This window comes from Macrotis lagotis, chromosome 6 (genome assembly GCF_037893015.1).
Source record: "Macrotis lagotis isolate mMagLag1 chromosome 6, bilby.v1.9.chrom.fasta, whole genome shotgun sequence".
NCBI classification, from domain to species: domain Eukaryota; kingdom Metazoa; phylum Chordata; class Mammalia; order Peramelemorphia; family Peramelidae; genus Macrotis; species Macrotis lagotis.
In genome coordinates, this window is record NC_133663.1 from 118,062,432 (window position 1) to 118,134,520 (window position 72,089).

The following is a 72,089-nucleotide window of genomic DNA, read 5'->3' on the forward strand; positions in this document are numbered from 1 at the left end:
AGAACTTGCAAAACTTTGACATTTTTCTTTTTATAAACCAAGATATTTGGGGTGGATCCTCTAACAATTCAGTACTTCCAAAAGTGGGAGCCAAGTAATTCATGTTAAGAATAACCTGCATCAGCAAATATTCCAACTTTCCCTATTGGAAGCAAAATGTTTTGCTCCATTAATCATTTAAAAGTGATTAAATTTATATACAAAAATTCAGCACAATATATTTCATCAAGTTCTCTCCATTCTGCCCTCCAAAGTCATGTCTCCCCTTCAAAAAAGTTGTCACCTGATACTGAACCTCTCTAAAGCAAGTGATAAAAGGCTCCTCAGATTCTACCCAGGTCCTTTAATTTAATTTATTTTAGACAATTCAGAATACTTTGCAATATTCCCAGAGAGAAAATTTAAAATATTTCCCTTAGTTCTCTATTTCTCACAAAGTGCAATCAAACACATCCAAATTACTGATATACAACTCATCACCCCTTCCTCCTTTTGGTTTTGTTTCTATTAACAACATATTCAAAGATATATTTGGTTTAAAATGTCAAATAAAGCATTACTTCACATCTCAAATGAAGAGAAATATCTTAGCTATGTTTGAAAATATTTGCTTTTGAAATTATATAGCTGTGTGTTTGTATAAAAATAGAATATTGCACATGCAAAGTGCATTTGTTTCCGTGAGTTTTGAAAGACACATCAGAATGTTACGCTCCAAATGTTTGCAGGTGCAAATATTTAAAAGATCACAAATAAAAGGAGCTGATCTCACACTCAGTTACTCACAGCTGCAAGTGATTATACAAAGAAACCCTTTTTATCACATTTCCCTAAGATCTAAGAAATGAAATGCCTAAGTGGGAGTATATGGAAAAGAGAAATTAATAAATTGATTGCAATATACTAGTGCTGAATATAAACATTGTCAGTGGGAAAAATGTATATCCATTTCATGGAGACAGGTAAATTCATTTGATGGTAATTAAGTTGCTTTTCAATGACCAAATATCTAAAGGTACATAAAAGGTAGATTTACTTTCTGTTTAATTTCTTTTCAAAGGGAGTATTAAATTCTTCTTCTATTATGCTTAATATTAGAAGGTAAAGGAAAGGTTATTTAGGTAGGGCTATGTTGACAAATGTCTAATATTAAAATACACTGGGGAAAATGTATACTTTAGATTTATTCTGCATTATCAGCACCTTCTCTATCACTTAGGGTTGGACAATCAGCAAAACAATAAATTGAGGCCTAATGTATCATGTTTGCAAATTTTCAAAATGGATACAATGAATACAACTGAAGATTCAATAACATAATTTGAAAATTGAATAATATAGATTTTCATGAATCATTTTGAGCTACTTCCAGAAAACCCTTGAGTTTAGGACATTCATTATTATCTGGATTCTGGCATACCTAATTGAAAAGTCTTAAAATTATATTATTCTTTATACAAATTGTGCTTTATACAAATTATACTCTTTGGCTCTAACCAAAATTTGTGCATATAATAGGTTTTAATAAATAATTGGAATTGAATCAATGAATGAATGAATCCAAAAACTTCCTTAAAAATCATTCTCTAAGTTTAATTCTGAAATGAATTAAATAATTTGAAGAGTATGAATATCAGCATAATTTCAATTCTGCTTCTATATGACTTCTTTTTTACTTCTCTTGAAATCTTGATAGATGTTAGATGAAGGATTCTATCATCTGAATGAAACAAATTGGGATACTTAAATGGCATGTGAAATCATTTACTCCTAAATCACTATTAATTTTTTTAAGTATTTCTGTGGTAGACATATTAAAGTGAATTAAGTTAGCATTTTTTCTAGATTGGTTTTTTAAAGATAGTTTAAATACACTTAGTAAAGAAGCAATAGTAATTCATATTATATAGCACTTTAAGGTTTACTTTAAATATTTTGTTTCTGTTTATCCCTGTATGATAGGTAGTGTAAATATTTTTTTCTCTATTTTACAAATGAAGAAACTATCATAAAGATGAAATGAACTCATCATAATCACATAGTTATTGTAAGCATATGAAGTCTTATTGGAAATCAAGAATCCTTGTCATGCAAAGCATAATATCTTCCAAACCATGCTATAAAATTATTCCTTTAGAAGTATTATTATTTCTCACATTTCTTATTACTGGTCTAGAATTGTGGGATCCTAAATATCATATGAACATGGAAATGGAATACAATGTCATTAAGGCTGGCTCAATATTTGATGATGTTAAATTTCTAGACCTATTATTATAAAATCATTTAACTATAGAATCTTCTTTTTGGAAGAGTCACCAAGAACTAAATATTAACATATATGATACTTTATTAAAAATAATTTTCACTATGATTAAACCAATAAATATCTATCTAGACTTTGACTGAGGGTACACTGAATATATCTTCATGGTGAGTTATTCCATTCCATTTTTGCATAACTCTAATCATAAAAAAAAGTTATTTTCCCTTTTAAATCAAGATTCAAGTAATCTCTTTGAAATTCTATCCATTACTGTTACATTCACCTCTTGGAAAACTGACCAACATTAATTATTTCTATACATGAAATCTTTCAGTCTACTTGAAGAAATTATCATGTTACTTCTGCATGTTTTCAACTTGAGGCTAAACATATCCACTTTCTTCACATCATCTTCATTCTGTTTGACTTATTTTTTAAGGTACTTCACTATTTTGATTGCCCTTTTATGAATACTCATTGACTGGATAATGTCTTTACAAATTTAAATAGCCTAAAGGTGAACATCTACTGTTAGGCATTTTCTGACCATTATGGAAGGATAATCAATTCCATGTACCTCAAAGCCAAATGTTTTTTTTACTGAATTCCATCTTCACATAAATTTTCTTGGCTGCCAAATTTCAGTTTTGATTAACAACCATTTTGTATCCAAGTTGCCATGACTTGTCTTTGAATTCAAATTTCATATCTTTTTTTTAGGTTTTTGCAAGGCAATGGGGTTAAGTGGCTTGCCTAAGGCCACACAGCTAAGTAATTGTTAAGTGTCTGAGGTCAGATTTGAACTCAGATACTCCTGACTCCAGGGTCCATGCTCTATTCACTGCGCCACCTAGCCAACCCAAACTTTCATATTGTTATGAATCCATGTAACTGCATATTCATTGAGATCACCTCTTTCCATATTTTTCACCATTAGCAGATGTTTTATTGAACACCTCACCAAAATATATGTAAACTAAATTTAAAGAATAGCCATTTAAAAATGGAGGAACATTAGCTAAGTCTTGTATGAACTGTTTTTCACTAAGGCATCTTTATTTTTCTTTTCTTTTTAAACAAAATCAATGGCACAGTGAAGTTTTAGAAAGGGTTTTCATATTTTTTAATTTGTGTCCCATAATTACACAAAGGGAAGTAGTTCACCAAGTAGATGCCAAGTATTATTTTTTTTTCCATTTTGTGTTTTTAGATTAGGACATTGAGATTCAGAAACATGAGAACATGAGGTATATAATTAATAAATGTCAGAAGTTGGACTTGAATCTAGGTGCCTGGATTTCAAGTCTAATTATTTTTCACTATAGTCTAGAACATGAACCAGTGAATTCATTGGAAGAGGGCAAAGTTGTGAAATTCAAGTAGAAATGGAAATCTCTCATCACTTAATGACTTAAAAAAACACACTTTAATATTATCTATGCTGTATTGCATTTTTAAATATATTCTAATTATATAAATATTTTATTTCTTTTACAATCATATACAATAGTAGTCTCTACCTATCATTTTTGGTAAGGTTTTGAATTTTACATTTTTCCTCCCCCCGACCAAGGGAAATCTGATAATTTTTATTGTTTCCATGCTATGCATTGATCAAAACTGAATGTGTTGAGAGAAAAAAACATATCCTTAAGGAAAAAAAGAAAACATTAGAGATAGCAAAATTATGTGGTATATAAGACAAACTTTTCTTTAAAAATTGAAGGTAATAATCTTTGGTCTTTGTTTAAACTCCACAGTTCTTCCTCTGGATAGAGATGATATTCTCTATCACAGATGCTCCAGAATTGTCCCTGACTATTTCACTGATGGAATGAGCAAAACCATGAAAGAAGATCATCACCCCTGCTCATCTTGCTCAGCATCAATTCATGCAAATCTTTCTGCTTCTCTGAAATCCTATCCCTCCTGGTTTCTAATAGAAAAACAGTGTTCTATAACATACATATATCAGAATTTCTTCATCCATTCACCAATTGATGGACATCTCCTTGATTTCCAATTCTTTGTCATAAACATAACTGCTATGAACAATTTTGCACAAGTGACATTTTTATCCTTTTTCGTGATCTCTTTAGGATATAGACTGAGTAGTGTTCTTGCTGGATCAAAGGTTATGCACATTTTCCTTGCCCTTTGGACTTAATTCCAAATTGCTTTCCAGAAAAGTTGAATCAGTTCACAGATCCATCAACAAGGCATTAGTGTCCCAGACTTCTCATATCCCTTTCAACATTGATCATTGTCCTTTCTGGTCATTCATATTGACCAATCTGAGAGTTTGGAGGTGGTACCTTGGTGATACTTTAATTTCCATTTCTCTAAGCAGTAATGATTTAAAGAAATTTTTCATATGACTATGGATAGCTTGGATTTCCTTATTTGCAAATTGTCCTTGGACCATTTGTCAATTGGGGAATGTCATTTTTTTAATAAATTTTACTTAGTTCTCTATAAATTATAGAAATGAGTCATTTGTCAGAAATACTAGTTGTAGGAGCAGCTAGGTGGCACAGTGAATAGAGCACCGGCCTTGGAGTCAGGAGTACCTGGGTTCAAATCCGACCTCAGATACTTAGTAATTATCTAGCCATGTGGCCTTGGGCAAGCCACTTAACCCCATTGCCTTGAAAAATCTAAAAAAAATAGTAGTTGTAAAAACTGCCCTCAGAATTTAACCTTCCCATCTATGCTCTCCATGATTTACCTGAGTCTGATAAAGCATGGAGAGGGTAGATGGGAACTTTCTGTTCATCTCTGTTCATTTCATCAGGAAAGTTTGAAAGTCCACTACTTCATTAAATATCCATCTTTTCTACCCTGAAAGTATGTTCAGTTTTGCTGACTAGTTGATTCTTGTTTATAATCCAAGTTCTTTTGCTTTCTGGGGTATCATATTCAAAGACATACAATCTCTTAATGTAGAAGCTGCTAAATCTTGCATTATCCTGATTGAAGCTCTGTGTTATTTCAGTTGTTTCTTTCTGACAGCTTGTAATATTCCTCCTTGACTTGGCTGTTTTGAAATTTGGCTTTACTATTACTGACAGTTTTCGTTTTTGGATCTCTTTAAGGAGATGATCAATGGATTCTTTCAATTTGTGCTTCTAGGGTATCAGGGAAGTTTCCTTGGATTTTTTTTTATAAAAATGACATCTAAGCTCTTTATTTGTTCATGACTTTCAAGCAGTCCAGTAATTTTTAAATTTTCTCTCTTGGATTTATTTTTTCCAAATCATTTATTTTTCCCATAAGATATTTTGCATTTTCATTTAGTCTTTCATTCTTCTGGTTTGTTTTCTTTCTTCTTGACTTCACACAAAGTCATTAGCTTTCCTTAATTGCACTCTACTTTTTTGTGAATTATTTTCTTCAGACAACTTTTGTATCTCCCTTTCCATTCAGTTAGTTCTGCTTTTTAAGGCATTCTGATCCAAACTGGTTTTAAAAATTTTCTTCAGTATTTTTGGGTATCTCCTTCACCAACCTGCTGACTTGGTTTTCATGATTTTCCTGCATCACTTTCATTTCTATTCCAAGTTTTGCTGCTACCTCAATTGCTTGATTTTTTTTATTTTTACATTTTTCAAGGAAATGGTGTTAAGTGGCTTGCCCAAGGCCACACAACTAGGTAATTATTAAGTGTCTGAGGTCGTATTTGAACCCAGGTACTCCTGATTCCAAGGCCAGTGCTCTATTCACTGTGCCACCTAGCTGGCCCAATTACTTGATTTTCAACATCTTATTTTAGCACCCATAACCTGAGACCAATTACTATTTTTTCTGGTGTCTCTAGATGCAAAAGTTCTGACTTTGTTATCTTCTGAGTGTGTATTTTTATCCTACATAGGACCAATGTTATTGTCTATGGTTGGATTTTTTTCTTCTATTGTCTTCTTATTTCCCCAGTCTATGAGTTAATTTTAACTTTTTGTTAAAGTGGGACTCTGCTTCCAAGTTGGAGGACACATTGTCTCAAACTTGAGGCATTTTGCAGCACTTTTCAGGTATACTCCCTCCAGGAATTGCAAATTCTCAATTCTTCCAAGGTTATGAGGGGCTATAAGTGCTCTCCTAGTCTATGGATGACCCCAAGTATCCCATCCTGTCCTGGAACTGTATGTCCTTAACTTGGTTGTACTCCTTTTTCTGGGATTAAGGCCCCTAGATTATAATCTGGATCTTAATATAGACAAAGACACAGAGCCCTGCTTCAGGGTTAGCAATGAGACCTCTGCAAAATTCCCCAACCCCCTTACAATCAACGGACTGAGCACACTGGAAGTGGCTCTTTGCCAGGTGGCTCTGAAAGCTCCTGGTCAGCTGGGGTAGGTTCTGCACTGTGAACTGTGCTGCATTAGACCACTCTCACTCTGGTGCAGCACAGTTTTTCTGCTGATCTTCCTAGTTGTCCTTGGCAATATCTGGACTGAGCGATATTGAAACACCTTCCACAACCTTGGACTCAGTCCACTCCAAGATCCCAGGTGTGCTACATGCTGTTCCTGAATGGATGAAGCCAGTTCGTTCCAGCATGGCCTGGAATATGCTCCAGGTACTTTCTAAGTGAGGTGCAAAAGTCCCTTCCCTCAAATTTTCCAATTTGCCTTGGGTGGGTAAATGTTACACTGTGCTACTCTAGAATTTTGGAAGAATAATTATTTCAGGGGGAGAAATTGTGAGAATCCCTGATTTTATTCTGTCATCTTGACTCCACAGTTGATAGTTTTCTTAAAGTGAGATTTGATGTCTTCTACCCTTGTTTTTACATGCCATGGTCAGCCCATTCTGTACTTTAACACTCTAGACATGATTTTTTGCAGAAATGTCCCACATTTATTTTTGATTATCTTTGCATCTATATTATACACATTATTTAAATTTTTGGTTGTTTGGGATTTGTTTGTGCATTCTGTTTAACAGTCTCATCAGTTAACTCCCATTTTTTTCCTTCACATGGAGTTATTTTTCCTTTGGAATTCTATTCTTTTAGCAAGAGTTAGAGTAAGAAATCTCATTTAAAATAACTTTAGGCAATAGAAAATACTTGGCAGTCTACCCTCCAAGGCAGACTCAATAACTTTATGAAAACAACTATAAAGCACTTTTAACACAAATAAAATCAGATTTAAATAACTGGGCAAATATCAACTGCTCTTGGATCGGCTGAGCTAATATAATGAAAATAAAAATTCTAAATGACTTATTTGGTGCCTTACCAGTCAAAGATCCAAAATAATTTTAATGAGCTAGAAAAAAATGTTTTAATGGGGCAGCTAGGTAGCATAGTGGACAGAGTACTAGCCCTGAAGTCAGGAAGGGCTGAGTTCATACATGATGTCAGATAATTAAAAGTACCTAGATGTGTAACCATGGGCAAGTCATTTAACTCCATTGCCTTGCAAAAATAAAGACAAAAACAAAAAACCATTGTAAATAAATTCATAAAGAGAAACAAAAAATCAAGAATTTCTAGGAATTAATGAAAAAAGTGCAAAAGAAGGAGGCATAACCTTAACAGACCTAAAATTATATTATAAAGCCTCAATGATCATAATGATCTACTACTGGCTAAGAAATAGAGAAGTGGATCAGTGGAATAGACTAGGTGCAAATGAGACAGCAGGAAATGATTATAGTAATCTGCTGTTTATTAAAGACAATGAGTCCAGTTTCTGGGATAATAACTCTCACTTTGATAAAAACTGTTAGAAAAACTGGAACCTAGTATGGCAGAAAATTGGATTAGACCAACATTTCATACACACTACAACAAGATAAGATCAAAATGGATAAAGGATTTAGACGTAAAAGAAAATATTATAAAAAAGCTAGAACAAGAAATAGTTTATCTGTCAGATCTATGGGAAGAGAAGCAGTTTATGACCAAGGAAGAGATGGAGAACATCATTAAAAACAATCTAGATAGTTTATGTATTATATATATTAAATTAATATATATATTAAATTAAAAAGCTTTTGCACAAACAAAACCACTATTACCAAGATCAAAAGAAATGTAGTAAATTGGGAAACAATTTTTACAACTGGTATTTCTGACAAAAGACAGGACTGATAAAGTGAATGGGAAAGTAGAGTGAAAATAAACTGAAAGTTAAATTTGTAAAAGAAATTAAAGGGGAAAGGAAGTAAAATTTTGGTGAAGTGGAAAAAGAGAAAAGGAAAGAGATAAATGTTAGCGGAGAAAGATGACATAGAGGGAAATGAAGAATTAGTCATCTTAACTGTAAATGTGAACAGGATGACCTGTTCCCAAAAAATAGAAGCAGATAACATAATAGATTAAAAACCAGAATCCTTCAATATGTTTTTTACAAGAAATAAATTTGAAGCAGAGAGATACACAAGGGTAAAAGTAAAAGGATGAAGCAAAATATACTATGACTCAGCTGAGGTAAAAAAAAAATCTGGGGTAGTAATCCTAATATCAAATAAAATAAAAGCAAAAAATCAATCTCATTAAATGGATGAGGGAGGAAACTACATCTTCTTAGAAAGCACCATTAGTAATTAAGCTTTATCATTACTAAATACATATGCATCTATATTTCTACAGGAAAAACAAGGAATTACAAGGAGTCATAGATGGCAAAACTTTAATAATGGGAGACCTCAAACTCCATCTCTCAGAACTAGATAAATCTAACAAAAAAATAAGCAAGAAGGAGGTTAAGAAGGTGAATGAAATCTTAGAAAGCTTAGATATGACAGACTTCTAGAGAAAACTTAAAGGGGATAGAAAAGAATATACCCTCTTCTCAACAGTACATGGTACCTTCACCAAAATGAACATGTACTGGGGCACAAAACACTTTCTAATCAAATGCAGAAAGGCAGAAATAATAAATAGACAGTTCACAGACCATGGCGCAATAAAAATTACATGTAATAAAGGGTCAGAGAAAGAAAAACCAAGAACTCATTTGAAAATAAATAACTTTGCCATAAATAATGGATGGATAAAATAGCAAATAATAGAAATGATCAATAATTATATCCAAGAGAATGATACTAATGAGACATCATAACAAAATTTATGAGATGAAGCCAAGGCAGTTTTGAGGGGAAAATATATATTTCTAAATGCCTATATGTATCAAATGGAAAAAGAGGAAATCAATGAATTGGAAATGCAACTAAAAAAGTTAGAAAAAGAACAAATTACAATCCCCAATTAAATAACAGATTACAAATTCTGAAAATCAAGGGAGTTATTAATAAAATGGAAAGCAACAAAACCAGTGATCTTATAAAAAAATAATTGAATTGGTTTTATGAAAATGTCAATAAAAATAAACAAATCTTTGGTTAATCTTATATTTTAAAAAAGGAAAGAAGATAACCAAAGTACCAGTAATGAAAATTAAATGGATGAACAAACCACCAATGAGGATGAAATTAAAGAAATAATTTGGTGCTACTTTACCAGAAAGTATGCCAATAAATTATGTAATTTCAGTGAAATGGATAAATATTTACAAACATATGAACTACTCAGATTAAAAGAGTAAATAAATTACTCAAATAACTCTATTTCATAAAATGAAATTGAAGAAACCATATATAAACTCCCTAAGAAAAAGTCTCCAGGTTCACATGGATTTACAAGTGAATTCTACCAAAAATTTAAGGAAAAATTAATTCCTATTCTACATAAACTATTTTAAAAAGTAGGAGAGGAAGGAATTCTGTCAAACTCCTGTTATAGCACCAACATTGTGCTTATAGCTACACCAGGAAGAACGAAAACAGACAAAGAAAATTATAGACCAATATCCCCAGTAACTATTGATACAAAAATCTTAAAAAAAAATTTTAACAATGAGACTATAGAAAGTTATGTCCAGGATAGTATACCATGACCAAGTTGGATAAATACCAGGCAGTCAGGGATAATACAACATTAGGAAAACACTCAACAGAATTAAACATTTCAATAGCAAAACCAACAGAAATCATACAATTATCTCAATAGATGCTAAAAAAAACCTTTGATAAAATGCAAATCCATTCCTTTTAAAAACTAGAAAGTTTAAGAATAAATATATTTTCCTTAAAATAGTAAATAGTATCTATATAAAACATTAACAAATATTTTATTTAATTGGAACAAAAATGGAACATTTTCAGTAAAATCAGGGGTGAAACAAAGATGCTCATTATCATTACTATTCAATGAAATATTAGAAATGCTAGTAACAACAATAAAAAACAAAAAGATATTGAAAGAATCAGAACTAACAATGTGGAAGCAAAACTAACTCTTTGAAGCTTTGAGGATGTTATGATGGCATAGCTAGAGAACCTGAGAAAAGCACATAAAAAATCTCCTTGAAACAATTAATGAATTCAGAAAAGTAGCAGGATATAAAATAAAACTACATAAAACATTAGCATTTCTATATATGAACCAGAAAGCCCAAGGGCAAGAGATAGAAAGAGAAATTACATTTAAAATAACTGAAGACATTATTAAATACTTGGGAAGCTACATCCCAAGACAAACCCAGAATCTATGAACACAATTATAAAGCACTCCTCACTGAAATAAAGTCAGATCTAAATAATTGGAAAATGTCAAATACTCATGGTTAGGTGGAGCTAATATCATAAAAGTGACAATTCTACCCAAATTAAATTACTTATTCAGTGCCATACCAATCAAACTACCAAATAATTACTTTAGCAAGTTAGAATAAATAGTAAACAAGTTTATGTGGAGAAAAAGCAGGGCAAGAACAGCAAGGCAACTGATAGAAAAAATAATGTAAATGAAAGTGACCTAACTCTAGCAGATCTAAAACTATACTATAAAGCAGCAATTATCAAAACTGTCTGGTATTACTTAAGAAATACAGTAATGGATCATTGGATTAAGATAGGTTCAAAATGCAGTAAATAACTATAGAATTCTACTATTTGACAAATGCAAAGATATCAGCCTCTGGGATGAGAACTCACTATTGACAAAAATTTGGGAAAAAACTGGAAAATTTAATGGCAAAACTAGGCATAGGTCCATGTCTCATACCTTATGCCTAAATAAGGCCAAAATAGGTATAGGATTTAGACATAAAGAGTGATAACTGATAAATTAATAGACCAAAAATACTCTATCTGATCTATGGAAAAGGGATAAATTTATGACCAAACAAGAATCAGAGCACATTATAAACTGCAAAATGAATGATTTTGACTGCAGTAAATCAAGAATTTTTTGACCAATGAAATCAATGCTGCCAAAATTAGAAGAAAAGCAGAAAGCTGGGAAACAATCCTCACAATCAGGAGTTCTGTTAAAGGTCTAATTTTTAAAATAAATATAAAGTATTACATCAAATTTATAAGATCACAAGTTATTCTCCAATTGATTAAGGCTTAGAGGATATGAACAGATAGTTTTCAAATGAAGAAAGTAAAGCTATAGACTTCCAGATGAGAGAAGACAGGCACAGTTCTAAAATCTTCTGATTGGGGAGGCTAGGGAGTGCAGTGGATAGAACAACGGCCCTGGAGTCAGGAGTACCTGAGTTCAAATCCAGCCTCAGACACTACACTTAATAATTACCTAGCTGTGTGGTCTTGGGCAAGCCACTTAACTCCATTGTCTTGCAAAAAATTTAAAAAAAAAAATCTCCTGATCTTTCGCCATATATGATATGAAACATACCTCTTACCAGAAATCCAATCAACAAAACCCAGAAAGAAAAGCCAGGAGAAGAACATTTATCTCAGGATCTGTCTTCCACATATCAGCCTGATTAGCAGTAGGGTTGGAACCTGGGAGCCTGACGGCCTAAGAACCAGACCTTCTTGCTTAGCTGTACTAGACCACTGGGCTTGGTTCAACTAGAGAGTGTTAGTGCTGAACATATGGAGCCTGCCTGCAGGGCTGGGGGAGAATTCGATGCAGGAGAGCTGTGAATATCATCCCTGGGCTCCTCTGGTCTGGAGGAACTCCAAGTCCTTGCATTCCATTTCAGCTTAAGCCTCTTCCCAGAACAAACACAATGACAGACCTTCTGCCCCAGGTACAGGTGTGTGAACAGGAAAACCAGCACAACTGACAATAGGGAGAGTGATGACCTCACCCCAGGTTACAGCCCACCATTGACTGAAGACAAAAGTTTTTAACAGCTTCATTCAGTCCCTCCAGGCCAAGGGAGAGGGCCTCAATCAAGGTCATAGACACTCCAGAGAAAGTAACCAACACCACCTACTGCCCAGCTGGAGATTTTACACTCAATGAATAAAGCCTCTAGGGACCCCAAAACCAATCCTCTGTGAACCAGCCCCCTCCCTAACTCAAGGTCTTAGAAAAATGCAGAAAGGTCAGCAGAAAGACAGATGCATAGAAAAATTCTTGGAAGAAAAAGACCCTAACTCAGAGAGACTAGAACCTCTGAGGAGAATATGATCTGGTCTCCAGCACAGAAAGCCTTTGTTGAAGAAATAAGGAAGGAATTTAAAAATCATCTGGAAAATTTGGGAAAAGAAAACCAAGAGAAGATCAACAACTTGCAACAAGAAAACAAATCTTTGGAAAATACAATTTGACAAATACAAAATGAGAATAACTCTCTCAGATCCTCAACTGAACAAATACAAAATGAGAAAAATTCTCTCAGATTCTCAATTGGGCAAATGCAAAAAAAGAAAATAATTCTCTCAAAACTTCAAATAGTCAAATGGAAAGCTCTTTCAAAAATAAAATTGAACAATTGGTAAAGGTAAATGAAGAAAACAAATGGGGTCTGTGGAAACTAATGAATTCATGAGACAGTAAGAGCCTGTTAAACAAAATAAAAAAATGGAAAAAATAGAAGAAAATGTAAAATACCTAATAATCAAAACAAGTGAGAATAGATCAAGAAGAATTATTGGTCTTCCAGAAAAACTGAGGTAAAAAAAAGCCTGGACTTAATATTACAGGATTTAGTCATGGAAAATTGCCTTGATGTCATGGAACCAGAGGGGAAAATAGTTATTGAAAGAATACATTGATCCCTTCCAGAAAGAGATCCTAAAATGAAAACACCAAAAAATGTTGTGGCCAAATTCTATGAGATAAAAGAGAAAATCATGCAAGTAGCCATAAAGAAATAATTTAAATACCAAGGTACCACAGTAAGGATTACACAGGACCTGGCTGCATCAACATTAAGAAACTGAGGGAACAAGATATTCCAAAGAGCAAGTGAGCTTAGAATGCAGCCAAGAATCCACCATCTGGCAAAATTGAGCCTTCTTTAGGGGAAAAGATGTACATAATGAAATAAAAGAATTCCAAAAATTCCTGATGAAAAGACCAGAGCTAAATAGAAAATTTGGACACCAGACAGGAGGTTCAAGAGACAAAAGAAAAGGTAAAAAAAGAAAAGTGGGATAGCCATATCTGATAAGATGAAACTAGCTATATCCCAGCTTGGGAAAAAGATTCTTATAACTCTTGAGAATGCTAACTCTAATAGAGAGAATATACCTAGCCAGAAGTGATGGACATTCATGACTTATTCATGAGACTGCTATCCAATGGAATGAAACTAGCTATAACCCTACATTGGAGCAAAACTCTAATATCTTTCAAGAATTCTAATTCTATTAGATAGAATATTCTTAGCTAGAAGTGATGGATACTCGGAGTTTTCTATAACTCAGAATGATTTAAAAACACTTCTGCCTTAAAAAGGGAATGGCAAGGAGATGGAAGAAGGGAAGGGATTGAATGGGGGTAAATCTCATTACATTAAGAGGAGCAAAAGACCTATGGTAATAGAGGGGAAGAAGGGAGGAAATGAGAAACACCTGAATCTTCCTCTCATCACACTTGGCTTAAAGTTAGCTTATACACAAACTCAGTTAACTTTAACAACATGTCACCTTTCAAGTATTAATAGGGGAAAAGGGAGGGGGAACAGATTCAGAGAGGGAGAGAAAAATGGGAACTAACAGAAGGAAAGGAAGGGAAACAGGAAAGAAAGGGGAGGGGTGGATATAGAAGGGTAAACACACTGAAGGGGGTGGTATTCAGCAACAAAACATTGGGGAATACAGATAAAGGGGAAAAGGTGGGGAATGCAAACAGAGGTAAAAATAGCATGGAGGGCAATAAAGAGTTTATAAGTATAACTTTGTGAATGGAATTAATTCTCCCTTAAAACATAAGCAAGTAGCAGAGTGGATTAAAAACCAGAATCCTACAATATGCTGCTTACAAGAAACTCATTTGAAACAGAGAGATACATATAAAGTAAAGATGAAAGGTTGGAGGAAAATATATTTGGCTTCAGCTAAAGTGAAAAAAGCAGGGGGTAGCAATCCTTATCTCAGACAAAGCAGCTGCAGAAATAGATAGCTTTAAAAGATATAAGAAAGGAAACTGTATCCTCCTAAAAGTTACCATAGACAATAATATGATTTCAATACTGAATATAAATGCACCCAGTGGGGTAGCATCCACATATTTAGAGGAGAAGCTGAAAGAACTACAGGAAGACATAGCCAGAAATATTCTACTAATGGGAGACCTCAACCTCCCACTCTCAGATTTAGATAAATCAAATCATAAAATAAACAAGAAAGAAGTTAAGGAGATAAATAGATTGTTAGAACAACTAATATGATAGACTTATACAGGAAATTGAATGGGGGATAGAAAGGAATAAACCTTTTTCTCTGCAGTTCATGGCACTTATCCAAAAATTGACCATGTACTAGGGCATAAAAACCTAAGGATCAACTGACGAAAGGCAGAAATAGTGAATATATCTTTCTCAGATCACAATGCAATAAAAATTATATGCAGTATTGGGTCAGGGAGATATAGACCCAGAACTAATTGGAAACTGAAAAACCTCATTTTAAAGAATGAGTGCATTAAACAACAAATTATAGAAAGAATTAATTATTTTTTCCTAGATAATGAATATAATGAAACAACATACCAAACCCTATGGGATTCACTCAAAGTGGATGTTAGGGGATTTATTATAACTTTAAATGCTTACATGGATAAATTAGAGAAAGAAGAAATCAATGAGCTAAATATACAATTAAAACAATTGGAGAAAGAACAAATTAAAAATCCCCAATTACATACCAAATTAGAAACTCTAAAAATTAAAGGAAAAATTAATAAAATCAAAACCAAAAAAGTATTGAATTAATAAATAAAACCAAGAGAAGGTTTTATGAAAAAAATACAATTGATAGCCCTCTGGTCAATTTGATTAAAGAAAAGAAAGAAAAAAAAAACAAATTTCTAGTATCGTAAATGAAAACAGTGAACTCACCACCTATGAGGAAGAAATTAATGTAATAATTGAAATTATTTCACCTTACTCCATGCCAATAAATTTGACAATCTAAGTGAAATGGAAGAATATTTTCAGAAAATATAAGTTGTCAATGTTAAATGAAGAAGAAATTAAATACCTAAACAACCCTATCTCACAAAATGAAATTCAACAAGTCATCATTAAACTCCCTAAGAAAAAATCTACAGGGCCTGATGGATTCACAAATGAATTCTACCAAATAGTTAAGGAACGATTGATTCCAATTGTATATAAACTCTTGTAAAAATAGAGGAAGATGGAACTCTGCCTAACTCCTTCTATGACACCAATATGGTGTTGATACCTAAACCAGGAAGAGTTAAAACTGAGAAAGATAATGATAGACTTTTCTTCCTGATGAATATAGATGCAAAAATCTTAAATAAAGTCTTAGCAAAACAATTACAACAAGTTTTCTCTAAGATAAAACATTTTGAGTAAGTAGGATCTATCCCAGGAATGCAGGGTTGGTTCAATATTAGGAAAACTGTTAATGTAATTAAGTATATCAACCACAAACCTATCAGAAATTATATGATTATATCAATAGCTGCTGAAAAATCCTTTGACAAAATACAACACCCATTCCTACTAAAAACTCTAGAGAGTGTAGGCATAAGTGGATAGTTCCTTAGAAGAATAAGCAGTATCTAAAAACCATCAACAAGCATTATATTCAATGGGGAGAGGCTAGAGGCATTCGCAATAAGATCACGAGTGAAACAAGGATGCCTATTATCACCACTACTATTCCATATCATATTATAAATGTTAGCTTCAGCAATTAGAAAAGAAAAAGAAATTAAAGGAATTAGAATTGGAAAAGAAGAGACAAAAATCACTCTTTGCAGATGACATGATTGTATACCTAGAGAGTCCCAAGAAGTTATCCAAAAACCTACTGGAAACAATTAGCAATATTAGCAAAGTTGGAGGATATAAAATAAACCCCCATAGGTCTTCAACTTTTCTGTATATGACTAGCAAGATACAGCAGAACTAGTACAGGAAGAGCTAGAAAGAGAAATCCCATTCAAAATAACCTCAGACACTATAAAATACCTGGGAGTCTAATTGCCAAGGCAGACTCAGAAACTCTTTGAAACAATTGCAAAACACTTCTTACACAAATTAAATCAGATTTAGATAACTGGGCAAACATCAACTGTTCATGGATACTTTGAACTAATATAATAAAAATGAAAATTCTTCCAAAGTTAAACTACCTGTTTAGTTTCCATACAAATCAAAATTCCCAAAAATTACTTTAATGAGTTAGAAAAAGGTGTAAGTAAATTCATATGGAGAAATAAAAAATCAGGAAAGTCCAGGGATTCAATAAAAAAATGCAAAAAAAAGTGGCTTAGCCCTACCTGATCTACAATTATATTATAAAGCATCAGTCATCAAAACTGTCTGGTATGGGCTAAGAAATACTGTGGTGGATCAGTGGAATAGAGTAGGTGCAATATCAGAAAAGGATTAGAGTAATCTGATGTTTGATAAACCCAGAAAGTCCAGCTATTGGGATAAAAAAACTCCCTCTTCCACAAAAACTGCTCAGAAAATTGGAAGTTAGTGTGGAAGAAACTTAGATTAGACCAAGACCTCACACCTTGTACCAAAATAATATCCAAATGGATACAGGATTTAGAAATAAAAAACAATACTATAAGCAAATTAGAAGATCAAGGACTAGTTTACCTGTCTGATCTATGGAAAGAGAAGCAGTTTATGACTAAGGAAGAGATGGAGAACATCACCAAAAGCAAACTAGATGATTTTGATTACATTAAATTAAAAAAGTTTTGCACAGACCAAACCACTGTAAACAAAATCAAAAGAAATGTAGTAAACTGGGAAACGATCTTTACAACTGATATTCGCGAAAAAGGACTCATTTCTAAAATATACAGAGAACTGAATCGAATTTAAAAAAAAACAAGCCATTCCACAACTGGCAAATGGTCAAAGGATATGCAAAGGCAATTTACAGATGAGGAGAACAAAGCAATCCATAGTCATATGAAAAATTGCTCTAAAATATTACTTATTAGAGAAAAGAAAAGTTAAGCATCTCTGAGGTACCACTTCACACCTCTCAGAGTTGTCAATATGACCAGAAACAATAGTGAACATTGTTGGAAGGATTGTGGGAAATCTGGGATCCTATTATACTGTTGGTGGAGCTGTGACCTGATCCAGCCTTTCTGCAGAGCAATTTGGAACTACACCCAAAGGGCAACAAAAATGTGCATACCCTTGAATCCAGCAATACCACTACTGTGTCTATACCCTGAAGAGATAAATAAAAAGGGTAAAAATATCACTTGTACAAAATTATTCATAGCAGCCCTGTTTGTGGTGGCAAAGAATTGGAAATTAAGTAAATGTCCTTCAATTGGGGAATGGCTTAGCAAACTGTGGTATATGTATGTCATAGAACACTCTTGTTCTATTAGAAACCAGGAGGGATGGGAATTCAGGGAACTCTGGAGGGATCTGAATGAACTGATGCTGACTGAGATGAGCAGAACCAGAAAAACTTTGTACACCCTGATAGGAACATGTGGGTGATGATCATCCTTGAAGGACTCGCTAATTCCATCTGCAACAATCAGTGACAAATTGGGGCTGTCTGCAATGGAGAATACTATGTGTATCCAGAGAAAGAACAGATCTTGTTATCTCTTATACTTTATATTTCTTCCTTAAAGATATGATTTCTCTCTCATCACATTCAATTTGGATCAATGTATACCATGGAAACACTGTAAACACTGGCAATTTGCCTTCTATGGGAGGTGGGAGTAGGGAAGTAAGATTGGGGGAAAATTGTAAAACTCAAAATAAATAAAATCTTTAAGTAAAATAAAAATAAATTAAAGATATATATATACATATATATATATATATATATATATATATATAATCATATGAAAAACTCTCCAAATCACTATTGATTAGAAAAATGCAAATTAAAACAACAATGAGGTACCATTTCATACCTATTAAATTTTCCAAAATGAGAAAAAGGTAAGATGACCAATGTTGGAGAGGTGGTGGGAGGATTGCAACATTGATGCATTGCTGATGGAGTTGTGAAGGGATCCAAACTCTCTGGACAGTGATATGGAACTGTGCCATAAAAGCAATAAAACCGTTCATACCCTCTAACCCAAGAATTCCAATTCTATGTCTATATCCTTACAAAAGTATAAAAAAATGGGAAAAGACATGCATGTTCTAAAATATTCATAGCAGCTCTTATTGTAATGGCAAAGAATTGGAAATTGAGTGGGTGCTTATCAATTGGGGAATGGCTAAGCAAGTTATGGTGCATGCATACTATGGAATACTATTGTTATCTACGAACAATAAAGGGTCATACTCTAGAGAACAATGGAATAACTTACAGGATCTGATGCTGAGTGAAGGAAGAAAAATTTAACCATCAACAGCATCATTATGAGTTGATAGATGCTTGATAGAAGCAGCTTCTTTGGAAGTGCAGAGAGCTAGTACAACTACAGTTGAGATGCTATAGACTATATTATCCCTAACCAGAAGAAGAAAAACAAAGTAAAATAGAACACAAAGCAAAAAAAAAACAATTCTTAATCTGATGAACACATTATAAAAATTATCTCTTATGTATCTCTTTCTCTTCATCCTGATTGCTCATGCCAAAAATTAGTAATTTGTAAACATATTTAATAAAATATGTATGTAAACTCCAAACCTGATTATTCCCCACTGAGGGGAGGGTGGTGGAAAGGGAGGGTGATGGGAAATTTTGTAACTTGCAAATATATATGTACATATCAATGAAAATAAATAAATATATGACAAAATTTTACCCTTTTTTCTTTTCTTTTTCCTTATTCCTTTACCCTTTATATCAGTTTATCAGTAGACCATGTCATTGCTGTTTCTCCTTCCATTATTTTTCACTCATATGTTTTTTACATTTTTACATTTCTTCCTCATCCCACTTTTTTTGTTGTCTTCATATAGGTGTCTCTTCTTACTGCATTATGCTGCCTCTCCACCAATATAAATATTTACCCCGTCAATAAAATATAACTACACAAAGTAACAACAATCATTGATTTTATAATAAGTTTCAGTGATATCTATTAGGTAAAATGTGACTCCTAATATCTGGATATCTATCTAGTTTTTTTTTGCCATAAAATGAAACAGAAATGGAGAGAAGCTGTTGAATTAGAGCTCAAGAAGTTAGGCTAATATAGTATTGGTTGCATTTACATATTTATCTAGATGCAATATCAATAGAGATGTTGGAAGAGATTTTTGTCTAAAAACAGGTTTAAAATGGGCTATCATTCACTAGAATGAGCTAACTAAGAATTTGGTATCTGGGAAAGGGAAATGGATTTTTATGTAATGATTTCATATATGGATTACTTTTCTGGGATGTAATATATTTACTTGGTAGCGTAAGAATCTAATTCACTCATATTCTTCCCATACTATAGTATCTCTCAGTGCTTTTATGACTTAATCCTAATTCTGCCAATCTCTCTTATGTACATTCTCTTTTACTACTTAGACTATCATGACCCTTGCCCAGAACCTTATGAACATTTTCCTGCATTTTCCCAGTATTCACCTAAAGAAAAAATAAACTAATAAGAAAAAAAAGCATTAGTTATTTCTTTTTTCTTGTTTTTTTCAAGGCAATAGTTATTATTGTATGAGGTTGTTTTTGAACTCAGTTCCTTCTGACTTCAGGGTTAGTGGTCTATCCACTGTACCACCTAGCTGCCTCTATTACTTATTTCTAATGAACCATTTGAATAAGCACATTTTCCTTAGTTGCGCAATGAAAACTTTTCACAATTTGGGCTCAATCTGCCTTTCAACTTTATCTTAATTATTTCTCTTATGCCTCATCTAGACTATTAACAGTGGCTTAATCCCATCCTACCTTTTCTTGCTTCTCTGAATCTAATTAGAGCATTTTCCTTATCTCCAAATATTCCCTCCTCATCTTTCTGTATTGATATTCTTTTCTAACTTTGATGCCCAGCTTCAATGCCATCTACTCCATGAAATTATCCTGAATATCTGAAGTTCAAAGTGGTCTCAACTTCCTATAGTTTTCCTAGGTCATTTCAGATCTCTTCTATTATACAATTAAATATGCTAAAATCATACTTTTTTAGTTTAAATGACCTTTCTCTCTCATGAGAGCTGGAAGTTCTTTAAAAATATGTCTAATTATTTTTTCCATCTTTGGCCAAAATTTTAAACAAAGTAGGCATGCAATAAACACCTGAGGAATTAAATTGAATGATGATAAATGGATTCCCAATTTGTTATGGATATACAGTTTTCCTGTATATCTTTTTGGTAATCTTGGATCATTTTTATGTTAGCCAATGTTTCTCCCTCCTCACCAATACATGCACACACTGTTACAATTTAAATACTCTTCATTAAATATGAATAGCTTGTAAAAGTTAATCGATCCATAGAATTCTATGGATCTTATTCTAAAAATTAATAACATATCCTCTTTCTTTAAATTAAATGCATTTCACACATATCACAAGGTAAATATACAATCAAGTGTTTTGGCAGTGTGAAATTTCAAATGAAGGATTTTTTTTAATTTGTAGGAATTTAAATCACAGGATTGAGTGAGAAATATTTAATACTATTTCAATCTTTGATAGTTTTGCAGTAAGAGAAAAGGCACTATTCTTTTTTTCCAGAGGAGGTTAGTTTTCATATGATTAGTTGTTTCAATTTAGTCCTACATTCAAGGAAACAGTGGTATGAGCAGATGTTTTTACTAGAGCAATGTGTTTCAAAACAGAATGTATTTTAGACTATATTCAATATTCATTACACTATTCTGACAGTTTCATTTTGAATTTTAAAACAAGGCAGAGAAAGAACAATTACTTTTTATTTCTCAAATTGGTTTGACAAGGATTATTGCACAATGAATAGATTATTTGATCGTGAACTAGTTAAACACTTGTCCCAATAATTATAAAACTAGCCAACTGATTTTTAAGAGGGCAAGAAACAATGATTTTGTGAATAATTTTACTGGTAGACTAATTCCACAGGGAAATGTAAATTTAAGTTCTCTTTCAATAGAGTTATTTTATTCCTGGTACAAAAGCTAGGAGTGTTTGACTTGCTGGGTCCATGGTGCATCACTGAAAATAGAAAAGGCTTTTCTTTCAAGAAATTTGTAGAATTTCCCATTGGTGAGAAGGAGGAAAAAAATGAATGAAAGTATAGTTGCATTGCAATGACTATTTATTAAAAGCTTAGGTAATGTCTCAATCTACACAAAGGATGAATCTTCACTTGGCAGGGATTCATACAAAATGCATACTAGATTACTGATGTGTTCAAAATAAACATCTATATGAAACTAATTTAGAACTCTGTGGTTGATACATTTCTTATATAGAAACTACTCCACTATATAAAAATATTAGTTAACTTTATATTTAAATAAGAATATAAATAATGTTATTCTTAAAAACCAGGTGGAAAAAATACTAGTATTTTGCCCATTGTTCCTGAGTATCTTGAAATATTAAAATATCTATGTTGGTAGGTGTCCAAATATTAGAGGAAATCTGTTGTCTCAAATGATCTCATTCTTTTCTGGAAGAAGTAGTATCCCTAACTTTATAAAATGACATTAGTGTACCAGGAAGTTCTGTGAGGTGGTGGATTTCTCATAAGGAAATGGCAATTATTCAAATTTCTGGATCAGTTCATTTTTATTTTATTATTTTTTAATAAGATTGCTTTTCTAGGGGTGGAGTCAAAATAACACTTAAAAAGCAAGGATTGTTCTAAGCACTCCCATATTTCCCTAAAAACAATTTCATAGTATTCTTAAATTTTTGCCCAATTACATATTGTGGAAATATTTACATTCATTTTTACAAGGTACAAATTTTCTTCCTCCTTCCTTCATTCCCATCTGCTGAAAACAGTAGGCAGTTTGATATTGTAAAATGTATTTCCATGTTAACATCAGTTGTAAAAGAAACACATCAAAAGGAAAAAAATGATTTTGAGAAAGAATAAAGTAATTTTTAAAATATCCTCTGATCTCCATTCAGAGGTCTTTAGTTCTTTATCTGGATAGGTTTAGTATTTCCTTCATGAGTCCCTTAATTTATATTGGATTATATTGTTGAGAAGAGCTGAGTAATTTACAGTTAGTTATCATTGATTATGTATTCCACATACCTTATATTTTTTTTATTTCTCTTTTTAGATTTTTCAAGGCAATGGGGTTAAGTGGCTTGCCCCAAGGCCACACGGCTAGGTAATTATTCAGTGTCTGAGGTCGGATTGGAACCCAAGTACTCCTGACTCCAAGGCCAGTGCTCTATCTACTGGTGCCATCTAGCTGCCCCTCCACATACATTATTTTGCTGGTTCTCTTTATTTCATTTTCAACAGTTTGTTCTAGTTTTCCAGTTTTTCTGAAATCTTCTGATCATGATTTCTTGTTCACAATACCAATCCATTTCATTTCTTGTTTATCCATTTTCCAATTGATGGGCATCCCCTCAGTTTCCAAATTTTTATTACCACAAAAAAGAGCTTCTTTAAATATTTTTCATAGCCAGGTCCTCCATTTTCTTTCAGTCTTTTTGGGGATATAGTTCTAGCCATGTTATTACTGGATCAAAAGGTATTCAAAGTTTGTTTGCCTGTTGAGAACAGTTCCAAATTGCCCTTCAGAATGGTTAAATCAGTTTGCAACTTCACTAAAAATTCATTTTTGTTCTGATGTTGCCACCTTCTTTCCATATATCATCTTCCATTTTTCTAACATTAAGCAATCTGATAGGTATGAAGTAGTATCTCAGAATTTTCTCTAATTAAAAGTGATTTGGGAAAAAAGATGGAGAAAAGCCAGGAAGTTGCCTGAGCTCTTCTCAGTTTCCCTGGGAAATAGCATTCATGCTGCTAAATAGCTTCTGGTGTAACAAAACTCACAAAAAGAAGGCATGAAATAACTTTCTAGCTCAAGATGTCTTGGAGGAGGGACAACTAGGTGGTACAGTGTATAGACACCAACACTGAAGTGAGGAAGACTTGAATTCTGAGATACTTGACATTTACTAATTGTGTGATATTGGCCAAGTCACTTAACCCCATTGACTTACAAAAACAAACATAAAAATAAGATATCTTGGAGGACTTCAGGAAAGACCTGTTACACTTGAGTTAATGGGGAGCATAACCCAGTACAGGCAGAGTAAGGGCAACACATAAGGAGACTCTGTGCCCAGTTCAGACCAACAACTCAACAGGTGAACAGTGAGTCAGCGGTATTGTCTCAGATCCAGTGCAGAAGACATATTGTGAGCCCCATATAATGCATCAGGTTGTATTGGAATGGACTATTCCAGCCTATTGGGCAAGCTACCAGCTCCTGAGATCCCAGTACGAAAATCCAGGGAAAAGACCACTAATCAATAATCGAGAGAGAGAGAGAGAGAGAGAGAGAGAGAGAGAGAGATAAGTTTAGGACTGATTCTGGTTCTCTTCTGTTCCAGTAACATGTTATTATGATGACAGGGAAGATAAAAACGTTAACTCAGATAATGAAAAGGGCTAAATTTCTTTATGTGAATCCTCAAAGTGAAGTAAAAAATATTCTCAAGTCTAAAATGTACTCTTAGAAGAGTTCAAAAAGAATTTTAAAAATAAAGTAGAAGAGATAGAAGAAAACTGGGAAAAGAAATGGGAATTATTCAAGAGAATTATAGGGGGGAAAAGAGTCAACAATTTGGAAAAGGAAGCTCAAAAACTGACTGGAGAAAACAACTCCTTGAAAAGTAGAATTGTCAAAATGAGAAAAGAAGTCAACTGAAGAAAACACCTTTAAAAATAGAATTGGCTATGGCAAACAAAAGAGTTTTTGAAGAAGCAAGAAATAGAAAACAATACAAATTTCAAAGGATAATTTCAACTATATTAAATTTAAAATTTAATCTAATGCAACCATAATTAGAAGGAAGACAGAAAGTTTGGAAAAATTTTCACAATTACTGTTTCTGAAAAAGGTCTAATATATAAAATCTATAGAAAATTGAGTAAAATTTATAAAATAATATAACATATTCTTCATTTGATAAGTGGTCAAAGAATATAATTAGGCAGTTTTCAGGTGAGGAAATTAGAGCTATCAATAGTCATATGAAAAAATATTTAGTTCATTACTGATTAAAAATGCAAATTAAAACAACTCTGAGCTAATATATCTATCAGATGATTAGTGGATATTTCAGTGAGTTGAAAGGACCAAAAGAAGAGAGAAAATGATCAGTTTTAGTGAAGATATGAGAAAACTGGAACACGAATGTATTGATGATGGAGTTGTGAACTGATCAAACTATTCTGGAAAAAATTTTTGGAAATATGTTAAAAGGACAATCAAACTGTGGATAGCCTTTTATCCAGCAATAGCTTTACTAGATCTATATTCCAAAGAAATCATAACAAAGGAGAAAAGATCCACATTTACAAAAAATATTTATAGCAACTCTTTCTGTTTTGGAAAAGGACAGGAAATTGAGGAAATTATCATCAATTAGAGAAATCTCACCAAGTTATGGTATATGAATGTGATGGATTGCTAAAATCATGAGAATTTGAACTTTAGGAAAGCCTGGAAAGACTTGCATGAACTGATGCTGAGTGAAGTTAGAAGAACCAGGGGAATATTGTAAACATTAACAGCAACATTGTGAGGTGATAAACCATGGTGGACACAGCTCTGGACAGTTATGAGAAACCTGTTGTGGAAAATATCATTCACATTGAGATAAAAAATTATGGATTATAAATGCAGAGCAAAACATGCTATGCTCACTTTTTAAATATTTTTATGTATTTCTTTCTTTCTCATGGTTTCCCCACTTAGTTTTAATTTCTGTTTCCCAACATGACTAATATGCAAATATGTGAAACAGTTTTATGTATACAATTTATATCAAATTGATCACTGCCATGGGTAGGAGGAAGAGAAGCAAAGGTAAAGTGTGGAATTAAAAGCTTAATAAAGGATAAATTTTGAAAACATACCTTATATGGAATTGGAAAAAATTAAGAGAAAATAAAAGAAAACAGCAATAAAATTTCTCAAATAAAAAATGAGATAAAATTACTAACTAACTAAAAAAATAAATGCTTAAAGTTAAGAATGAGGCAACTGGAAGCTAATTACTCTGAGATATCTACTAAACAAAATCAAGATTGGAAAAAATGAAGAAAATTTAAAATTTGAGGAAAAGCAAATCCTGAAAACATACAGAATTGATAATTTAAGATTCATGAATATATATATATATATATATATATATATATATATATATATATATATATATCATACATTTGGAAATTGAATGTGAAAAGAAAGTAATATACATTTTTTTCTCATTACTACATGTAACTTACACTAGAATTGACCAAGTATTAGGTCATTAAAAATTAAAATCCTCACAATTGAATAAAGAAAGGCAAAAAATATAGTGTATCCTTTTCAGATCATGATGGCTTAAAAGTTACATATAAAAAGGACTTTGATAAAATATATTATAACTTTATTTTCATTTTTTATTAATTTATTTATTTAATTTCATCCATATTCACATGTATATTTCCAAGTTGCAAAATTTCCCTTCACCTACTATTTCCACCCTCTCTCCTTAGCAGGTTTCAATCAGGTTAGCATTTTACATACATATTTTGATAAACATATTTACCAATGAGTGATTTTCAGCATGAGGAATTAGAATTAGGGAAAGAGATACATAAGAGATCATTTTTATAAAGTGTGCATCAGTTTCTGAAAGGGTGTTTTTTGTTTGCTTTTGTTTTCAGTGTGTTTTGTTTTATTTTGTTTTTCTTCTTTGGATGGGGATAATACAGACTATAGCCAGTCAAATATAGTTGTTCTAGCTCTCTGGACTTCCATCAAGGTTGTTCATCTCATAATGGTTTTGATGTGTATAATATTATCTTAGTTCTACTCCATTCACTCAACATCAAAACCCTTAAGTCATTCAATGCTTCTTTGGAGTCCAACCATTTATGTTTTGTTATAGAACAATAATATTCCATAGTACTCATTTACCATGACTTTTTCAGCCATTCCACAAATAATGGGCATCTGTTCTAATGCTTTGCCACTACAAGAAAATTGGCTATGGATATTTGGAACGTGTAGGACTTATCCTATTTTTTATAATTTCTTCTCGATATAGAACTAGAATTTAAATTGTTGGATCAAAGGGTAGGAACAGTTTTATTGCTCTTTGGGCATATCTGTTCAGAACTCCATCAGCAATGCATCAGTGTCCCATCTTCCTACAATCTCTCCACCATTGATCATCTTCTTTGTTTTTCATCTTGGCTAATCTAATAGGTTTGAGATGAAACCTTATTGTTGTTTTAATTTGCATTTCTCTAATCAATAGTGATTTGGAGCTTTTTTCCATATGATTATATATATACCCTTTTCCCCCATATGACAGTAGGGTTAAGGGACTTGCCCAAGGTCATACAGCTAGGTAATTATTAAGTGTCTGAGGTCAGATTTGAACTCAGGACCTCCTGACTCAAGAGCTGGTACTCTGTTCACTGTGCCACCTAGCTGCCCCTATATACACCTTTAATTTCTTCATTTGAAAACTGTCTATTCATGACCTATATGATTTTATAAATTTGATGCATTTCTCTTTACATTTTAGGAATGAGACCTTTAGCAGAACTTCCAGTTGTGAAGATTGTTTCCTAGCATTCTGCTTTCCTGATAATTTTGGCAGCATTGATTATATTAGAGTAAAAGTTTTAAATTTAATATAGTCAAAATCATTCATTTTGCAGTTTATAATGTCCTCTAATTTTTCTTTTCTCATAAATTTATCCCTTTCCCATAAATCAGATAGAGTATTATTGTGTCTATTAATTAATCTATAGTATCAGTCTTTATATCTTAATCCTATACACATTTTAATCTTATTTTGGTATAGGGTGTGAGGTGTGGATCCATGCCTAGATTTTACCACACTATTTTCCAGTTTTCCCAAACATTTTTTTCTCAAATAATGAGCTTTTATGCTACAAGCTGATGTCTTTGGGTTTGTCAAATAGTAGATCACTGTAGTCATTTACTATAGTATCTTTTGAACGTATCCTAATTCATTGTTCCACTCTATATCTTAACCAGGACCTGGCAGTTTTGATGACTGTTGCTTTATAGTATATTTTTAGATCTGGTAGAGATAGGTCACTTTCATTTACATTTTTTTTCATCATTTCCCATGCTATTCTTGCCCTTTTGTTGCTCCAGATGAATTTTGTTACTTTTATTTCCAGTTTGGTAAAGTAGTTATTTGGTAGTTTGCTTGGTATGGCACTGAATAAGTAATCTAATTTGGGTAGAATTGCCATTTTTATTTTATTAGCTCAACTTATCCATGAGTATTTGACATTTTTCCAATTATTTAGATTTGACATTATTTGGGTGATGAGTGCTCTATAATTGTGTTCATTCAGTTTCTGGGTTTGTCTGGGGAGGTAGATTCCCATGCCTTTAATGCTGTCTACAATTATATTAAATGGAATTTCCCTTTCTCTATCTTGTTCTTGGACTTTGTTGTTCACATTCATTAATGCTGATGATATATGTGGGTTTATTATATCCTTCTACTTTACTGAATTTCTTAATTGTTTGAAAGAGTTTTTTAGATGATTTACTTGAATTCTCTAGGTATATATCATATAATCCGCAAAGAGTGAAAGTTTTGTTTCCTCAGTGTGAATTCTGATTCCTTCAATTTCTCTTTCTTCAGTTATACTATATTAAATAGTAATGGTGATGATGGGCATCCTTGTTTCATACCTGATTCTACTGAAAGTATTCCAAGTTTATCCCCATTATATAACTTTCTAGGGTTTTTAATAGGAATTAATATTGTATTTTATCAAAAGCTTTTCAGGATCTGTTGAGATAATCATATGATTTCTGTAAGTTTTGCTATTGATATGTTTAATTATGTTAAGTGTTTTCCTAATGCTGAACCATTCTTGCCTGCCTGGTATAAATTCAAGCTGACCATGGTTTTATCCTAGTAATAACTTACTGTTTTCTAATTGATAAAATTTTATTTAAGATTTTTGCATCAATATTCCTTATGGAGTTTGGTCTATTATCTGCTTTGTCTTTTTTTGGTTCTTCTTGGTTTAGGTATCAGCATGATGTTGGTATCATAAAAGGGGTTTAGCAGAATTCCTTCCTTTCCTATATTTTTAAAAATCTTTATTGGAATTAGCTGTTCCTTAAATGTTTAGTAAAAGTCACTTCTAAATCCTTCTGGACTTGGAGATTTATTCTTAGGGAGTTTATTGATGGTTTCTTCAATTTCTTTTTTTTTTTGAAATGGGGTTATTTAATTAATTTATTTCCTCTTCTGTTAATCTGGTCAGTTTGTATTTTTTGTAAATATTCATCCATTTCACTGAAGTTATCCAATTTATTGACATACAGTTCAGCAAATTAGCTCTGAATTATGTCATTAATTTCCTCCTCATTGGAAGTTAGTTCACCTTTTTCATTTTTGAAATAGGCAATTTGGTCATCTACTTTCTTTTTGTTAATCAGATTAAGCAAAGGTTTGTCCATTTTATTGGCTTTTTCATAAAACCAACTCATAGTTTTTCTTATGAGGATCAATGGTTTTCTTGCTTTCCATTTTATTAATCTCTACCTTGATTTACAGAATTTTGAATTTGGTTTTTAATTGGGGAGGTTAAATTTGTTCTTTTTCTAGCTTTTTTTCATTGCATACCCTATTCATTGATCTCCTCTTTCTCTATTTTATTTATATAGGCATTTAAAGATATAAAGTTTCACCTCAAAACTTCCTTGTCTGCACACCATAAATTTTGTTATGATGTCTCATTATTTTTAGATATAATTATTGATTATTTCTATTATTAGTTGTTTGATCCACTCATTGATTAAGATAAAATTAGTTACTTTCAAATTAGTTCTTGGTTTATCTTTCCCTGAGACTTTATTACAAGTAATTTTTATTGCATCATGGTATGAGAAGTATGTGTTTATTTTTTTTTGCTTTTTAACATTTGATTATAAGTTTTTTTTTGACATGTACATGGTCAATTTTAGTGAATGTTCCATGTACTGTTGAGAAAAAGGTATATTCTTTTCTATTCCCATTAAATTTTCTCTGGATTTCTGTCATATGAAAGTTTTCTAAGAATTAATTCACCTTCTTAATTTATTTTGCTTTGGGATTGATCTAGTTCTGAGAGAGGGAGATTGAGGTCTCCCATTATTAAAGTATTGCTGTCCATTTCTCCTTGCAATTCACTCAGTTTTTCCTCTAGGAATTTGGATGTTATACCACTAGGTGCATACATATTTAGTAATGATATAGCTTCATTACCCATGGCGATTTTTAAGATGTACTTTCCTTCCTTATATCTTTAAATAAGATTGATTTTTGCTTTTACTTTACCTAAGACCAGAACTGCTACCCCTGATTTACACTTCAGTTGAGGCATGATATATGTTGTTCCAAACTTTTACCTTTACTCTGTGTGTATCTCTCTGCTTCAAATGCTTTTCTTTTTTAACAACATATTGTAGGATTCTGATTTTCATCCATTCTATTATTTGCTTCAATTTTATGGCATGGTTCCTTCCATTTACATTTACAGATAAGATTACTGATTCTATAATTCCCTTCATGCTATCCATTTATATTTTTCCTCTTTCCTTTTCTCATTCCTTCTCACCAAAATTTTATTGCCTTTTCCCTTTGACTTTTCTTTTAAAACTTTAAATTTCAATTCATTATCACTTATAGTTTTGTCTTCTATTTTGTATTTATTTTTATTTACACATTACTAAAACATTCTTGTTTAAGAGTAAATATAATACTCCTTACTCTACAAAAACATAAAACCTCATGAGAAATAAAGTGAAAGAATGAGAAAAAAATGTGGTTCAGTTTGTATTCTGATACTATCAGCTCCATCTCAGGTGGATCACATTCTTTATCATAAGACCATCGTAGAAGTTACTTCCATATTTTTCCACAGTTACTTTTGCTGATTGTAATTCCCTCCATCCATTCCTCTCTCTTACTATCTATTATAATTTCTTTCTCCTTTCACACTGTCTGTCTTCAAAAATGTGCTGTGGGGCAGCCAAGTGGCATAGCAGAAAGAGTACCGGACCTGAGGCCAAGGGGCCCCAAGCCCACATCCCATCCCAGAGACCCAGCAACCACCCAGCCCCATGGTCCCAGACAGCCCACTCAGTTTCAGCACCTTGCAAAAAGTAAAAAAGAAAATGTGTCATATCTGACTATCCTCTTTAATGATCTATCCTTTCCTCTATTATTCACATCCCCCCTTCCCCCAGTCCGCTTATCTCCTTTTTCTTCTAGATGACTATACCCTATTGGGTGTGTATGCTTTTTCCTCTGTGAGCCATTTCTGATGAGAATGAAGGTTCCCTCATTTCCCCCCACCCTTCCCCCATATATATATATATATATATATATATATATATATATATATATATATATATATATATACATATATGTACATATATATATATATATATATAATATATATCTTTTATATGAAATATCTTAGCCTATTCAACATCTCCTTACTCTTACTCCCAGTACATTTCCATTTCACCTATTGACTCTATATTTATAATATATTAGATGTTCAAATTCAGCTCTTTTCCATGCTTCAACTATAAAAGCTCCTTCTAACTGCTCTATTAAATGAGAAGGTTCATATGACTATTATCAGTAACATCTTTCTATGCAGGAATACAGGAAGTTCATCATCATTAAGTCCTTCATAATTTACCCTTCTCCACTCTCTATGTGTCCTGTGAGTCCTGTACTTGAATGTCAAACTTTCTGTTCATCTCTGTTCATTTCTACAGGAACATTTGAAAGTCCCCTGGCTCCTTGAAAGTCCATCTTTTCCCCGGGAAGAGGATGTTCAGTTTTGCTGGGTAGTTGATTCTCAGTTGCATTCCGAGCTCTTTTGACTTCTGGAGTATTATATTCCAAGCCCTACAAATCATTAATGTATATGCTGCTAAGTCCTGGGTAATCCTGAGTGCAGCTGCATGATATTTGAATTGTGTTCTTTTGGCTGCTTATAATATTTTCTCTTTGACTTGGGAGTTATGGAACTTGGCTATAATATTCCTGGGGGTTGTTATTTTTGGATCTCTTTCCAGGGAGATTGGTGGATTCTCTCAGTTTCTATTTTACCCTCTGCTTCTAGGATATCAGGGCACTTTTCCTATAAGAATTCTTTAAAAGTCAGGTCAAGGCTCTTTTCCTGATCATAACTTTCAGGTATCCCAATAACTTTTAAGTTACCTTTTCTGAATCTGTTCTCCAGATCAGTTGCTTTTTTTAATGAGATCTTTCACATTTTCTTCTAATTTTTCATTCTTTTTGTGTTGAACTGTTGTGTCTTGAATTCTTGCAAAGTTATCAGCTTTCTTTAGCTCCATTCTATCTGAAGAATTTGTTTTCCTAAGAAAGCTGTCTTATCTCTTTTTTCCATCTGGCCAATTCTGCTCTTTAAAGCATTCTTCTCAATAACTTTTTCAATTGTTTTATCCATTTGACCTAAGTTCGTTTTTAACATGTTATTTTCTTCAGCATTTTTTGGATCTCCTTGACTAAGCTGTTGACTTCATTTTCATGATTTTCCTGCATCTCTTTCATTTCTTTTCCCAATTTTTCTTCTATCTCCCTTACTTGATTTTCAAAATCTTTTTTGAGCTCTGTCATAGTCTCAGCCCAACTTTTATATTTCTTGGAGTCTTTAACTTCAGAAGCTTGGCTTATCTCATCATTGTATTGAGTATTTTGCTCTTCCACAGGATCATAGACAAAGTAACTGTCAATGATCTGGTTTCTTTTTTTTTCTGTTTACTCATTTCCCCAGCCTTTGACTGGTTTTGGGGTGCTTCCTGAGCCTTTGAGCATTATTGGGACAGCCTTGCAGGGACCTCAGTTGTGAGGCTCTGACTGCTCTCCTGGTCTGTGAATGACCACAAGCTCACCACTCTCTCTCTTGGGATATGGAGGGGTCCCCTGATCTGTGGGGGGTCTAGACTGTAACCAGGGTCTGAGTGTTGTCAGAGCCCCAGAGTCCTGTTCCAGGGACAGAGGAAAGACCTTGGCAGTCTCCCTCAACTCCCTTTCCATTGGTGGTTTGAGCACTCAGGTGCAGCTGCCTGTAGGCTCCTGTTGGCTGACTCCATGGCGCTGCTTCTGTTTCCTCTATCTGGGTTGCTACAGCTGTACTGAGTGTTATGACTGCGCTGAGGGCCAGGACTTAGCTCTTGCTCTGGCAGAGGTAGACCTGCTGATCTTCCAAAATGTGCTTGGTGCTCCCTGGGGTGCAGGTCAGTAAACTGCTTCTACTACTGGGAACTGGAGCTCCCAGGAGCCCCTAGGAGGCTGAAGCTCCTCCCCTCTGGTGCAAAGCTGCTCTTCCAATCCTATGTAATAGATCTGCCCACTATTTTCCAGGGTACCTTGGACTGAAGAATTGCCTCACTGGATCTTTCTGTGGGTTCTGTCTCTTAAAAATTTAGTGAGAGCCATAATGTTAAAGTTTTTGAAATATTTTGGAGAGAGCACCTAAGAGAGGCTCTTGTCCTGCCACCATCTTGGCTCCACACAGCTTGCCTTCCTTTTATCAATCTCTTTTTTTCCTTATCTTTCCCATTCCCAATCCCCCCCAACCCTATGGATTAGGTTTAATTTTTAAACCCAAGTGGGAATGTATTTTATTCCCTCATTGGGCTAAATCTATTGAATAGAATTTACTCAACATTCACATTTTCCCTTCTTTTGCTCTAAAATTATAAATCTTTGTGCCTCCTCACTTGGTGTAATTTATAGCACTAATATTATTAATTAGTTTGATTATTTGATTGCTTGATAAGTTCCTGTTGTCAAGATATCATCACATTGCTTACTTGAGTGCTTAATGAGCAGCATTGATGAAAATTGCATCAAATTACAATAATGTTTTACCTTACCCCATGCAAGGTAAATCCTATTTGGGAGCCAAAGTGCCATCCAGATCTATATTTTTTCTTGAACTATTTGTGCCCCTCCACTCAGGCCCAATTTCTTCTATACGTTGACTCCCCCCACTTCTTACCCATGGTGCTTAACACCTTGTCCAGTGAATCAAGGCCTATTCTTACTTCCACTTTGCCTGCCTTCCCCAACCCAGGTACTTAATATCTCCTTAAGTGATACAAGTCCTATTCTCCCTCCCACTTTACAGCCCCTCCACATCCTTCATACTTAAACCTTGTTAAGTGAAGCAATGCCTATTCTTTCTCTCATTTTACACCCGCTCCACCCAGGGTACTTAACTCCTTGTCAAGTGCAGCACTCCTTAAGTCAAACCCTGATCTAATTAACTTTAAGAATCTTAAAGATCTCTAAGTGCTGCTAAGCTCTGAAGAATCTTTCTAATGATTACAAGCTATGGAGACACTGACTAGGTCCTTGCAGTTTAAGATGCTCTCATCAGATAAGGTGCTAAGCACCTTGTGATTAAAATGAGTCAAAGGATAATGAAACACTTAAGTTTAAAGTTAACACCCATGCTTTTCTTCAGGACATATTATCTTAAACTTAGTGATCTCATCTTGGACCTCTTCACTTGAGAGAGAAGATCCAATTATACCCATTTTCTTTAGGTTCATTCTCTTCAATTATATTCTATGCTTTATCCTAAAAGAAGTAAAGTTCTAAGTTATTATAAGTGTTATAGCTTCCCATTTAGCAATGAATACCATTTGATGGTCTTGAACCACATTTGTTTGCTTTGTTTTGGTTTGTTGTGGTTTTTCCTTCTGCTTTTTGTTTACCTTTTTTTTTTAAATGAAAATCTTTTGCTGTGTATTTGGTGATTGAATTCTCTTTTCATTTCTGGTCTTTGTGTCAGGAAATTCTGGAAGTTCTCTATTTTGTTGAACATCCACCTCTTTCCCTGATAGTATATGCTGAATTTTGCAGTACATTCTGGGTTCTAATCCCAGGTTCTTTGATATTCCAGGTCTTCCAATCCTTCAGTGTTGAAGCTGATAGGCCCTGTGTGAGTCTGATTGTGTTTGCTTTGTATTTGAATTATTTTATTTTTGCTACTTGAAATGGTCTATCCTTTATTTTAGAGTTCTGGAATTTGGTTATTGCAGCCATTTAAGTTTTTACTGGGGTCTCTTTGTGGAGAGGTTCTGTGGATTCTTTCACTCTTTGAGGATAATATGATGGATACTTAGAGAACTCTAGAAAATCAACTAAAAATCTACTTTAAATAATTGATATTAGCAAAAATGCAGGATAGAAAATAGAATCACATAAAACGTAAGTATTTTTATATATTACTAACAAAAACCCAATTCCATGAAAATTAAACTAATTCTTCAATGTTATGCCAAATGAATAAGCTAAAAAATTTATACTTAAAAAAAATATCTGGAAGAACAAAAGAGCAAGAATGTCAAGGTAATAAATGAAAAATGGAAAGGAAGGTTACCTAGCTGTATGGGATCTAAAACTATATTATTAAGCATCAATTATCAATACTATTTGCTGCTGACTAAGAAATAAAATGGTGGGTCACAGGAATAGATTAAGTTCACAAGGCAGAGTAGGAAATAACTATGATAATCAATGATTGATAAACCCCAAGCCTCCAGCGTTTTTTGAGTTTGCTAAGGAAACAGGAAAATAATATTGCAGAAACTAGGCACATACTAACATCTCATAACCTCAAGGTGAGGTCAAAATGAATACCTGATTTAGCCATAAAGGATGATAACATAAGGAAATTAAGATAGAAGGAAATATTTTATATGTCACATTTATAGAGAGAAGACTTTATGACCAAACAATGTATAGAGAACATTAGGAAATTCAAAATACACAACTTAGTACATTTAACTGAAAGATTTGACAGAATCAAAGTTAAAACAAACAAAACTAGAAAGAATGAAATAAAAACTGAGAGGTAAAGGTTTCTGATAAAGACCTCATATCTAAAATATATAGATAACTGAGTCAAATTTATAAGAATACAAACATTCCTCAATTGAGAAATGTCAGATGAAGAAATTATAGTTATAGTGATTTGAAAAATAATGTTATAAATTCCATTGACTAGACAAAAAATGAAGGAATAAGAATCAACTAAAGAACTTCTTGAAATAGTTAGCAACTTCTGGCCAAGCTGGCAGAGAGAAGCCTGCACAGCTTTAACCAATCCTGGCTTTCCCTCTGAACTAAAATGAATCAAGCCTCTGAACAGATTTTGGATGCACAGAACTCAGAGAAGAACATTGGGTAACATCTCCCAGCAAGGTCTGTAGCAGGGGAATGTGGGCATACTAGAGTCAGAGAGCAGAGACCCAGCTCATAGGTGGCAGTGTTAGGTCAGGAACTAACCTGAGAACAGCAGTAGAAATTTTTTGCCATGTGCATCGCAAGGACAGGAGAGCTCCAGTCCAGTGGTACAGACATCTATCTGGCCAGTTTAACTGGTCTGGAAGACCCAGATCATGAGCACCACCCTCCCTTCCCCTCCTCAATGTTTTCAGTAGAGGTGTCCCTGTGTTTTCAACTGAGCCCACTCCCCTTGTTTCTGTGGAAAGACCTGATTTTCTCCAGAAGGAATACAGAAATAGCCCAGGTGTTTGCATCTTGCCCTATGCCCCAGGTGTGAATTGCAATTCTATCCTAGCCCTGTTATACTGATTGCCCGGATAGAGTTTAGCTTTTCCTGTCTAAGAACCCAGCCTAGATTGTGTGATCCTCAACCTGGTAGCTTCTGGCATTCCTTACCAGTCTGACTACTGAGTAAGCCCCTGGAGTTCCTAACCCCAGTGAACAAGGTTTCTAGGAATTTCAACATTGAAGATTTGCAAACTAGCCCCTCTGCCAACACAAGATCCTAGGAAAAGGGCCAAAAATGAAGAAAGGCCAATGACAACTGGCTCTATTGAATTTGACCTTGGAGACTATCTCAGGAAAGGAAAAGGAAGACAGAAGTTATGGACCTTAACATGAGAATATGAATTGATCTTTAGCCCAGAAAGACTTCTTAGAAGAATTAATAAAAAATTTAAAAATCAAATGGAAAATTTGGGAAAAGACACATGAGAAAAAATTAACATCTTTCAAAGAGAAAACAAATCCTTTGAAAACATAAATGAGCAAATGGAAAAAGATAACAACTCCTTCAAAAATAGAATTGACCAATTAGAAAATGAGATATAAAATGTAAATGAAGAAAACTTTCCTCTAAAACAAGATTGGAATCTGTGGAAACTAAAGACATCATGAGACACCAAGAATCTATTAAGCAAAATAAAAACAAATGGGAAAAATTGAACAAAATGTTGTTAAAACACCTTACTTGTAAAACAACTGACCTGGAAAACAGATGTAGAAGAGAAATTTTAAGAGTCATAGGAATATTTGTAAACTTTAAAAAACAATTTCTGGACTCCATAATTCAGTATATAGTGAAGGAGAATTGCCCTGATATCCTGGACCAGAGGACAAAATAGTCATTGAAGGAATGCATTGATCCCCTCCTGAAAGGAATCCCAAACTGAAACACCAAGGAATATCGTGCTCAATCTCTAGGACCATCAGATCAAGGAGAAAATTCTGCAAACAGCTAAAAAGAAATTACTCAAATATCAAGGATCCACAGTCAAGATTATATAGTATCTGGGTGCATCAACACTGAGGGACTGAAGCACTTGGAGTATGATATTCCAGAGAGCAAGATAGTTTGTATTCTAACCAAGAATTCATTATCCAGCAAAATTAAGCCTTCATTTTCAGGGAAAGGAAGAACATTAAACCAAATAGGATACTTTCAATCTTTCATGAAGAAAAGACTTGAATTACACAGAAAATTTGGCCTTCAAACAGAAGACTCAAGAAATACATGAAAAATACATGAAAAGGTAAACTGGGGGAAAGAAAAAAAAGATCTTTATCTAATAAGATTAAATTGGTTATATCCTCACCTCCTTAAAAATAATTTCTCATTATAAAGGGGGGAGAGTAAAGAGATGGGAGGAAGGGGGAGATTGAATGGGGTAAATTACATCACATGAAGAGGTGCAAAACTATTGCAATAATGGGGAACAAGGAAACAAGTGAGACCAGCCTGTATCTTATTCTCATCAGATTTGATTCATAAGAGTTTAATACACAGACTCAGTTGAGTATAAAAACTTATCTTACTTTTCAAGTTTTAAGAAGGTAAAGGGGAATGGAAGAAAAGAGGGACTTATTGAAGGAAGGTTAAAGAAAAAGTGGGAAAGGGAAAGGGAAAAGAAAAGTTAAGAGATTAGACAGAAGAGGGTAAACAGAATAAAGGAGGGTGTATTGAGAAGCAAAATACTGGGGAGTAGTGCTATGGTGAAGAAAGGGGAAAAATCAAATGGAGAGATGATAGTATGGAAGGCAATAAAGATTTTGGAATTACAATTTTGAATGTGAAGCAACATGAGCTCTCCCATAAAGTGGAAGTGGAAACCTGAGTGGATTACAACCAGAATCCAACAATTTGTTGCTTCCACAAAACACATTTGAAGCACAGAGACATACAGAGTTAAAAATAAAAGGCTGGAGCAGAATATATTATGTTTTTGCTGATGTGAAAAAGTTGGGGGTAGCAATCCTTTTCTCAGACAAAGCAGCTGCAAAAATAGATCTCAATAAAAGTGATAAGGAAGGAAACTATATCCTCCTAAAAGTTATCATAGACAATGAAGCAATTCCAATACTAAATATGTATGCACAAAATGGGATAACATCCATAATCCTAGAGAAGAACCTGAATGAATTACAGGAAGACATAGACAGCAAAACTCAACTTTCCTCTCTCAAAACTCTTGAGAAAATGGAGAGGGAATAGGAAGAAACATAACTTTTATTTTTCTGCAGTGTATGCCACCTACACAAAACTGATCATGTATTAGGGCATAAAAACCTCATAATAAAATGCAGAAAGGCAGAAATATTGAAAGCATTCTTTTCACACCATGATGCAATAAAAACTACATAGTATAAAAAGCCATAGAGAGAGAGACCTAAAACTAATTGGAAACTAAATAGAAAGAATCAATAATTTTATCTAAAACAAAGACTAAAAATGAGACACAATACCAAAACTTGTGGTATACAGTCAAAGCAGTTATTAGGAAATATATCTCTAAATGCCTACATGGATAAAACAGAGAAAGAGAAAATCAATGAACTGAGCTTGCAACTAAAAAGTTAGAGAAAAAACAAAATTAAAATCCTCTATTAAATACCAAATTGGAAATTCTGAATATTAAAGATGAAATTTGTAAAATCAAAGGTAAGAAAACTATTGAACTAATGAATAAAATCAAGTTTTAGCTTTATCAAAAAGTCCAATAAAATAGATACATTTTGGTTAATTTGATTAAAAAATGAAAGAAAATATCCAAATTACTAGTTTAAAAATGAAAAATTTGAATTCACCACCAGTGAGGAAGAAATTAAAGTAATAATTTGAAACTATTTTGTCCAACCATATGCCAATAAATTTGAAAATCTAAATGAAATGAATGAATATTTATAAACATATAAGATGCCTAAGTTAAAAAAGAAGAAATAAAAATATCAAATAACCCTGTGTCAGAAAAAGATTCAACAGGCAATCAATGAATTCCCTAAGAAAAAAAATCTCTAGGTCCAGATGGATCTACAAGTGAAATCTATCAACCATTAAAGGAACAATTAGTTCCAATTCTATATACACTATTTGAAACAAAATAGGTGAAGATACCAAAGTCCTTCTGTGACACCAATATGGTGCTGATATCTAAACCAGAAAGAGAACAAAACAGAGAAAGAAAATAATAGACCAATTTCCCTAATGAATATAGATGCAAAATTTTTAGATAAAATTTCAGCAAAGTGATTACAGCAAGTTATCACTAGGATAGTACATTATGGCCAAGTAAGATTTATTTTAGGAATGCAGCCTTGGTTAACTATTAGATAAACTAATATTAGAAATAGGAATTAGAATTAGGAAAATTAATTAGGAAAACAGCATAATTGACTATATCAATATCAAACCTAATAGAAAACATATGAGGATCTTAAAAGATGTTAAAAAAACCTTTGACAAAATATAGCACCCATTTCTACTGAAAACACTAGATAGTGTAGTAATAAATGTATTATTTCATAAAATGATAAGCAATATCTATATGAAACCATCAACAAGCCTTTTGTGGAATGGGAATAAGCTAGAAGCATTACCAATGAGATTGACTGAAACAAGGATGCCCATTATCACCACTACTGTTTAATATTATATTAGAAATGTTAGCTTTAGCAATAAGAGAAAAAAATAGAAGGACTTAGATTTGGGGATGAAGGAACAAAACTCTCACTCATTGCAAATGATATGATGGTATACCTAAAAAGTCATCTAAGAAGCTATTGGAAACAATAAGCATCTTTAGCAAAACTGCAAGATTTAAAATAATTCTACATAACTCCTCAATATTTCTATATTACTAACAAGATACAGCAGCAAGAGGTAGAAAGAGAAATCCCATTTAAAATGACTTCAGACAATATAAAATACTTCGGAGTCTACCTGCCAAAGGAAACTCAGAAACTCTATTAAAAAAACTATGACACTTTTCACACAAATGAAATCAGATCTAAATAACTGTTTAAACATCTACTGCTCCTGGATAGCTTGGACTAATATAATATCATTGACAGTTCTTCCTAAATTAAACTACTTAGTGCCATATCAATCCAATTCCTAAAAAATTCATTTAATGAACCATAAAATAATAGAAATAAATTCATATATAGGAACAAAAAGTCAAAAATATCAAGGAAATTATTGAAAAATATGCAAAACTGGGTGCCCAAGCCATACCAGATCTAAAATTATATTCTAAACCATCAGTTATCAAAACTACTTGCTATTGGATAAGACATAGACTGGTGGAACAATGGAATATATTAGATGCAAAAGAGATAATAGCAGATAACTATAGTAATCTATTGTGTGATAAACACAAAGAGTCCAATTTGTGGGATAAGAACACAGCTATTAATAAAAAATTGCTGAGAAAACTCTAAGATAGTAATAAAGAAGCTAGGATTAGATCCACATCTCACAACCTATATCAAGATAAAGGCAAAATGAGTGCAAGGTTTAGACATAAAAGCAAATTAGGATAACTAGGAATAGTTTACTTGTCAGATCTATGGAAAGGGGAATAGTTTATGACAAAGAATTAATAGAGGACATTATTAAAAACAAAATAGATAATTTAGTTTACATTAAATTAAAATGTTTTTGCACAAGCAAAACAGTTTTTACAGCTAGAATTTCTGACAAGGGACTCTTTTCTAAAATATATAGAGAGAATTGAGTCAAATTAAAAAAACATCTAATAAGTCATTCCCCAATTGACTATGGTCAAAGAATATGCAAAGGTAATTCTCAGATGAGGACACCAAAGCTATCTATAGTTATAAGAAAAATTGCTCTAAATTATCATTGATTAGATATATGTAAATTAAAGCATCTCTGAAGTACCACCTCACACCTCTCAGATTGGTCATTATGACCAGAAAGGAAAAAGATCAATGTTGGTGGGGTTATGGTAAATCTGGGACACTAATGCATTTTTTATAGAGATGTGAATGGATCCCACCCTTCTGGAGAGAAATTTGGAATTATGCTCAAAGGGCAATAAAAATGTGCATATCCTTTGATCCAGCAATACCACTACTGGGTCTGTATCCTGAAGAGACCATGAAAAAAGGATAAAAATCTCACATGTACAAAAATATTCATACCAGTTCTGTTTTTAGTGTTAAAGAATTGGAAAATGAAGGTATGCCCATCAATTGGGGAATGGTTGACAAAATTGTTGTATATGTATGTGCTGAAGCATTATAGCTCTATAGAAAATCATGAGAGATGGCATTTCAGAAAACCTGAAAAGACTTGCATGAATTGATACTGAGTGAGATGAGCACAATGGACTTGCTTACTTGATCAGTGCAATAATCAGCAAAAATATTACAGGATCTGTGAAGATAGATACAATCTGTATCAGAGAAGGAATTGTAGATTTTACGTAAAGACCAGAGCTTATTCTTCAATTTTTAAAAGTTGTCTTTTATATTAAGTAATTTTGTTTTCTTTAATGTTTTCTTCTTCCTTTTGTATCTGATTCTTCTCTCACAATACATTAAATTTTGATCCATACATATAATTTATGTAAATGTGAAGATTATATCAGATTGCATTCCATTGGGGGGATGGGGGAGGGAGGGAGAAAAAATTGTAAAACTCAAAACTTTGTAAAAATGATTGGTAGAAATTGCCGTTGTATGGAATTGGGATATAAATAAAATATTTATGTAATGAAAAAAGAAAAACACTTCAAATAAATAAATAAAGGAAAATCTAAACAATTGGAAAAATATTAATTTCTCATGGGTAGACTAAACCAATATAAAAAATGACAATTCTATCTAAGTTAATTTACTTATCTGATACTATAACAATCAAATTTTCAAAAAGAACGTTTTCTAAAACTAAAAATAAAAATGCTATTCATCTGAAAAGGCAAAAAAGTAAGGTATTTCAAGGCAATGAAAAAAAGTGAAATAAGGGGATATAACAACACCAGATCTTAAACTGTATTACAAAGTCATTAAAATTCTGATATGGATAGAGTGATAAATCAGTGAAATAAATTCATTATAAATTGCTTAACAAATACAAAGACACAAGAACTTGGAACAATAAGTCATTATTTGACAAAAACTACTGGGAAAAGTAGAAATCCTCTTGGGAGAAATTAATGTAATATAAACCAACATCTCACATCATATACTTAGATGAGCTCAAAATTGGTATATGATTTAGATGTAAAGGATGATATCATAAACAAATGAAGAGAGCATGAAATATTTTCATTATCAGATTTTTGGATAAGGGAATAATTTCTGAGCAAAGCAAAGTTATAACATATTATGGTCTATAAAGTAGATAATTTTGATTATCTTCAATTATAAAGGTTTTGCACAAAGAAGCCCAATACAGTGAAAAATATAAGGAAGCAGGAAACAGCAATAAATTCCCACATATGTCCTTGATGAAGGTCTAATTTTTCAAGTATGTAGAAAACTCTTCACATTTATAAAAATACAAGTCATTCACCAATCGTTAAAAGGCATTACTAGTTAGCTTTCAAAATAAACTAAAGTGATCAATAGTCATATAAAATGAGAAATGCAAATTAAAAGAACTTTGGGATTTGACCAATTAGACCAGATTAGACCTATTTCATTTATTAACATAACACAAAAGGAAAACGACAAATGCTGGAAGTAATATGGAAAAACAAGGACACTAATATCCTCTTGGTGGATTATGGATCTAATCCAACCCTTCAATTATTTGGAACTACAGTTTAAGTGTCATAAAATTTTGCATAACTTTTTGCTGTAACAATACCTAGTTAATCTATATCGTATAAGAAATATAATAAAAAGGATACAGATTTATATGTACAAAAATATTTGTAGCAGCTATTTTGTGGTCACAAATAAATTGCAAGTGGAGGACATGTAAATCAGTTGGGAAATGACTGGAAAACTTATTGCAAAATGAGTATGATAGAATGCTATTTTGCCATATGGTGTGGTGAGCAAGATGGTTTCAGAAAAAACTGTGGAAGTTTTCCATGAACTGATGCAACTGAAATGTCCAGAACAAAAGCACATTTTCTCACAATTAAAGTAATATTGAGCAGTAATTAACTGTAGATGACTTGGCTATTTTCAGCAATAAAGTCAACAAAGAAATTTCTAAAAGATATGATAAAAAATCCAGTGCAATAGAAACATAGAGTCGAAATGCAGATATGAAGCATTTTTTTATTTTATTATTCTTGGATTTTTTTGTTTCTTTGTTTTTTGGGGGGGCATTGTTATTTTTTGCAAGACTAATGTACTATACATATAGTTTCAAATTTGGTCAAAAAGGTGAAGTCAATGAAGGGAGAGAATTTGAAAAGTAAAATTTAAAATGAAATCTATGTTAGTAATTTATAAAAAAAAAACTTTTTTGTAAAAGAAAAGAATAATATTCATCTTTTCTTCTCAATTTTTTCTACAGAGAATCTATCATTTGTATTTAGTGTTAGATTTTTTCCTTATTTCTGATAACAACACCAGTAAAGATATTTAAGAGTTCCCCAAATTATCTTTCCACAAAATAGCACTGTATCTTCTTTGAAAGATGACATTTACCACATTTTAAAAAGTTTTATTTGAATTAACTTTCTCACACTAAAATTTTAATGAACAAGTAGATAAACTGGATTTTTAAAACTATTATGCAACTTAGTTCCTTAAAGAATACAGATTTTATTTTTAAAATTTAATTTAATTTCTGTTTGTACATTCTATGATAAACATAGCATATCTGCCACTCTTCAGTGAAAATTTTTAAGTTGAATGAACCCCGCTGGTTCACAGAATATGCATGAATGGGAAGGACTAAGATATTGGGAAAACTGGAAAGGTAGGATGAGACCAGCTCATGAAAGGGTTCAAATTTCAAACAGAAAATTTTATTTTAGGCTGGAATAACTACTGCCCTTTGCCCCCTTCTCCTCCTTTTACTAGAATAAATTTTAAAAACTAAAATATACAAAGTTCTCTACATTTTGATATGTTTTGTATACATTATTTCATTTGATATTCACAACAATTCCAGGAGACATGTACTGTTATGCTGGTTCCAAATACCTCTCTTTATTCATTAAATAAGTAAGATGCAAAGTAAAGAGACCTCCAAAAGTACTGATGAAACTGTTTGAAAGAAAAAAAAAAGATTCCCCCCTTTTACTTTTTCAACAGCAATAGCAACAAGCATTTAGCAAGTCTGCTTATTTAGCTTATGTACTAGAAACTGGGCCAAACTCTCAAACTTTAATGGTAAAAAAAAGTATTTTATCTGTGTGATTTTAAAACTAAGTTAAACGGTAAATTATTATCAAGGATGTCTTTAAAAGTACACCTGCTCAGTATCATGATACATTTATTTCCTAATTTAAAGACTTTAATTAAAGAAGCTATGACAAATAGTTAAATGGACTAGAGAATTAATGCTAGACTGAATATTTATGACTGTGTAGGACTCCCAAAAGAATAGTCTGCTGACATGGAATGTTCATCTTCCTCTCAAGTACAATGGATCAAATTCTTCTCAAACTTTCTAAACATCATCTCATTGAATCCATGCTGTGAAATGCAAAAACATTGACTGCTTCAATGACACAATCTAGAGAGCATATAATGTGGACTGGTGATAATACCCAAGTTCACCAGTGACTTTTTCTGAAGGAGAGAGAGAATTCCAAAGAGTAAAGATAGACTACATTTATGATTTAACTCATAAGAATATATAACTAGCAATCTTCAGAATGAAAAGGAGGGAGAATTTGGACCAAAGATTATTTTAATTTATAAAGCACTGATATTGCAAGAACAAGTTACTGAATGAGGCAAACTCTTACCTAAGTCCTTGTGTTTGTACTAAGGAGGCTCAAAGAAAAAGCTTAATGACATGATATTCATTTTCTTCAAGAATGCTGTGTAGTTGTCTATGAAATTTCTCAAATTTCATTTTCATCTAACCTAAATCTTCCCCACTATATGTAAAAGGATTCAAGGTATTGGGACTATTTGCACCAAACATAATAAAACTGCTCTGTGACAATAGAAGCTCTAGTGTGTATTCAATATTGAGGTTCCTAAAGGTCTTGAACCAGTAATCATATTGAGGAAAAAATCAATTTGGCACAAAAATTGCTGCAGTTATGAATCCCTTCTCTTCCTTTCCCTTCTTCCCTTCTTTCCCTATATCAAAGAGTGGCATTATTGGGGGAAAAAAGATGTCAGAATTCTGACAAAAAGTAATAAAAGAAAAAAACACTGTGATATTGCCATGTAAGAATGCAAAGAATTGCAAATTTCTTCAGGATTGATGGACTCCCAGTGTGGAATTCTCTCCACCAATTCAGCCTGAAAGCAACTTATAATTTAGTAATTAAGTAATATGTTATTTCTAAGATACACAGATGAAATGATATAACTAAGATCATATAATGATTAGGAGTCAGAGGTGGAATTTGAACTTATCTTTAACCAGTGAGTTAGCATAGATCTCAATTCCATTAGTATCCCTCTCATATTAAAATAGAGAAAATCCTACAGGTCACTGGGTAGATTCTTTATAATGGATTTTAAAAGCATATAGGAATACATCCCATGATAAAAGTAAAATGACTGGCCATCTTCCTCGGTAGAGGATATACTCATATTTATGAAGATAGATGCAGTAAAGAAATAGTATGAAATGGAGGATAAAGTATTAGAATTGGACTTTCATAAACTCTTAATCTAGTCCGTGGATGAATGAGTAGCAAATTACTTAACCTGTTGCAACTTCAGTTTCCACCTTTGCAAAATAATTATAATAATATCAGCTATCTCTTGGAGGGCTTATTATGAAGATTAAATAATATATATATATGTATATCAAGCTCTTTGTAGATATTCAAAGCAATAGATATCATCTATGATATATGAGGTTAGATTTTTTACTTGTAGATTGCAAAATAATTTTTCCATGAAATTCATTCTAACATTCATTAAAATTTTTATAAGAAAATAAATACAACTTAAAATTGAATACAAAATAAAATTAGATAAATGTATTATACAATTTATTCACTGACTTCATATTCCTGTTCACTCTAGTATATAAATCTATATTCTGATTGTTTTTTCACTGATCTTTGTTTTCAATAGTTCAAATTTCCACCTTCATTTTCTCTGGTCCTCTACTTACATTCCTTTCTTTGCTTTAGACCATTACATTTAATTTCTGCCCACACTATTTTCTGTCTTTCCTCTCACTCCTCAATGACTAATATTTCTCTCTTGCCTTTTAGTCCTATCATTCTTTATCTTGCCCCTGATATCTTCATTTATGATACCCACTTCATTCTTTAATGTCTTTACTTCTAACTTCATTTTTTCTCATTCCATATCATACATATTTCTAGTGGGTAACATGATTCCTCTTTTATCAAAGTGTAAGTAGCACATTAAAACTCTATTACTGGTAATAGAGTTAATGTAAAAATACAGATTACCTATAATTTATGACAAAGTAATTCTATGTCTTAGTCAGGATAATGAGTTGCCAATTTAATTTAAATATATTGAATGCTCACCAAATGGGTGCTGAGTTCTTGATGTTCATTTAAAATAAAACCCCCTCACCACTGAGTTCATAAAAAATTCATCACATAAGGCTTTAAATGATAAGGCTATTTTGGGTCCTAGAATTTGGGGAAGTTATAGAATCAAGAGTGCCCATCTTAGTTTTGCTTTATGCCTATTGAATGTATAATCTTGTTTCATTTCCTAAAATATATCTATCTGTTTAATATCTTCTCTCCTACATTCTGGATCAGAAACAGGCAAATTTTAAAAAGATCTTTATAAATAAAAATACTAAATTGACTATAACATAAAAATAATTTCCAACAATATGATGCAAAAATTATATCCTAGGTCAAATTAACTGGAGTTATTTCCGTGTTGCTTAGTATTTCTTCTGATTCTTTACTTCTTACCTCCATCTTTCCACATCTCTTTTTCCTTTCACAAATATAGATGCTAACTGCCTAATTTCAATCATGTTTTTGACTTAGAGTAGAATGAGTATTAAAGAGAATTAGTTAAGCACCAACCCTGGAGTCAGGAGTACCTGGGTTCAAATCTGGACTCAGACACTTAGTAATTACATAGCTGTGTGGCCTTGGGGAAGCCACCTAACCCCGTTTGCCTTGCAAAAACCTAAAAAATAAAATAAATAAATAAATAAATAAAGAGAATTGGTAAGGAGGCAGACAAGATGGCATGGTAACTTCAGGGGCTATGCCAAGCTCTCCCCCAAACACCAGCAAATTCCTTTATAATATGACTCTAAACAAATTTAAGGGTGGTAGAATTCACAAAAAGATATAGTGTAATTGTTCTCTAGACAAATACCATAAAATGGATTGGCAGGAAAGGTCTGTTGCATCAGGATGAGGGAAGAATCCAGTTCAGCATATGTCAAGCCATTATAGACCATGCCTCAGGTTGACATAATCAGTGTATGCAATGGAGGTTTTTAGACCTCAAAGTCCACAGACTCCAAAGACAACTTAGAATGTCTTCAAGAAAGGTCTGTTGTACTGGGTTGAGAGGGAAACATACTCCAGAACAGGCAGCACCACAGTGCCATCCTCAGCAGGAATAGGCCTTGGGAGGCACTAAATCTGAACTGGCAACTACTGTTTCTGCTTCTCTACTTAGGCTTAGATAATACTGACTTGGAAGAACTGAAAATTTACTATTCCTTTGAAGATCTCTGAAAACAGTTATACAAACCCCCTTGAAGCTGAGGAAAGTACCCTCCACCTCAAAGCAGAGAATTTCATTGACAGAGAGCTAAAACTCAAGTTATGGAATGGGGAAAATGAGAAAATAACAAAAAAAATGACCACAGAAAATTACTATGGTGATAAGGAAAGTCAAGGCACACACGCTCAGAAGAAGATAAGAAAGTCAAAGCTCTTACATCCAAAGTCTTCAAGAAAAATCTAAGGTAGGGGTGGGCAACATCTGGTTACAGAATCATTTGCTCTGCCACAGCCATAACAACCTCAGAAAGGGCTGGAATTTTAATAAATTTGGAGATTTTTAGGAGTTGAATTAAATATTTGACCAAATATATATAGCAAATCAATGTTTAAGTTAATAATTTTGTGAGGTCTGCAAATGATGATATAAATAGCCAAATTGCCTTTGGCAGAAAAACAGTTTTGAAAATCAAATAAGAGACATAGATGAAAAATTGGGAAGAGAAAGAGTGATGCAAAAAAAATAATGAAAAAAAAAGTTAACAGTTTGGTAAAGGAGATGCAAAAAAAATTGAAGCCAATAATATCTCAAAAATCAACTCAAGTCAATGATAAAAGAAGTTTAAAAAAATCAGTGAGGAAAAGAATGTCTTTAAAAAGCAGACCTGTTCAAATGGGAAAAGAGACATAAAAATTAATTGGGGGGGAACTCCCTAAAAATAGAATTGACCAAATGAAAATGGAGGCACAAAAGTTTATTGAAGGAAAAATTTCATTTAAAATAGAATTGAGCAAATGGAAGCTATTAAAAGTCAACAAGAGCCTGAAAAAATAAAAGGTAATGTGAAATATGTCATTGGAAAAATAACACCTAGAAAATAGATCCAAGTGAAATAATATAAGAGGTATTGAATTACCCAAAAGCCATGATCAAAAAATCAATTCTAGACTTCAACTTTCCTTATTTTTTCCGGGGGGGGGGAGGATTTACAAGGCAATGGGGTGTGACTTGCCCAAAGTCACACAGTTAAGTATTAAGTGTCTGAGGCTGAATTAGAACTCAGGTTCTCCTGACTCTAGACCCAGTGCTCTATCCACTGTGTTATCTAACTGCCCCTTAGACTTATTCTTTCAAGAAATAATCAAGGCAAAGTGCCTTGATATTCTAGAATTAAAGAGCAAAATAGAAATAAAAGACTACACTCATAATCACTTGAAAGAGATCCAAAATTTGTAGCCAAATTTTGGAACTCCCAGGTCAAGGAGAAAATAATGCAGGAAAACAGAAAGAAACAATTCAAGTATCATGGAGTAACAGTCAAGATTTAGCAGCTTTTACATTAATAATAAGGGAACGGGGAACTTGAAATATGAAATTTGGGAGCACAAAAAAACTAGCATTTTACAGAAGAATCACCTGCCCAGAAAATATGAATATATTCACTTGGGGGGGAAATGAGCAATCAATGAGATGAAGGACTTTCAAACATTCTTGGTGTTAAACCAGAGCTGAATTACAAAAAAATTGACTTACAGATACAGGACTTGAGAAGCATAAAAAGGTAAACAGGAAAAGGAATTCATAAGGGACTTAATATGATTAAACCACTAATTTTCTTATATAGGAAGGTATTACTGAAAACTACTAAGAATAATCTCATTAATGAGACAGAAAGAATATACAGAGAGAGAAACCACAGGTTTCAGTTAAATATGAAGAGATGATATAAACATAAAATAAAAGTTTGATAGAGAGAAATGTATTTAATGTATTTGGAGAAAGGGAAAGGGGAGAGGTTGAATGGGGTAATTTCACATAAAAGAGAAAAGGAAAGTTTTGATAGTGAAGAGGAAGAATGGGGAATTGAGGGATATTAAAAACCTTTCTCTCATCAGAATTAACTCAAAGAGGGATTGCTATACATCTTCAATTGGGTGTAGAAATCTATCTTACCCTACACAGAAGTCAGGGAGGACAGATTGGGGGAGGAGGTAGAAGGTGAGAGAAAAGAGACAATAGATTAAACCTGGGGGATATATAAATGGCAAGAAAATGTCTTATGACTGTGATTAAAAAAAATGAAGCAAGTTTCTTTGATAAAGATTCTCAAACATATAGAGAAGTGAGGCAAATTTATAAAAGTCAGTCATTCCCCAGTTTAAAAAATTATATAAAGATATAAACAGGTGTTGAATGAAGTAATAAACACTATCTATAATCATATGAAAAATGTTCTAAGTTACTATTGGTTAATGGAACATAAATTAATACAGTTTTGAGGTGCTACCTCCTACTTATTATATTGGCTTGTAAAACAAATGAAAAAATGAATAGTGGAGAGAATGTGGGGGGAAATGAGATATTATTGCACTTTTGGTGGAGTTATGGACTGAATCAACCATTCTGTAAAATAATGTGAAACTATTCCTAAGGAAGTAAAAAGCCATTCATATTTTTTGACTTACTCTATTTAGTCTCTAGACCAAAAGGGATTAAAAAAAAGCAAATAATGTTTATTGTACTCTTTTCTAGTGATAAGAATTGCAAATTGAGGGAATACCCATAAATTGGGGAATGTCTTATTTTGTTATTTTCCTATGTGATTATGATGGAAGATGGGTGATGGAAGCAGGATGCTCTCAGAAAAACTTTGAAATACCTACATGAGAATATGCAGAGTGAAACTTACAATATAAATAGTAACAGCAACATCCTAAGATGCTCAGCTATGAATGACTATTTTCAGCAATACAATAAGCCAAAACAACTCTAAAGGATTAGTGATGAAAAATGTTATCCCTCCCATAAAGAATCGATGGTGTCTGAATACAGTATTCCAAAAATTGTCAATAACTTCGAACCTTACCAACTATACTCTGGTCAGTCAGCAACTACATGGATGCAAGCTTCTTTACTAGTAAAAGGATAATGGCTTGTGGAATACTCCAATGATGCTTAACACTTTTAGCAATAAGGTAATATTTTTTTTACTTTAAAAAGAGGATAGTTAAAAAAAGCAAAGAATGCTCATCAGTTGGAGAATGACTTAATAATTTATGGTACATGAATATTATTGAATATTATTGTTCTATAAGAAACCATAAATGGTCAAACTCTAGAGAAGTATGGAATGAGTTACAGGACCTGATGTTGAGCAAAGGGAGAAGAACCAAGAGAACAATGTGAGATGATCAGCCTTGATGGAACTAACTCCTCTCAGGATTTCAGAGAACTAGGGTAACCATATTTGACCAGCTAGGGACAATGCTATCCCCATCCAGAGGAAGAAAAACAAAAGAAAACAAACAAAAAGAAACCCTTCAGAATCTGATGATCACCTTATTAAAATATCTTTTATATATGTCTTTCCCTTGATCCTAATTCCTCATATTGAAAATGACTAATCTGTAAACATGTTTATCATAAATATGTATGTGCGATGTTAACCTAAGTGTTCACCACAGAAGGGAGGCACGTGGGAAGGGTGGGTGGATGGAGATTTTGTAACTTAAAAATATACATGTGCATATGAATGAATGATCTGAAAACATTCATAACATACATTTGAAAAATAAAATATCAATTAAAAAGTAAAGAAAAATATTTTCTATCACTAATCTTTTTCCTAGAACCTACTGTGCTTGCCTCTTCAATCCTCCTTACTATTATGTAGCAATGACTGAATGAAGAAAGGAGAAAACAATTGCTTGCTGTCGGTTTTGCACTCTAGGTAGTACCTCATATTCTCCCTAATCCACTTAGAGACAAGTTGACAATGGGACTGGGGAAGAAAAGAGAGAAGTGATGAGTTCCTGGTATCTCAAGTTTAAATTCTGCTTATATTTCACTTGAAAATTTGTTGTTAAATGTTTTTCTTAAGATTCAAAGATAATATCAGAGTTTTGTTGGAGATAATTTTGGCACCAGATAAGCTATATCAGGGAACAATCAGATAAAGCATATCTACTAGGAGGAAGAAAGGGAAGAGAATGAGAATTTTAAAGTACTTAATCTATACCAGATGCTGATATAAGAGTTTGACAAGTATTGCCTCATTTGATCATAAATGAGTTCACTTCACAATAATCCAGTGAGGGAAGTGCTATTATTATTTCTAACAGTTCAATTTTGTTTTAAGATAAGTTTGATCATGGCTCTGAAATGAAAACAAAAGCATTTCACAGAGGCGGAGCCAAGAAAGTGACAAGAACAGATCCTGTCTTAGGAGCTGTCTCATAAAACTCATAAGCTAAGGACTCTAACTATATTTTCGAGAGACAGAACCCACAGAAGAACCCAATGAGGCAGTTCTCCTACTCAAGGTAAACTAGAAAAGAGCAGAAAGGCTCTGCTCTCCAGGGTTGGAGGGGCAGCCCGCCAGAGGGGTGGCCCACCAGAGTGAAAGAACTTCAGCCTCCCAGAGGCAGCCCCAGGGCACTGAGAGCCGAGGCTCACATCAGCAGAGGAGTTTCCTGAGGTACACCTTGGGGAACACCAGGCACAAATTGGGGGAACAGCTGGGGATCTCTGCCAGGGCCAGCACATGAAGCCCAGCCCTCAGGGCACACAGCCAGCAGCATGGCCAGCACAGCTGAGTTCCAGGGACAGAAGCAGGTGGAGCAGGTAAGCAGGAGCCCCCAGGGCATGAGCCCATTGAACCTAGGGAGGGGAGTGAAGAGAGAGAGACTGCAGAGCTCTGTCCTCTGCCTCTGGAACAGGACTCTGGGGCTCTGAACACATTCAGATCCTGATCACAGTCTAGCCCCTCCCCCCAATAGAAGAGCAGTGCCCCCCTCCACCTCAGCCTGGTGGCAAGGTGGGGCACATATGGTCATTCACAGACCAGGAGGGAGGACAGAGCCTCACACACTGAGACCCTTGTAGGAGTGACCCAAAACCTGAGGAAGCACACCCAAAACAAGCTTAGGCTGGGAAAATGAGCAAGGAGAGAAAAAAGAGGAAAACCATTGAGAAATATTTTGCATATGAGCCCAAGAAGGATCAAAATATTCAGTCTGAAGATGAGAAAGCACAAGCTCCTGCATCTAAAGACTCCAAGAAAAACAGAAATTAGGCTCAGGCTATGACAGAGCTCAAAAAAGACTTTGAAAATCAAAAGAGGGAGTGAGAAGAAAAACTGGGGGGAAAAATGAGAGAGATGCAGGAAAAACATGAAAATGAAGTCAGCAGCCTAGTCAAGGAAATTCAAAAAAATGCTGAAGAAAATAGCATCCTAAAAACCAGCTTAGGTCAAATGGATAAAACAGTTCAAAAAGTTATTGGGGAGAAGAATGCTTTAAAAAGCCAAATTGGAGAGACAGAAAAAGAAATAAGAAAACTCTCTGAGGAGAACAAATCCATCAGACAAAGAATAGAATTCAGGGAGATTGATGAATTTACCAGAAATCAGGAATCAATATTTCAAAACCAAAAAAAAGAAAAATTAGAAGAAAACGTGAAATATCTTATGGAAAAAACAACTGATATGGAAAACAGACTTAGGAAAGATAATTTAAAAATTATTGGAATACCTGAAAGTCATGATCAGGTAAAGAGCCTTGACATCATTTTCAAAGAATTACTACAGGAAAATTGCCCTGATATTCTAGAAGCAGAGGGCAAAATAGAAATGGAGAGAATCCACCGATCCCCCAGAGAAAGAGATCCCAAAAAAACCAACCCCTAGGAATATTATAGCCAAATTCCAGAACTCCCAAGTCAAAGAGAAAATATTACAAGCAGCCAGAAGGACACAGTTCAAATATCATGGAGCTGCAGTCAGGATCACACAGGACTTAGCAGCAACTACATTGGAAGCTTGTAGGGCTTGGAATATAATATACTGGAAGGCAAAAGAGCTTAGAATGCAGCCGAGAATCAAGTACCCAGTAAGGCTGAATGTCCTCTTCTGGGGAAAAAGATGGACTTTCAGTGAACCAGGGGAATTGCAAATGTTCCTGTTGGAATGGCCAGAGCTGAACAGAAGTTTGATCTTCAGATACAGGACTTGATGATGAACTGCATGTATTCCTGCATAGAAAAATGACACTGATAATACTCATATGAAACTTCAGTTAATAGTGCAGGTAGAGGGAGCTTTAAAAGTTGAAGCACAGGAGAAAGCTGAATTTGAAAATAAAATATGGTGTAAAAATGGAGTCAATAGGAAAAAAGGGAAATGTAATGGGAGAAAGAAAAAGGAGAGGAGGAATAGGCCAAGATATTTCATATAGTAAGATTTTTCTTTATTACAATGAGCTATTGCAATGATATGGAAGGTGGATGGCAAGGGGAAATGAGGGAATCTGTTCTCATCAGAGTTGGCTAGGAGAGGAAACAGCATATATACTCAATGGGATATAGGCATCTGGCGTAAGAAGGAGTGGGGGACAGGGGGATGGGGGTGATGTGAGTGATGGAGGAAAGGATGGGCCATGGGGGGAGAGTGGCCACATATAACACATTTTCTTTTTTACTTCATGCAAGGGGCTGGGATTGGATGGCCTGTCCGGGACCATAGGGCCAAGTGGATTCTGGGCCTAAGGGGTGGTATGGAGGCTCAGGGCCTCTTATCCCCAGAGCCAGGGTTCTGTCTGCTGTGCCACTCAGCTGCCCTACAGCAGAGTCAGAGTGAAAGGAGAGAGAAAATATAGTACATGGTAGTGGGGAAATACAAAAGGAGGGAGTTGTGATCAGCAATGGCAATGGTGGAAAAATATGGAAGTAACTTTTGCCATGGACTTATCATAAAGAATTTGATCCACCTGCGACAGAGTTGTTGGTGTTGGAACAAAGACTCAAGCACATTTTTATTATTATTATTATTATTATTTGGGGGGGCAGGGCAAATGGGGCTGGGTGGCCTGCCTGGGGCTTCATAGCAGGGTGATCGTTGGGTGTCTGAGGCCAGATTTGGACCCAGGGGCTCCTGGCTCAAAGGCCAGTGCTCTATCCACCACCCAGCCACCCCTATTATTATTACTATTTTATTTTTATTTTATTTTGGGTCTGTTTTTCTGTTTTTTTGTTTTTTTCAGGGCAGTAGGGTTCGGGTGGCTTGCATATCACACGGCTGGGTGATTGTTGCGCCAGGGGCCAGATGTAGGCTTTGTTGCTCATGGCTCCAGGGCTGGTGCTCTGTCCATTGCACGACCTGGCCATAATTACAGTTATTACTATTATTTTTTTATTTCAATTTTTTTTCTCTCCCCTTTATTGCTCAAGCAAGTCTATTTTTATGGGGGGGAGGGGTATTTCATTTACTCTTGAACAAGAATATTTTATTAACGTAAAAAACATTATTTGTACAAAATGAGAATAAATATTAAATAAAAAACAAAAACATTTCAGGATTAGATCATTTTTAATTTTCTTTTTTTTATTTTCTTTTATCCACATTCATATTTTAAAGTTTCCACCCTCCCTTCTCATCCACCTCCAATTAGTGAGGGAACAGCCAGGTTAACATGGTACTTATGTATTTGTGATAAACATGTTCACCTAATAGTTATTTTCAGTATGAGGAATTAGGAATAAGGGGGAAAAAACTACATTAAAGATAATTTTTATAAAGTGTTCATCAGATTCTGAAAGCTTCATTCTTTTTTTTTTTTTTTGCCATTCTCCTGTAAGCCTCTCTTCATTAATAGAAATACTGCACTGTGTTCCTGGTTATGGAGAAGGAACTCAGAGTGGAGGAGAAGGAGAAAACACATCTGTCTCCCACATGAACACAAGATCAGTGACAAAAAGGGAACTTGGTAAGAAGCATGAAGATATGGTCATATGGACTTGATAGGTGAACCCTGGTATGGAAAATACTATCTTCTGATGTCTTCTGATGGAAACAGACATGGAGCCTGGGATTGAAGAGCAAAACTTCAGGCTTGTTATGAAAGGGAGAATAAATTAAGAGATTAAATTTTAGAAAAATGGACCACTCTACAGTTATCATAAAAAATAAAGGCACTAAAGTCTAAGAGGGGAAAACAAGTTCTGAAACTGAATCAAGAGTCAAGGTTTGTTCATGGAGAATTAAGTGAAAGCTCAGCTCTTGCAGCTGGATAAAGGTCAGTGTGGAAACAGAATCAAGGTTAATTTGAGGAGCTGGGCTGCCAGGCTAGAGGGCCTTATAGTCCCTTTCCAATTAGTTCCTAAATTTCCATTAGGGAAAATTCTAGAGATTGACAATAATTGGTCCCAGTTACAAATTCAAAAGGATTTACAGATAGAAAGCTTGAAGGTCATTGCGATTCTCTCTACTTACACAATCACTACACTACTTCAGGCTCTTTACCCTTCACCAGGACTAATTCAATAGCCTTCTGACTTTTCACATTACGTCAAGTCTCTTCCCTACCTAATCCATCTTCCATACTGTTATGAAATGCTAAAGGATCCTTCTATGATCAGTATAGAGTTAGGAGTAGTATGTCAACTCCATTATCAAAAATAAAATTCATATGATTCTGAAAATCTTTCCCAAACCAGCTTCAATTTCCATTTCCAGTTTAATGTATTCTTCCTTATTATTCACTCTACCTACTCTCCAATTGATCTTATTTTTCTCTCTGTTGCAATAAATTCCTTGAGAACAAAGGATGCTTTTATATATACATACATACATATATATATATATATATATATATATATATATATATGGCAAACAGTTATTTCCAAAGAGTAGGTACTTTGCTTGATGTTTGGTTAATTGGTTATTAATTGAAATGAAATATACAAAAGTGAGGGATTTCAGTCATCAGAGAAGCATATATGAAACCTAATTGAGAAAATAAATATTAGCAAAAGTTGATGGTAGATGGGAGTATTAGCACTAGGTCTCAGTTAGAAGGTGGTGTCTGATGTGGTTTGAAGAATGCTAGAACTTCTGAGAGACAGAGATGAGGAGGGATTGTATCTAGACATAGTAAATAACCTATCATGAAGACAGAAGATGGAGTATTACCTGTAATAGACAGAAACAAAGGTTGTCTGCCTTGAACACAGTGTATATGGGGGTAAAATACTGCAATAAAATTGGAAAAAATAGTAAAGAGAATTAAATGTCAAACAAAGAAAATTCTATTTTATTTTGAAGGCAACAGGGAGCTAATGGAGGCTAAACAGGGAAGTAACATGATCAGAAATGAACTTTAGAGGGCTGCTAGTTGGTGCAGTGGATAGAGCACCAGTCCTGGAGTCAGGATTACCTGAGTTCAAAATCTGACCTCAAGACACTTAATAATTACCCAGCTGTGTGGCCTTATGCAAACCACGTAATCTCATTTGCCTTGCAAAAACCTTAAAAAAACAAAAAAGAAATGAACTTTAGAAAAGTCATTTTTGTAACCTTTGTAAAGGATGAAATGGAGAGGGGATGGAATTGAGTAGGGACATAAATTAAGAGGTTATTGCATTAGCCTTGATGAGGGTCTGGATTTAGGATGGTAGCTGTGATAGTGCAGTAATTAGAATGCTGGTGGGATATCTAGGTGGTAAAAAGGAAAAGATTTGCAAATGAATGGGTATGTGGAACATTCAGTTATCCTGAGGTGTCGATCTTTGTTGATGGTAGTACCTTTGACAAAAATACAGAACTTAAATAATATGGGTTTTGAGGGGAAAAATTAATGTGTTTGATTTTGGCCAATTTCTATTTTTAATTCAATGAAATTCCATTACAAAAATCTCCATATAATAAGCATTTATTGATACATTTAGTACTAGAAACAAAGATTCAAAGATCACTAGTATAGAGAAAGTAAACTCAAGTGAGATCATGAAGATTGCAGTGTAAGGAAAAGGTGACCCAGATCAGAGCCTTTCTGATTGAATGTATGTAGTGTGTGTAAAGATTCAGAAATGAAGTCAAAATCAACAATCACAAATAGATTTGCCTGAGAATGAGAAAAAAAAAGATGTTATAGAACTATCCCCTTAAAGGGGATAGTTTACATTAGACAAGAGCCCCCAGTAATGGAATTTGTTGCCTATCAGCCAAAAAAAGATATGTGAATTGGAAAATATCTATCAAAAAACAAGGTGATTTTTAAAGAACATTTTAAGTTCAGTGATGGTAGGAAGCTAGATTCTAGACATTAGAAGACTCTAAATTTTCTGAAGTGAAGAAATGAAATCACCACCAAATGTGAGCATTTTAATCTCTAACTCTCAAGGAGGTGGCTGAGAATGGGGGAAGAAGATATTAAATGACATCTTGGGGGAATAAGGAATGAATGAGCTTATTTATTTGTTTTTGTTTTTTTTTAATAGAGAAGACAAGTGTTTTTAGATAGTGGAGAAAGAGAAGAATTGATAGGGAGGTTGAAAATTAGATCAGGGCCTATTTCAGGGGAAAAAGGAGGGAATGATGTCAAATATATAGGTAAAAAGGCTGCTTTTGGTACCTCAACAGAGACTATAGTGTGGACTGAATCTAATAAGATACAATACATTAGGAATATATGTAACCTTTTATGCTTTCTCTCAGTGTTAAATCTCCTCCTAGAGATAAAAAAATAAATAAGTAGGTAGAAAACTTGTGGATCCAATATTCTCAGAAAATCTGGGGGCATTGAGGGGATAAGGGTCTAACTTATAATTATAAAGACAGTATATATCAGACATAGGATTTGAACCTAAATATTTTCAAGTTCAAAGTTGACTCTTTCTGTCATGTGATACTTCCTCTAATAACCAATACATGTTTAAAATATATGAAGTGTTGCAATTGCTGAGATATGTCCCATGGTTCATGATATAAAAAATTGTTTAAAAAATAAATTAAGAATTGTTAATTGGAGAAAAGCTTTTCAAAGTAGCCCCTTGAAAAAGCATTCTGGTTTATGTGTGGTTACACTGATTCTTGAACTTGTTCTAATTAGCTATTTTATTTCCCTGCTTAAAACTTAAAATGCTGTCAATCCAGGAACAATAATTTGAATCATGTGAATTTCAAAACTCTCTGTTGTGTTCTTAAAAGAGCAGCTAACAGATCTGAACATCAGAACATTATAACCATGAGAATCACTGAGGCAAAGGGAACCAGTCAAGGGAATGCTATCTTTTTTTCACTTGATTTTTATTCAATTCCAAGACCTTGATAACTGAAACCCAAGTATAAATTATTAATATTGGAATTAATAGAAATCTGTTTCCAAGGGAATATGAGAATAAAATGATTTATATTTAATTGTGTTGATGAGAGTGTACTAGCTCCTTTCTTTTTTCATATTTTTCTTTTCTTTTTTTTTCTTAACCAAATTAAATCTCCACATCTATGCCTCACTGATATTCAATGAACATTCAGAGTTCTATTTTCTCATATATTCAATGTAGAGGCAAGACTGGTTCAAAAAAAGAGAAGAAGTCTTTATATTTTCATAACAATTACCCTCAATAAGTATGGATTACATGCTATTAGCCCTAGCAAGGTATTCTAATCTAACAGTTCTGCATCATGTTCACATTAATATGCAAATGGAATGAGAATACAAAATTAAATGGAAATGAAATTTGGAAGTTAATTGGCATTTTTGTCACAAAAGCTCAGTGAAACACTATTTATGGCTTGATGGCAAAGGGCTAATGTGTCATCTTCAGGAGGGGCTGCATCAATTGCAATGATGGTGGATTTCCTGAGGTATAATGCAAAATGCTGTTTGTGCATACTGGCTGCCAGCTCCCCCGTGTAGGTGGTCCCATCACTAGAAACCTGCACTAAATTGCTGCCATCCATTAGACACAGCGGCTGTCTGGATGGTTGCCTGGTACCAATTCATATAGACCATCCATTCCCGTCAGAAATATGATATGTCACTGACAAAAGCTTAATTACACCATTAATTAATAGGACAATTTTCAAAATGCCTTGAAATTCAGCTTGACACTCATTAGTGCCATTTATGAATAATTTCTCCTAGGGTAAAATACTCTCCAAAGAGCAGTTAAAAAGAAATACATATTTAAAACCAAGGTATCTGAGGAAAAATCTCCATACCACCCCAAAACAGGTATTACTTATCTAATCAACATTGCAAAGGTGATTTTTTAATATTGAAACATATATTGCAGTTTTCCAATCAACTGCTCTATTTGATATTTCTTTTGCCTTTCAGCTCTTTCTGTCTTTTTCACTATATCTCTTATTTTACATTCTTAATTAATTTTTAATTACTCTAAACTTGAAATTTTTAAATATTTTTGCCTATAGACTAAACTTGAGCAAATTTTCCATAGATCAGAAATTTTCTTTTACACACTACATTTACATTTACCTGGAATACCAGCAATGTGTATATGATATTATGGAATACCAAAATAATTAAGTTGTTCGTTATATATTTGGTTTAAATAAAATTCTTCTACAATCTATCTTTTTTAAGGACTTGTTTCTGTGCCTTTCATAGCTATAACCTATAAACCTATAAGTAAAGATCAAGTATATAATTTAGTGGTGCAAAGTAAACCACCATAAAACATCCTCAAAATTTGTAATCACTATAAAGTTAACTGTTGTTAAAATATATTAATGTATATTTCAGATCTTATGATATATGTATCGATTTCAAAGTTAATATTTATGAAAATCATAAATACTTAAATATAGTCATACCAATTAGCAACCCCAGTACAGATTACGATAAATATTGAAAGAAACTAGGAGAAATAGGTGGCACAATGGATAGAATATTGGTCCTGGAGTCAGAAAAATTCATCTTCCTGTATTCAAATCTGATCACTGCCACTTACTAGCTTTGGGACCCTGGCAAGTTATTTAACCCTGTTTGCCTCAGTTTCCCCTTCTCTATGAACTGGAAAAGGAATTGGCAAATCATTCCAATGTTTTTGCCAAGAAATTGTCAAATGAGGTCACAAAGAATTGAACATGTAGAAAATAGCTGAACAACAACAAAAGAAACTAGAGACAACATAAACCGAGGCAAGTTAGGTAACCCAGTGGATAGTGTCCTAGGACTGGAATCAGGAAGACCTGAGCTCAAATGTAGTCTCAGACATTTAGAACTGTGTCACCCTGAGAAAGTAATTTAATGTCTTTTTTTGCCTTAGTCATCAGGAGAAGGAAATGACAAACTATTTTAATATCTTTGCTAAGAAAGTCCCATGAACAGTATAGCATATGGGATCACAAAGCATTGGACATGATAACAAATAAACAACAACAAAATAGAAACTATGTTCTAATAACTTATAAATAATCTGACTATGCTTAGAACTTTAAAGATATTAAATGTTGCATATATATATATACAGCATTTAATATTGTTTATATATATATATATATATATATATATATATATATATATAAACATCAGGACCATATAACTCTTAAAAATCTACGAATTAATTGCTTTCAGAAGCAAGTTCAATTTAAAAGTCAGTGAGAATATTGATGTATTGTGTAGTGAGAAATCCAGGGGTGATGACGTTGTGGCAAAGATTTGAGAAGCAACTAGATGGTGCAGTGGATGGAGTACTAGACATGGAGTTAGAAGAACCCAAGTTCAAATCAAACTTCAAATACTTAATAGCTTTGTTAATCTGGGTAAGTCACTTAACATCAATTGACTCCAAAACAAACAAACAAAAATAGATAAGGTTATGACAACCTATTCATTCACTAGCTGTGCTTAGAAGCTCTAACACTTCCCTGCCTAAAGTAGAGCTAGACCAAAAAATCCATTGAAGCCAAAGTACCTTATGTACATATTAATTCAGTGATTGACCATGAATTAAAATGTATATTGTTCCAAATATGTTATAGAGTTATAAAGGGAAACTCAGACTTGTCCAAGGACACATTAGTAAAGAAGTCAGGACTATTAAAACATAGACATGCTGAAAGTTTTTGTTTACTTTTACTGTAGCTCCTTGTCATGATAGGGTTAGTGCTTTCATTCAAAAGTCAACAGCCCTGCAGTAAGGGAAATCCCTAAATAGGCTAAGCTAATTTTACAAGTACATACAAAGAGGGTAGTCACATATGCAAGTCTAGTTTTTTGTTTATTTATGTTTAACTTTCCCCCTAAAAATGTCAATCAGACTGTCCTATAGATTTAATTGGTTCAGAATCTGAAGCTTGAATCATTGATATTAATTTTAGGTGTAAAGGCTCAGTGTTTTAGGAAATAGAGCTCTTTGAATACCATCAGTCTTTTTTGTTGCCACAAGAGGCAATATGTTCTCCTAAACAGTTGCATCATCCTGTGGAGAGGAAGGGCAGGCTATTCACATAAGCAAATTTGCTACAACACCCTTTATATTCTCTGGGTGACAATGTGTTTTTTTTTACATTTTATGTGCTTTACAATAAGTAATTTCATTCCACTATTGAGTACCAAGTACTAGAGGATTATCCTAAATCAGACTTCATTGAACTTTTTTTTAAACAGTAGTTCCATAGATTTTTAGTTGTGAACTGCAACAACTGATGCATATTCATTTTTGACTAAATGTGTTTCTTAAACATAGATGTAATTTACTAGCACATGTTTTCTCCAATGGTGATGTAGCAACCTTTGGGAAAAACATACTGCTGTTTGTTAATAGAAATACATAGAAATCTATATCCTTGGATATTTTTTTTAAATTAATTTATCCTTTGGTTAGCCAAGTAAGATAAGCATAATAATGACAGTTTCTAAGATGCAATTTTGAATGGATTCAAAACCTTTAATTTGGGGTTGTTTTTAGTAGAGTCTTATATGTATATATATTCTTTGTGCTAATTTTTAGAATTATTCAACTTCCCAACACTGATATTTTTTGTTTGTTTGACCATGACTTAACCTTTCTAGACTTTGATTTCTACATTTGTAGTATAAGGGAGTTAAACTAGACAATCTCTAAAGATTCTTCTGCATTGCAATCTGTGTCTGTTAATAGTATGACATGGAACTGAAAGGAGAAAATAAACATTAGGAATGGAAATTGAAACAGTTGGATCTTCTAGCTCTAAGGACAGGGTTGTTTTCACTACACCATGCTTTCTTTTCTTTTTTTTTTAAATAAATTACAATGTTGTGTGATTTATTTTGGTTTGTTTTACAAGATTCAGTGGAAATTAGTCAGACACTGAGATATACAAATAACCAAAAAGGAAAAGTGTTTTACATGCATTATTTCATTTGATCTTCATTGTGGACTGTGACATAGTGCAAGCATTTTTGTATTTTATAGATGACTAAGGTGATATATAGATTAAGTAACGTAATGTTTAAAAAAGTAGTAAATTCAAAACTAAGATTAAGCCCCAATCTTCTCTCTTCAGCCAAATCCTTTTTCTATTACACTGTCATGATATGCAAGGGGAAAGGAGAATTATAATAAAAGTAATGATTTGATATTCAATATTAAATATTTCCTAGTACTAATTCATTAGATTAGAGAATCTCAGGAATTAAAGGAATCTCAGAAGTCATTTGTTCAGTAAATTAGAGAGAGTTGACTTCATGCTTGGGAAATATTCAAGTAAATTATTGTCAACTGCATTCTCCCTCTATTATCACATGATTAGGTTTGAAGTCCTATCTTAAGATGATGATTGATTATATGATCTTACATAATTCATTAAATATCTTTGGATCTCACTTTTCTTATTAGACCAAATGAAAATTTTAGATAAATAATCTTTTGACCCCTTTTTATTTAAAATACATAAAATATATAAAATAAAACACAAACTAATCAATGCAAATGCTACATTTCTATGCAATTATAATCACAAAATTATGTATTTATATTTGTTTGCTTCAAGTTTCTGAGAGTGATTGGCAAAACAATTGTTTAATATTAGAAAGTTAGATAAATGTTTGAATTTTGATATACATACACATATATAATTAATGTCATGCATCAAAGATAATTTCATTTCTGACCTTCCCTCAGAAGAATCTCCTCAAAAGTCTCAGTATGATGCCTACAGAGGAATGTAAATGATTTATTTTCTCCAGAAACAAGAATTGAAACACAAATGAATTCTGGAGGGAGGAAAAGGTTGTGGATACATTCCCAGCAACAGACTGTAGTTGCCATCTGAGAAATGCTCAAATCAAGCAAAAAGATATCACCTGGTATAGTGGAAATGCTGAGGAGCATTAGATTTGGGAGTAATAGACCTAAAATTGTACTGAAGTTCTATTTCTTTTCTATGTGACACTGGGGAAGTGGCAGAATTCTTCTGGACCTTAATGCCCTTGGCTATGAAATGGTTGCTTTAGATAAGATATTCTCTAAGTTTTCTTTGAGAGAATCAGAGGAAGCATTATCAGTTTTTTCCCACTTCTTTGTTCTCTTCCTCTTCATGTTTTTCCTCTGATTTATCATAAATTCATGAAATATAAAACAATATTACACCTGAAGTCATTTGCAATATCTTGTGGCACATTAGAGGACAGAGACATTATTTTAAAATACTTCAATAGACTAAAATGTTGTACCAAATTGAGAATATGATATTTAAAGAGTGAAATTACTTTTGGGGCCTTGTAAAAAAGGCAAAAATTTTATAGTTAACATACCCTTATTCCAGATGTATAGTTATTTCTGTCTTCATCCTATATTTCTATCCACAGGAACTCAGTCCTTTCTTTCTAACAAAATCTGATTTTACTCTTTCAAATATATTTTAAAAATGCAATAATTTAACTAGAATCTAATTCCAGAGGACATTTGCACTTCAATAAGAATGTAAAAATATTAGTATGTATAGAATGATTTCATGTATATTCATAATTGTCCCTAATGGAAGTCATGTCTAACATGCAGGAGGAGAGAAAAAAGGAAAATTTACATGATAATTTCATTATATAATATGTAGCACATGATTGGTTTATAGTTTTATGAGGAATATTTTATTTTTTTCCACTATATTAGGAAAATTGCTTTTATCTAAGTTCAGAATAAAATAAATAAAAATTTTCAAAAGTTGAAAAGTAGGGAGTAAAAGAGTATATTACAGGATCAGGTTTTCAGATTTGAAAGTTAGAGAAGGATAAAGTGAGGAAGCAAAAGAAACTAATGTCCTTACCAAAGTTACTGAATGAAACTAAATGGGAAAATATCCACTCAGGTAAAGATAAGTTTCTCCTAGCTTAAAGTACTGAGAAGGTTAACCAAAGAATTAAATACAATGGTCTAGAGCCTTATGTGAATATATATGTGTGTGTGTATATATACATATATATAGCAAAAGTAGTGATATTCTCATGCATATCACAAAAATTAGTTTAAATTAAGAACCAGTTTACATTTATCAAACTAAAATTCAATTAGAAATAGAGCAATCAAAAAACAAAAGAAATTAGATTAATTTGTAGAAAAGTTTATAACCAATTTTATTTCATGCATTTATTAGTATTTAATTTTGTTCAAGCAATAGATCAAATTCAAAAATTAAGCATAAAAGTATTTCATAATCATATACTGATTCAAAAGCAAAAGAAAGCAGTATTTTAAATGATTGACAGTGATAAGGATCAATTTGGATAATGATTTCTTCATATTTATTTGACCCTTAGGTTATATATTTAACAAATACACTTTTACAAATACTACAGTCCTAAAGGAATGACATCCAATGAGTGTTTTTTGAGCAATTATAAACTGCCAGTTTTGAAACTATTTAAACTGTACAAATGATCCATTACCTCCTCCTTATTATATTTCATATTAGTCAAATAATAATGATAATAATGATAACAAAGAAGAAATATTTAACAAACATTTAGACAGCATTTTATTTTATTTTTGATGCTTTTAAAATATTTATTTATTTATTATCATCTATATCTAAATGAATATTTCCAAGTTACAAAATTTCCCTCCACCATCCCTTCCCACCCCCTCCCCTCAGCAGGGAACAGGTTAGCATTTTACTTATTTTGCTAAATATATTTACAAATTAATTTTTGATATGATTTAGGGGAAAAGAACATAACAAAAAAGATACATAAGACATATTTTTTATAGTGTACATCAGATTCAAAAAGGTTGGGTTTTTTTTTCCCCTGTGTTTTATTTTGCTTTGTTTTTCTTCCTTTGATTGGGGATAATATAGTTCATCAGTCAAATACAGTTATACTAGCTCTCTGAACTACTGAGAGAAACTGCTTCCATCATAGTTGTTCATTTCATAATGCTGTTGATGTGTACATTGTTCTTTTGGTTCTCCTCCCTTTGCTCAGCATCAGATCCTATAAGTCTTTCCATGTTTCTGTAGAGTACGACTATTTATGGTTTCTTATAAGGACAATAGTAGTCCATAGTATTCATGTACCATAACTTGTATCATTCCCCAATTGGTGGGCATACCCTTAATTTCCGTTTCTTTACCACTACAAAATGAGCTGCTATGAATATTTCGCAACAAGTAGGGCCTTTCCCATTTTTATAAGTTCTTCTGGGTATATAGATAGCATTTAAAATTAAAAAAAAAAAACCTGCTCACATTTACCTTGTTTAAGTCACTTAGCAATATTTTGAATTAGGTACTTTAATTATTCCTATTTCATGGATGAAGTGATTTATCTAGAATTACAAAGATATTAAAGGATTAAAGTTCAAGTTTTCTGACTTGAAATCTATCCCCGTATCTATTGTCAATTCTCTTTTATATGGCATTTCATAGTTCCAGTAAAGCTTTGGTAATTCACAATGCACTGAAATTAGTGCTATAAGAATTCTTTTCTTTATTTTTTTTCAGATTGAGAAACTTAAACCAAGAAAGAAGAAAACAAGACCACACAATTATGAGAATATTTCTATCTTAAACTCATGTCTTTTATGTTCTTTGTTCAGTGACCTTAGAATATATCTCCTTATGACCTTTAAAAGACAGGATATAAGTTGTGGAAGTGTTATGTCTTCTAAATCAATGGTATAAAATTTACACATAAAACTATACATCAGGATCTCTAAAGTGTACATATTGATTTAGAAAACCACACATTCACATTCTCCATGGAGTTTTTACGTTCATTTTATAATATCTTCCCAGTGTTATGTTTTAATCTAATTCCCTCCATATTCAGGATGTTGTATTTAACATCTCTGCACTGTAAGACAGGCAGGAGAGATATTTTTCTGGGGAAGGTGGTATTGTCATACACTTCATCATCTAAAACATTGTTAGATTGCTTCTTATTTTAGTAAGTTCAAGCACACACATCATGCACATAACAAATGTAAAATCATTGACCTTTTTTATTATTCCTTAGACAAGTGTTTTCAAGTGGGAAAAGTAGGACAATTCATTGAAGGGTTGGATGAAGGATGAGAGCTCAGAGAAATCTTAAAATTTTGTGAAATCTATTAGTATAAGTTCTTCTGGTCTTTTTGTCCTCTTCCTAGGTAATATTTGTTCTCAGTAATGACCTGATGACCATCTATTTCATTCTTCCTGTTTTCCTGAGACATTCTCATGATGGAATAATCTGTCTATATCATGGGTCACTTGTGTGGAAATTATTTTTAAAATTTAAAGCACTATGTAAATGTCTGTTTTTGTTATTTTTACTTTAGTTGTTTAGAACAGAGAAAGGAAAGCAATGGTTCGATAGGAACAGGAAAAATTCCTAGAGAGAACTCATCAATAATTTTGCTCTAATTTATATCCTCTAGCACATGTCAGTGGTATATTACTTTCCTTGTATTCCAATTAATGCTCTACAGTAGGGAACAATGAATTTGGACTTTACTACTCTTTAATGGAAACATGAGAATTGATATCCTTTACTGTACTCCTTCTATGGTTTTGTGAATGTTATTCTTTAATGACTTTATAAAAAAATAGATGAAAGATATGGTTAATATAACAGACTTTAAAAATTCACTTTATAACCATTTGAAGATGATTTATGTTACATTCACAAGTAAGGCAAGCTTGAGTGGCATATCTACATTATGGTAACATTTTAACCCATTTCAATTGATTTGTATAAGACAAGAAGAAAAAAAAGAAGCAACCCAAGATTTGTTTTGTTTTGGGTTGTTTTTGAGAAATTAAGAAACTGAATTAGATTTAGTTTACTGTATCATTTAGGAGATATATCACTAGATTACATACTGAAGGGATTAGATTCAAGACTTGCTCTGACATTTTGCATCTCTGAAATTCTAATTTCCTCATTGATGGAATGAGGATAGGACCTCATCTCTGTATTTATTGAAAGATGCTTGTAGGAACTGAGGGAGACCACTGAACTTTATATGTGGAAGCTGGAAGAAATAGATAACATCATATTCTCACTTCCTCCTGTTTTTTAAAATGATGAAATTGAAGTAATTTTCTTAAGGTAATATGAATAACTGAGATGATTGCTTTGAAAGAAGTAATATAGGACTTCCAGTCAAGATGACAAAGACAGGCACAGTTCCAAAATCTCTTGATCTTTCCCCATATATGATATGAAAGAAGTAACATTATATATACAGCAAATTTTGTTTATATACCAAGAGAGAGGTAATAGGACAGATAATTTATTTGCCACTAGAATTTATAAAGTAAATGTTTAAGTTTGGATTTTTTTTTGTTTGTTTTCCATCTACCATTGCTAGGTCCCTTAGGCAAATGTATACATTAATCTAAATTCATCAGAGAATTATTAAGCTTCTATTATGTGTTAGGATAGGATATTCACTATTCTGTAAGCCGAATGGAAGTGATAAATTTCAAACAATTATATATAAACAAGCTACATACAGTATGAGAATAATCAACAAAAAGAAGGTATTTTAATTAAGCGGATTTAGGATTCATAGACTGTAGACCTAGATATAGAAACTATATATAGATTTCAGGTATAGGGACAGCAAGTGAAAATGAAGTAAGGAGAAAGCAAGTCTTGAGAAAATATCGAAGATGTTAGCATTACTGAAATTCAAGAGAATTAAGGATGGAGGTATGATTAGGGTAAAAGGAATAAGAACACTGGGAAGGTAAAAAAGGACTTAAAAATCTAGAGTACTTTTTATTTGATGCTTAGGGTTATAGGATCATTGGAATTGATTGACTGTGACAAGTCAGACATTCTTTAGAGAGATCAGTTTGATAATTCAAGGGAGGTAGGACTGGAAAGGGGAAATGAGGAGAGAGAAAGAAGTCACCTAGGTGTGGTTAGGTATGTGCTTGTGAGGACTTGAATCAGAATACTGGCAGTTTCAGAAAGGAGAAGGGAGTACATAGGAAAGATGTTGCTTAATAGCAATAACACTAAGCAACGGATTGTATAAAAGTTAAGGAATGAGTATTCAAGTATGACAGCAAGTTGTGAAACTATGTGACTCAGAAGTGATCTATCCCCTAAACTTAGAAAGTCAAGAAGAAGGGAGGATTTAGGATAATGAGCTCGATTTTGTTTAAAATTCTATTATATTCCCCTATTATTTATTAAGTTAGTATAGAATATCTGTAGTTCAGATAGTTTAACCATTGCCCTGCCACTTAATCCTGTGTAATTTGGGGTAAATTACTTTACTTCCCCATATCTCAATTTCTTACCCTGTTACATACAAGTAATAAGAAGGTTTAACAAGATGATTATGATGCTACTTTTTTAATATCATCATTTTTCCCCTTGTCCGAAAGACATTTAAAAATATCTGCCTTTTTCCCAAAATGTATGCACTGATTTTAGAAACCTGGTAATGATTTTTCTCATGTTACTAGACTTCTATGTAAGCCAAGAAATGTGTATAAACTATTTGAGGAGAGTGTGATTCAATAGGTTAAACAATTAATTTCAAGTAATCAACAACATCTATTAAACCTGTGTCAAGAAATGTGTTAGACACAAGAGAATTAGATATAAAATAAAATTACTTTTCTTCTAGGAAGTTAAATTCTGCTTGAAGAGGTAATGACATGTACACAGAAAGTAAATACAAATTAATTGTCAGAGAGAAGTATGCTAAAAATTGGGACTGTTGGTTCCTAATTCAGGAAAGAAATTAGACTTGAACCGAGCCTTGTCAGGAAGTGGGTAATAACTGAATATAGAAATGAGGAGAGTAAGCTTTATTGTTATGGATGATAGACTATGCAGTGCTGCTAGAAAACTCAAAGGATAAAGTGCTGTGTTTAGAGTCAGGAAGACCTGAGTTCAAATCCAGCTTCAGACATATAACAACTATGTGGCCTTGGGCAAATCCTTTAATCTGTTTGCCTCTAGAGAAGGAAATGGTAAACCACATATCAGAAAATCCCAATAGATAGTATTAGACTGTGGCTTACAGGTTTACAAAGAGTCAGACACAATTGAATAATTGAACATATAGTGGATACAAAGGTATGCATATAGAAGCGTGAATATTATGAAGTCTCAAAAAAAGCTTGTTTGTCTATAAGACACCATTTATGACGAATGAAACTTGCAATGTTGGGAAGCCTAAGATGTACAGATTTTTGAAGGACTTTAAATACCAATAAGAGAAATTTAAATTTTATCCTTGAGTCACTGAAACTTTTTGAATACAGGCAATTCATGATTAGACATATATTTTAGTAACCTCACTTTGACAGCTATTTGGAGAATCAATGGAAGATAGGAGAAACTGGAGAGAAAGGGATAACAATTAAAGGACTTTGAATTCATTCAGCCAAATAGCAATTTAATCAAAATTCTAGGCATGAGACAGGAGAGAAAAGAGGCATAGTCATGTTCCATCAATTCACAAATTGCAACGTATACTGGTATGCCAGAACCCCAAGTAAAGCTGATCACTACCAGAGTTCCAGAAATAACTCTTGAAATGACTTGTTTTCCATGATAACTGTTTTATCTAAATAACATTTTATTTTTCCAATTACATATCAAGACAACTTTTAGCATTCAGAGTTGCAAGATTAGTGTTCCATATTTTTCTCCTATCCCTTTCCTAATGGAGTAGGCAATTTAATGTAGGTTATACATGAGCTATCATGTAAAACATTTTTCATATTTAGTCACAGTTGCAAAAAAATGAAATGATCAAAAGAAAAAAATACATGAAAAACAATAAAATGAAAGAAGGTTTCTGTCTCCATTCAGAATCCATCAGTTGTTTATTTGGATGTAAATAGTATTACCTTAGTGAGTCCTTTGAGCTTTGCTTGGGTCACTGTGTTTTTTGAGAAAAGGGGGATCATTCATAATTTATCATGTCACAATACTAACTGTATGGTGTACAAAATTTTCTTGGTTCTTTGGATTTCACTTCAGTTTGTACAGCTTCCAGGTTTTTCTGAAATCTACTTGCTTATGGTTTCTAATAGAAATGGTATTTCATCTTATTCATATATCACAACTTGTTCGGAATTCCCTAATTGATAAGCATTCCATCAATATCTAATAATTAGCCCATACTTGATCATCTCACAATGTTTCTGTTGAAGTGTACAATGTTCTTGTTCTATTCAGGTCACTCAGCAGCAGTTCATGACAGATTTTCTTGGCTTTTCTACTTACAGACTAGTAGTGCTTTAAAATCTTTCTCTCTTTCTCTCTCTTGATATAGATAGATACACATACATTATATATATATATATATATATATATATATATATATATATATATATATACATATGCATATATGTGTGTATAAAATAGCTTGTTCAACGATTACCTAAATGATAGATATCACATCAATTGCCAGTTGTTTGCTGCTGAAAAAAGAGTAACTATAAATATTTTTGTATATGTGGGTCTCTCCCCTCTTTTTAAAATCTCTTTAGATACAGAAATGGCATCATTGGATCAAAGAGTATGTGCAGCTTTATTGCATAGT